The 72089-nt window shown below is 41.5% G+C and overlaps 2 protein-coding genes across 5 annotated transcripts; one reads left to right on the top strand and one right to left on the bottom strand.

The window, feature by feature from the left end:
- The first annotated feature begins 15381 nt into the window (after positions 1-15381).
- Positions 15382-44654, top strand: LOC114287799 (protein argonaute 4A). 4 transcript variants are annotated; one of them, XM_082876690.1, is made up of 7 exons: positions 15399-15927; positions 16310-16412; positions 16942-17081; positions 17463-17576; positions 41800-42003; positions 42801-42972; positions 44346-44654. In XM_082876690.1, exons 5-7 carry the CDS (start codon positions 41981-41983, stop codon positions 44481-44483), a joined length of 333 nt encoding a protein of 110 aa, XP_082732816.1. In that variant the 5' UTR covers positions 15399-15927; positions 16310-16412; positions 16942-17081; positions 17463-17576; positions 41800-41980; the 3' UTR covers positions 44484-44654. The 4 variants fall into 4 exon arrangements, with proteins under 4 accessions (XP_082732811.1, XP_082732816.1, XP_082732823.1 ...); XM_082876685.1 differs by lacking the exon at positions 16310-16412 and having other exon boundaries at positions 15382-15927; XM_082876697.1 differs by lacking the exons at positions 15399-15927; positions 16310-16412; positions 16942-17081; positions 17463-17576 and adding an exon at positions 18168-18806.
- A 2004-nt stretch (positions 44655-46658) lies between these two features.
- On the bottom strand, positions 46659-47420 carry LOC145795012 (uncharacterized). Its single transcript, XM_082877636.1, has one exon. It carries the CDS (start codon positions 47418-47420, stop codon positions 46659-46661), a length of 762 nt encoding a protein of 253 aa, XP_082733762.1.
- Positions 47421-72089: the final 24669 nt, after the last annotated feature.

Raw genomic sequence — 72089 nt, 5'->3', positions numbered from 1 at the left:
GGGCAACTTTCCGTTGCCTCCCACCCCCTTTAAACCAGGGGAAATTTTCCATTGCCTCCGATCCGAGGTTGCACATCTCGAAGGGTAAGTTCTATGCTTGTTAAGCATCAGCTGTTTGAAAAATAGTTTTTGAAAATTTTTACTGAGGTTGACTATTTTCTCGAAAACTATTCCATTTTCCAAAATCGGACCATTGTCTTGGACCCAAAAGGAAAACTTTCAGTGCTTGCTGCCTGACTTACATGCTTTTCAAATCAAAAATTGAACAAGTACGTTAATCCGACTCTCATTTTGATCAAAACTGTTTTAGTAGAAAGCAAAAACGAAAGAATGGTTAAAATGATGAACTAGGGGCACAGTTGAGCCAGGCGTTCTGTCTCTCCCCCGTCATCGACGTACTTGCCAGAAGAGCACTCTGCCCGCCAGAAGAAATAGCTGTGAGCTAACGGCATCGGGCGTGAACCCGCAACTTTCTATTTATCCATCAATCACCCCGGGGAGGGATGAAAAATGAGAGATTGAAGAATAGAGAGGTGTAAGTTGAGAGAAAAGTGAGGAAAAGGGTTTCGAGAGAAAAATCCGAGCTTGAGAGTCGAGTGATGTGAGGATCACAAATCAGAAAGGGTGGGAAACAATACCCAGATTGAACTGGCTCCTCGTGGTCCGAGGTCTCCCATCTTCGTTTACGCGTCTGTGTGTCGTGTCTCTTTCATTCGACGGTCTCGTCTTTTGTTTTGAGTCTCTCCTGAGCGTGTCTCGTTGTGTTTAGGTCGTGTACCTCTTTGTTTGAGTCCTCCCCGCTGTGTTCAGTGGTAGGCTCGATATCCCGGTTTGAAAAACCCTCATTCGATTTCAAAAATCGCTTATGCTCAGAATGCTGTGCCATTCTCTACATTTGAACGCATTTCGACTCCAACCGGTTCCATCTTTGAGGTCCGTCCTGTCAGATTGGGATGCTTGTTTGAGAATTTTCCGTGTGCAGAATGAATCGAATGCTGTGTTATGGGCTGTGTGCAGATTAATCCCCAACAGAGTAAGGGCTGTGTGTTCAAGAATCAGGCAGTGGGTTGCTTGGGTTATTTTGCTGTTGGCTGTTTAGTTATCTGATTATTACAGTGCAAGTGTTCAATTTTCAGACAGCCAATCAGTTCCATTTACATTGAGGTGTAACATGATGAGATGCGATGCAATGCATGAAATGTGTAAATGTAAACACTTTTTCAGATAAAAAGTCCGTTTCATTTCATTATCTTTTCAAATGTACAAGTTTTGGAAACAAAAATCTGCCTGCGGCAGTACAAGGTAATCTATCTACCAACCAAAAAGAAAAGTACAAGAAAGAAAGAAAAGATAGCAAAAATCTGCATCTATGTCCAGCGACTCCAAGGGCTGTCAGTCCGTCCTGGTCCTCTTCCTGGACGAAGGTCCAGGAGCATCATCAGCACCGTCGTCAGAGCCCGAGCTAGAACCGTCTCCGGTCTCCTCCTCCGATGACTCTGCCTCCGCCTCTGACTCCTCGTCATCATCGTCGTCCGGGACTGGAGCTCGCGAGCTACTCCCGACGTGAGTACGCCCTCCCCTGGTACGGGGACATATCCTGCCCTCCTCATCTCTCCCCCGGGCAGGGACAGAAGGTCTAGCTGGAGCACCTCCCGCCATGGGAATCTGAAAAGGAGGCTGAAAAGTACATGAAAAGGGAAATGCATCAGTACACTGTGAACAGTTTAAAGGTGCAGAATGCAGTGTATGAGTACAGTGTAAGAGTGCCGTGAGCAGTTTAGCAATGCAGAATGCAGTGTGTGAATACAGTGTAAGAATGCCGTGAGCAGTTTATCAGTACAGGGTACGGTGCAGAATGCAGTGTATGCAGTGTTCAGATACTGTGAGATCAGTGTATCAGGTGTTGTGCCGTGCATCAGATTATGTAAAGCAGTGTATTAATGGTTTGAGGCCAGTGTCAGAAGGACATACCGGTATGCTGTAGACGGCTAGAAGGTCAAATGTCCGCTGGAGCATCCCCATCATCGAGGCATTCATCGCCAACGACTGACGGGTGTACTCAGAAGAAGCCTGCAAAGGTATCAGATGCATTAGTATTCTGTGGAATATCAAGTAAAAAGCTACCCCATGTGTGTTGCACAAGTTCATCACACTACTTCGGTGCATTACATCGCGCTGTCGCGCGCCACACATTTGTATTGTTGTGCACGTGTTACATGCGTTGCAACACGCACCCCTTTGCATTGTCGTGCACATTTCTCATGCATCATCATTGCATTTCCATTCCATGCATTGTCATGCATTCTGGAATACGTGCGTTGTTGCGCATTCAAGCCCATTTGCATTCCGTGTGGCATGCATGTCACACTTGGCATCGCGCTGTTTTGTGCATTTCAAAAATGTTCGCGCTGTTCTGCGCATCGCACTGTTTTGTGCATTTCAAACCGTTGCACTGTTTTGTGCATTTCAAACCTCGCGCTGTTCTGCGCATCGCACTGTTTTGTGCATTTCAAAAATGTTCGCGCTGTTCTGCGCATCGCACTGTTTTGTGCATTTCGAAATTGTTCGCGCTGTTCTGTGCATCGCACTGTTTTGTGCATTTCAAACCGTTGCACTGTTTTGTGCATTTCAAACCTCGCGTTGTTCTGCGCATCGCACTGTTTTGTGCATTTCAAACCTCGCGCTGTTCTGCGCATCGCACTGTTTTGTGCATTTCAAAATTGTTCGCGCTGTTCTGCGCATCGCACTGTTTTGTGCATTTCAATTTCGCGCTGTTTTGCGCATCTCATTGCATTTTGCATGCATTCCATTGCACTGTCCTGTGCACTCGCGTTGCCTAACGCATTGCGCTATTTTGCGCATCATACCGCCTGGTCTGGCGAAACCTTAAACACGCATGGTCTGGCGAGACCTTAAACACGTACGGTCTAGGAGACCTTAAATCCTTGGAAGGTGTAAGACCTTTAGTGTTCGCATTGTCGTACACTTCGAAAGCCGCGTGTTGTCGGGCATTCCATGCAACATGCATTTCATACATCATGTGCATCTCAAAAAAAAAAAACAAAAACATGCATTGTCATGCATACATTTTGCATTCCGGTCTAGGAGACCTTAAATCCTCTGAAGGTGCAATTCCTTTGGTGTTCGTCGTGCCCGAACGACTTTTGGTGGTCTGGTAAAGCCACCTGCCTATGTTTGCGATGAGTTCCTAGAAGACCAACTGGGACGGTGGAAACTAGAGTTCGAACGGCTTATGCCTAGAACGCAAAGGTTCGGGAGTTCCGAGACTAAAGTCTGGTTTAAATACCCAGAGGTGTACCCTCGGCTTGAACTCTATATGGAAGCCCCATAGATTGAGGCAGCATGTCTGCGCCTCAGTTCTGGATACTGAACCAACCTAGTATGTCGCCCTATTGGTAAGATAGGGAAAGTTGCAATCATAGTCATTGCATCATAGTGCATTGTCATGCATTTGCATTGTAGGTTGCATGCATTCATTGCATCACCTTCCATCTATGGCTTACGCCTTTCCAGGTTGAGCTTGGTCTGGTATGTGCCCTTACTTTTCATGTTAAAACACAGTTCTGTATGTGTATCGCGCCGATTCCACGTTGATATGTTGGTTGAGGGTTGCGGCACCTTTTCTGTGTTACACATGACACGTACGTGTACATGCCTTTCCTAGGCAAGATTTGGTTTGGCTTGTATGCCATATCCATTGTATCCATTCCATTGCATATTTGTAAATATTGCATTATAGATTGCATGCATTCATTGCATCACCTTCCGCCTTTGGCTTGCGCCTTTTCAGGTTGAGCTTGGTCTGGTATGTGCCTTTACTTTTCATGTTAAAACACAGTTCTGTATGTGTATCGCGCTGATTCCACGTTGATATGTTGGTTGAGGGTTGCGGCACCTTTTCTGTGTTACACATGGCTTGTATGCGTACATGCCTTTCTTAGGCAAGATTTGGTTTGGCCCGCGTGCCATATTCATGTATTACATTGTAGTGTAATTTTTGCATCCGGCATTAGGGTCGTAATCCTTTCTCCAGCGGGTCGTCTCCCCACTTATGTCAATTCCACCCAATACTTATTCTTGCGTCTGTCTACAATACTCATAGTTCAGTTGACCGTTCTATGGTAGACAGACTTGTTACCTCCATCAATCTATTTGACATAGGTGTGGTTTCGAACCGTTCGTGATTGGATCACGATCCAAATGCTTTGCATGTAGCTTGCATTGTCTCAAATACATTGCATCTTCATTTGCATTGTTTATACATTGTTTTGTATATATTGCATATCGTCTTGCATCCATTTTGCATTGTCATGCATGTTGCTAACCGTATTGTACCTGTTAAGTTTGTTTTCTTTGCAGGCACGATATTGTATGTACGGTTCATTTGAAGCTGGTGCAACCAGACGAGCCGCACAGGTATTGTATCTCCCGAGTGAGACGTATTGAGAATTCCATAATTCTCTTACATCCTTTTTGCATTGTAGTGTAGTTTGGTATGCTAGCTTAAAATTGGCGCATGTTTGCTTCATTACAGCTTTCTTTGCATGATCATAAGTTATGCTCGGCTCCGTGCATTGTCTTGCATTTTGCCCCTGCCTCCGGGCGCATATCTTATTTGTCTTGTATGTTTGTCTGAGTCTTCGGCCTTGTCAAAAATGGGTCGTCTCTGGGCTTTTGACATTCACTCCCGTCATTGTTATGACTTTCGAGTTCTGTCAAAGAGGGGCAACTGTAGACACCCCATTTTTGACCGTCCTCAAGACTTGGACGTCACCGTTTGAACACTCGGTGATTATCCATGTTTGTGTTCGTTTGGAGTTCCCGGAGGCCTCGGCTCGCGCGCCTTGCCTTAGAATCTCCGAACTCGACCGTTTAGTGTCTGGTTTTGCACCAAACACTTGTGTTTTGCCTTGGGAAGGCAGGGTGAGGCTTGTAGACCATCCCCACCCACCACCGGCATTGGCTAGATGCCACCGGCTGGTTTTTGCTGCCACCGGCAATATAGTTTGCCGGCCGGCACTCTTTGTTGCCGGTCAGCACTCTTTTGTGCCGGTCGGCACTCTTTTTGGCCAAGATGGCATTTTTTGCCGGCCGATTGCTGTTCATCTGCTTTTGCAGATATTTTTGGACAGCTGTATTGCTTTTGCTCCCCTCCATACACGTGTATGGAGGGATCTCCCTCTTGCAAAGCTTGTCTTGTAAGCTTTACAAGAGGCATATAGAGAGGAGCCCTCTCTAAGGCAAAAGGAGAGGCTTTAGACATTTTTGAGGAGAAAATACAGAGAGAGCTCTGGTTTTTCTAGGGTTAGGGTTAGATATACACTTTCTATCTCTATCTCCCTCTCATTTTATTCACTAGGTGTTTTGTGCCTTACTATTGCACACGAACACCTAGTGTTTCACCTTCCTCTTGGAGCTGAGGTTCTAAAGAGTGTGTTTTGAAGCTTTGGTGTTGGATTCAAGCTCAAGGAGGCCATTGGAGCACCATTGTTGAAGAGGACTACAAGGGTGAGAAACTAGTCCCTTTTTCCCCCATTTTTGCATTGATTTTCTACTAGTCTTAGAACTGTTTTTGTGATTATTGTATAACATAAAAAAGTTCTGTTTTTAAGCCCTCTTTGTTGTTTATTAAGAGTGTTTTGTTGTTTGAGGGTTGTTGACCACCCTTAGGCCTCAAAAGGCCTCACTTTGAGCCATTTTGTGTTAGCTCCGGGATTTTGGTGTTGAGGTCTCTTCACCACTGAAATCTTGAGGGATTTCAATGGTGAAGATGATGCTTTGAAGTCCCAAGAAGGAGAGGGCCACCCCCTCTCCTTGTTGTCCTTGAAAAGGGCATATTTTGGCCTCCTAAGGAAGCCTATGCTTGAGTGTGTGTTGAGCATGTTTGGTTTGTTTTTCATGCTTATATATCCATGATATAACATGATTTAAAGTTGGTTTTGGAACTCCATGCATGTTTAGCATAGTTGCCATGTAATGCCTTATTTATGCCTTAATGTGCCTTAAGTTGTTAGCCTTTGTTGGAGCATGTTTTAGGCTTAGTCTTGTGAAGATTATGTACTTATTTTGTCATGTTTTAGCTCTGTCCATAGTCGTTTGGGTTGATCTTTGCATGCATTATATAGCTCCTTTGTATTTGGGCTTGTTGGCCTTGAGTATGTGCATGTGTAGCATAGCATCTTTGCATTATTTTGGTGATTTGGGGTCACTTTATATGTTATTTCAGTCCCATTTCCATGCTTGTTTGATTGCTTTGCATGTCTCTTTAACGCTTTGAAAGCATGTGTTGCGTGCTCCATGTTTTGATGCCTTTGCATGCCTTTGAATTTGGGCCACTTAGATGCCATCTAAGGAGTCCTTTGGCCTTGTTTTAACATGCTAAAAATCTGTTTTTAGTTGTTTAATGCATGCCATGTTTGGTCATGATAAGTGTAGTTCAATGCATTATTGATTTGCTTTGAACACTTGGACTATTCGTTGCATGTTTTGGCTTGATTTTGTTGCTTGGTTTGGCACCATCCTAACATGATTTCAATGCTTATGTTGCATGCTAATTGCTCTTGTTTATCCCTTTCAAGTGTGCTTGAGGGTTGTTTAAATTGTGCCCAAGTGTAGGCCTTCCATCATGTGTATGTGTGCATGTGTTTTGGCTTCTTGTTTTGGTCATTATGGCTACTGTTTTAGGCCTTATTAGAGCTGCCTAATTCATGTATAAGACCATCTTAGCATTAGTTTGCATTGCCATATGTATGCTTGTATGCTTGCATGAGTGCCTTGCCATGCCATGTTGCATTCTTAGCTTGTGTGCCTAGGTTGCATTGCATCTTGCATGCATGCCTTGTTCCTTGAAATGGTGATAGGAATTGGGCCTAATTTGTTTGATTGGTTTGCATGCATTTGAAACCAAAGTTGCATGCTTGGTTCCTTGGGCCATCATGCATGGAAATGCGTGATTGGTGGTCCGAGAACCGAGGCACATGTCCCTTTGAGTCATTACAATGATAAGAGACATAGTTGGTGCATACATGCTTTGAATTGTGCTGCCATACTTTGCCTTGCCCTCTGTTGCTGTGAGTTGCAGGTTCTGCAGGAATACTCTGCCGACCGGCAGTGTAATGTGCCGACTGGCAACAATTTCTCTGCCGACGGATTCAATTTTGTGCCGATGGCCATACCACACTGCCGGTGGCAATTTCATTCAGCCGGTGGTGATCCTCTCTGTCCAAGGGATCAGTCCTGAGGCTTTGACAGCCTCCAGAGGAGGAAAGGAAGAAAAACAGAGGCAGCCCATGCATGGTGGCGCGCTTCCCGAGGCGTTTTCCTGTTTTAATTAATTTATTTAATTTGTTAATTAAATTAGTTAATTTGTAATATTTAATTAGCTTGCGTAGTTAATTAATTTGTAATATTTATTTGGACCCTCCGAGCGAGGGCAAGTCTGTAATAAGTGTGTGTGGGTGGTGTGTATGTCTTCCAACCTAACTTCTTTCTTCCCTTTTACTTACCAGCTTATGATGGCAGATTAGGGCACGTTTATTTTAGCATACCTTATGCTATGCATGCGTACATCCATGCATTTGTATTGCATGCATTGGGCTCGGTACATCACACTAATTGCATCAATACTTCAATTCCCAAACTGAATACGTGATAATTGTGCATTTTCACATGACATGTTTAGGACAGCCGAGCCTATTCTAACAACACTTTGTATGCGATGCATTAGGCACTTAACATGGACTTGGATCATGCATGTTGCTAACAAGTTCTCTGTTTTGGCACGGAGTACGATGTAAGTATTTATGCTTTAGCATCTCGCATGTGTGTGAATGTTAACATGACAGTATGCTTGCCATGCGGCTAGATGTTTATGTGTTAAACTGTTTTGAATGCCTGTGGGTGGAGGTTGGATTGTTTGAGTTGGAAAAAACTCGTTGAAATCCGTATTTTAGCCTACTTGCGAGTAGCAAATTCCAAAGCATTTTCAAACCGAACAGATATGCAATGTTTATTTCCAAATTAGGCAATCTAGTCTATACTTGTTTGCTGCGTGCATAACATAGTAATTCTAGGCTAACAATTGGTTTAAGAACACATAAAGTTTTCAAAAACGGATATCACGGTTAGTAGAGGCCGGTCTTCGGACCGGGCGAAAGGGGGTGCTCATAGCTGACCTTCCCCGATCGTACCCAAGCTCCCGAGCCGAGACAACTCCGGTGATGACGGACATGTGGCCTTCGGCACCGAGTCAGGGTTTCCTAAATTTTTCGATTTTAAAAATATTTAGGTGGGGACTCTGTATCTGGCAAAGCAGTCCATGTTTGGCACTACTTTTTCAAAAATCTATTTTCTCAAAACGATTTGCCAGATTTGGACTCTTTGGTTCAGATTAAGAACTGTGACACAAATCGAGTCCGAACTGTAGCATTCGAGGTCCCACGCGGGCGCTGTTACAGCGTCGCACGCGAGAGGAGGAAAGGTGGTGTGAACAAACAGGCACACCTATTGTTTTTAATCGAGGTAAACAATACTCATGCGTTGCACGCCAGAGAAGGAAAGGTGGTGTGAACAAATAGGCGCACATGTTGTTTTTAACCAAGTTAAACAATCCTCACGCATCGCACGTGAAAGGAGGAAAGATGGTATGAATAAACAGGCGCACCTGTTGTTTTTAACCGAGGTAAGCAATCCTTACGCATCGCACGCAAGGGGAGGAAAGGTGATGTGAACAAACAGGCACACTTGTTGTTTTTAACCGAGGTAAACAATCCTGATGCGTCGCACGCGAGAGAAGGAAATGTAGTGTGAACAAACATGCGCACTTGTTGTTTTTAACCAAGGTAAACAATCCTCACGCATCGCTTGTAAGAGGTGGAAATGTGGTGTGAACAAACAGGAACACTTGTTGTTTTTAATCGAGGTAAACAATCATCATGCGTCACACGCGAGAGGAGGAAAGGTGGTGTGAACAAACAAGCGCACCTGTTGTTTTTAACCGAGGTGAACAATCTCACGCGTCATACGCGAGAAGAGGAATGGTGGTGTGAACAAACAGGCGCACCTATTGTTTCTAATCGAGGTAAACAATCCTCACACGTAGCACACAAAAGGAGGAAATGTGAGATCAATTAAAGTGGCAAATAATTCAAAACTTGACACAGCGAGATTGGAAGGCGTCAGAACATAAAGCTCGCTGTGGTAACCCAATTCAGGGTGCAAAATTAAAACATGAACCAAGGTACAAAACGTAAACACGAAGTCAGGTACAAAACGTAAAGACGAATTCAACGAAGCTTTCAAATGTGAATTTTAACAAACTAATCAAAGATATAAAATCACAATAATCAAAACAATGCTTGAATTAACAAGTTTATGTGAACGAAACAACACAAAAGGAACAAATCTCCCTCCTTTTCTATTTTTCCTCCTCTCAGTTTTGCTTTGTTTTTTTTTTCCTTTCTTTTTACTGTTTTTCTTCTTTTCCTCTTTTCTTTTGGCTTTTGCTTTTCCTTTCTCCTCTCTTGCTTTTTTCCTTTTCACTCTTCGAATCCATAGCAAGGCCCAATATTGAAACAAACAAACAAAACAACAAGAACAAAAACAACAAAACAAAACAGAAACAAAAAAAAAAAAAAACAAACTAGGTTGCATTTGGGGCCGACTGGGCCCTAATGAAGCACGACCAGGTTACAATAAAGCCAACCGAGTCGCGACGGCGACTAGGGTTAGTTCGGGTAAAACACACACCTTAGTTGATTTAAACACAAATCAGCCATCATTTCACACACACCCAAGGCCGAAACTCTCTCTCCCCTTTCTCTAACCTCCCTCTCTCTCTAGATTTTCCCTCTCCATGAGTTACCCAACAATCTTTGTAAATTTTTCCCTAAAACCCTTTCAGTCCTCTATATTTTGAACCGAACAAAACTTGTTTTGGGTGAGTTTTGAGATTCCTCTTGATTTTCCTTAGATTCTCATCCACTATTCCTTTACCCCCTTGATTCTTCACTCTCTTTTCCATTTTCTCTCTCCTAGGGTTTGAAATTTTGGGGTTTCTCGCTCAAAATCACTCACTTCCCATTTTCCCTCACACATCCCCATGGCTAGTGATTAGGTTCCCATTCCGGACCTCGTTATAGGTATTGGTGCCGTCCTAGGTGCGGATATAGAAGCTGAGGATGCTTCCGCGTTGCCTCATCTTATCGATAGGCCATTCAATTCGGCCACCTACCGACCGCGTACACATGCTCTGACCCTAGGTGGTATCTTGAGATTTGAGGGCCTCATCCCAGGCATAGATGAGGACATTTTGCTGCGAGAGCTAGCGGAGCATTTGTCTGCTGATGCCTCTACAGTAAGTAATCTTTCCTTTGTTTTGCACATATGTTGAATCTCATAAGCAAACTACTCGTCAGTGCTATACACACATTGATAACATTCCCCATTTGTAGGTGATAGCCAGGAGGATTGGCGGTTACAGGTCCACATCCAGTCCTCAACACTGGTATGACAGGCTTCCCATGGAGGTTCGCACATGGGTCGATGCTGTAGGCTTCGGGCCTTTTGGTTCAGGGCTCATACAGATGAGGGCTAAGCCACTGCTCTACAGAGCCTTGGTAGATAGATGGTGGGATACTACTGACTCGTTCCACTTCTCGTCAAATGGGGAGCTGACCTTGACTCCATATGACTTCTAGATGCTTACTGGCTTGCGGGTTGGGGTTGCCAGCCGGATCCCATTTGATCCCAATATGACACAGTGGAGAGCCGCATAGTGCCAGCTCCTCGGGGCAATCCCAGACACCACCAACCATAGGATGGTGAGGTACAGTTGGTTCTTTGATCATTTCTCTGACTTTCAACCAGCTACTCCAGATGAGGTTGCCAAGTACACCCGTAACTTCCTTATGTACCTCATCGGCACTACCTTGTTTGCGAATAGAGAAAATACCGTGGGGTAATATCTCTTAGGAGCACTGGTGCACCTACCACAGGTGGCAGAGTATGACTGAGGTGGCATTGGCTTAGCCACCCTGTACTGTTATATGAGCTTCGTATCTCGCCGAAAGGCGGATACACTTGGCGGCTACTGAAAGGTTTGGGATGTACACCTCATACTCACTTTCTGTTCAACTTTGTATTATGTTCAACTTTGCATTTCACTTTTTGTTCATCTGCTCATTTACCTTATCCATGTCTTTCTGCTTTCAGCTATGTGTTTACACGTATTTCACCTCTTTGGCTCCGATCCCAGTGAGGCTGATTGAGTTGTAAGTACCCCACTCCAGGTACTATAACTCTCGATTTGAGCGACGCCGCCGCATAGACCAAGACTCCCTTTATTTTCGCCGTTTCTTTGACACGATCACTGCGGATCAAGTAACAAAATATTAACCTTTAATTTTTACATACTGGGTGCATACTACACTGTTTCCATACTGTATTACTTCCATACTACACTGTTTTCACACTGCACTGTCTCCATACTGCACTGTCATTCTCATACTGTTGCTTCTATAGTGTGTTTTTATACTGCTTAGATCTTTGGCATCTGACATCTGCTTCAACAGGTTGACTGGCACCCCTGGACGGGTATCCCACAGGCAGCAAGGGCGACCTATGTTGCCGCATGGAATGCCTTTACTATGAGGATTTTGTTCGAGGGTCCCTTTGGCTGAGCTTATTACCTAGGGGAGAGGTTTACCCGCTAGACATGAGGTGTAGCGGATTCTGACATTCCCCATCCTCCTCCTCCCGGCATAAGGGTAGTTGATGATCTTCGCGACGGACCCCAGGTTAACTTCCATATGTTGGGGGAGGATGGTGACCGGTACCACGAGCCTGGTGACTTCACTGCCTTCTTACATACTCGAGTGATGGTGCCTCTTACCTTGGACGTGGTCCATGTTGTTCCTGAGGTTGCTGCTGCTACTGCTACTAAAGGCGCTCCTGCTGTCGCTCCTGCTCCCGGACTTCCTACGATTCCAATTGAGGTCGTATACATGCGGCCGAATAGGGTGATCGAGCAGATCCCCCTTGAACATGTTGAGGAGACGGATCGCAGATTGGTGATCGCTCCCGGTGTTGAGCATGTACACATCTCCATATGTCAGCTCACTGTACGTTTCGCTATGCTTCATTATTTTCTGCCCATTATGCTTTATTACTTGCTGTCCACTATGCTAACTTTCTACCCACTGTATACCATTAACTTGTCTCATATTCTCAAATCCTTTGTAGGTGCCCGCGAGATATGTGGATGACCTCCTCTGAACGGTTGACAGACTGCTCTTGATGGTATGGAAGAGACAGACCGCTCTAGTTACCCATGGGATCGAGGTACACTTTGCCCCTAGTTTATAATTATTACAATCTTGCTCACAACTTTGTTCATCTTTGCACTTTCTCTTTTTCTTTTTTCCTTTTAGCTTGAGCTAGCACCAGTTGCACCTGCAGGACCTCCTCCAGCTAGGAGATGGAGACGGAGCCCAGTGAGGGGCAGGGGAGGAGCTGACCAGGAGAGAGGTAAAGTGAGACAACGCTCACCTCCCGAGGAGTCTTTTGAGGAGTAAACGACCTCCAAGGAGGAGGAGGAAGCGGTTGACATACGGTCTAGCAGTCCCAGTGATGATAGTGATGCACCTTCTTTGCAGCCAAGGAGGAAGAGAGCGAAGATGGGTTACTAATTTTTTTTTCTTTTGCTTTGTAGTTAGGAACTAAATAGCTTCAGATAGACCTATATATTTTGTTTTTGAAGACTTTTCTTTTGTTTTTGGTCATTGTAAATAATGATTGGGGTTGAACCCACCAGTTTAGAAAAAGACAGATTTTTATAGTGATCTTCTCGCATGATATGTGATGATTGAATGGTGCTTGCATGATATTCTTATACAAGACTGTTAACAACAATGATTTCTTGTTCTTGAATTGATTCATGCATCGGATAATAACTTATAATTGGTCAAAATATAAAATACAACTCAAAAATACGAAAACAAAATGAAAACAACTCGAAAATAATAAAAAACACTTGGTATAAATAAAACAAGACTCAAAGTACAGCCATAGTACACCGAAGCAAAGGCCAGCCCTTTTCTGCAACTGCACTGACCTAGGCCAACATTTAGACCCCGACCGGGTCCAAATAGGCACGACCGGGCCCAAAAATGAGGTCGGTCAGTGCTGTCTAGCTGTCATGCACTGCTCTTTCTCAAAGTCTATAAAAGGTGCTCCCAAGCTGTTTTCCTGGCAGAACAGCAAGTCCTTGGTATTTTGCTCTCAAGATGGAGACTCTTCTCAACAATAGGCTTCGACACTGGATAGTCACTTTGGATGGTTCGGAAAAGGTGAACTTTCGCAGTTTTGGCCTAAACGTTCTTTTTCTGAGCCGTACTTTGGTTTGTTTTTTGTTCCTCCACACTGCTGCTCGATGCTGGAACCCGATCACACATGTGTTTCCCTTTGGATCACAAGAGATATGTCTGACGATCGAGGAATTTCAAGCATTGATGGAATCCCGGCGTAAAGAAGAAATTAGGCCTTAGCCTCATTTTGGCCATGCCCAGGCTTTGGGACGGATGTGTGCGTTTTCAACACATGAGGCTTGGTCCTTGGCCCATAATGGGGAGCTAGACATCCCTGGCTTAGTTCATTGATTTTCTGCTATTGGAAATAGGGACGACCTTCTCTGGCGAGGTTATTGGCAAAATACTCTCTGTTTATGTTTGCTTGCGCAATTCCTCCTTGCCCTTAGTTTCGGCGGAGCTAACATCTGGTTGATCAAAGTGGCCCAATGTTTGAAAGAGGGTAAGAGTTGCATGGGCCTAGCCTTGGTTGAAACCTTGATGGGTTTGGACGCCTTCCATTGGTGAGAGACTACCCGCTTTGCCGAGAGTCCACTACTTCTTCAGGTATTGTTGCCCACCCTTTTGATTTATGATTCCTCGCATCACTCGACACTCAATCTCTGTTTTTCTCACAAAACCTCTTCCTTACTTTTCCCTCATCGTACACCTCTCTATTCTTTAATCTTTCTTATTTTTCATCCCTCACTAGGTATGGCTTATGGATAAACTACAAGTAGTGGACCCTTGCCTTGAGTACTCGGCCAGAGCTTACTTCTTTCGCCAACGGCTAGTAGAAGGGTTGTGGTGTAATTGGATGTGCAGCAGATCTGCAACTGACATAACTTGGCGTTGTCCCTAGCATACTTCAGCTGAGATGAGCTACAGCATGTCCCGTCAGCTGGGTATACAGTTGATTAGCCTCACACACTACGTGTTCTATTTCCCCTTTCGGTTTAGACGCTAGTTTGAACATGGTTAGACATGTCCAGATGAGGAAGTGGAATACCCGGCTTCATTTCCCATCCATGGTTCACACTTGCCTCGATACCTCACTTGTTGGAGGACAAGGGAGCTTCTGGCCCCTGCCCCTAGCTTCAGTTACGCCCTTTCTGGAAAGGGTTTAGCTTGGCTTGAGGTTGAAGAACAAGTTGGGCCATCTTTAGCTACGGAAACTTCCACGGGTGCAAGCAGAAGACATAGAGCTACATGACTTAGTTGTGCCCCTAGTTTTACTGCTTTGATCTTTCTTTTTAAGTTTTGTGATGTAAAAGTAACTTTGATTTAAATTAGAGAGTTAGAGAATGTACTTGTGTTAAATCAATAAAATTAAAGTTGCGAGTACTAAAAATTTTCCTTTTGGTCCCAAAATGGTCCAAGTTTTACAAGGGTAAAATGCTGAACACAATCAACTTTTATAAAACTTTTCAAAATTGTTTCTGGAAATGGCCATTACCTGACACACTCAAAACCCATCCTCAAGATGTACAACCCCGAATTAGAAGATCAATAACTGCCCACAACTGCATCCGCCATACTGACCCTTCTACCAACATAAAGATTACACAACCGAGCTAACTGATAATGGAGAAAGATGGCCTGGTCAAATATAAATGAATATGACAGTTGAGTTGATAATGGTTCACTACAATAAATGCACGACGTTATTTCTCACTTTTATGACTTATTTTTTTTGCACGTCATGAATGATTTTCCAACCACGGCGTGTCTATTGCGTAGGCTGTTAATGGTAGTAATGATGATTTTTTTACAGCTTGCAATGTTTGCCGTAAATAATAAAACTTTCTATGACATGCACATGGCATGTTGTTAATCCATCAACTATACACGACACATATGCCAGCCGTGAAAAGTATTGCACTTTTCACAGCACACACAACGCTTGCCGTTAAAAATATTATACTTTTTGCGACGCATAATTTATGTCGTGAATAGTATGACCAAAAAAAAAACGACAAAATGAAATTTCTGGCGCCAATTCACCAAAATAAAAATAAAAATATTAAGAAAAGAACATATACATCAACTATTTGGCTTCTAATAGATTCTAATCCTAAGATAACTAGTTCGAAGGGATTCAATCTCTCTTCAGCGGTGATTGACGGTACGACAACTCTGAATCTGAATAAAACCAACTCAAGAAGACTTCATCAGAAAAACCTTTTTGTCTCTAAAGAAACTAGTGATCGCTCAGACCATAACACTAAATCCCCAATCTTCATCTGAATACGATTCTGGCTCTGAATCAGACTCCCCTTCTACCAATCCTCGCATCAAGCCTCTTGCTTCGAAACCCATGGAAGACAATCCTCCCAAGCTACTAAGAAACCTAGATCCAAGCCTGGTTTGGCAAAATCTGCAGCAAAAAGGACTATGACGAGCAAGAACAACAACAACTACGAATCAAAAAAGGCGAAGAAGAAAGCGGTGGATTCTGATGTGGTTATTCATGAGGAGTCGGAGAAGAAGACTGGTGATGATACGAAGAAGCAATTGTTTCAGAGGCTATGGAGTGAAGAGGATGAGGTTGTGATTTTGAAAAGTATGATTGAATATACTGCAAAAAGGGTCTGATCCACTTACTGATATAAATGCTTTTTACGATTTCATCAAGAAGTCGCTTCAGAATATATTTGATCTGTGGTTCTTACTGAACATAAATATTTCTTCACTGTGTTTGATATTTCTATAAACTTGAAATATATCAATTTTGGCTGCTTTGAGTGGCTGAATTCACCGTGAAGTCATGATTTATTTATTTATTTATTTTTGGATTTTAAGTTTGGTGATGATGCTTTTAATATACTTAAAGTAATTCTATTATGTATAGATTTGACATTAAACACCTATTTTGCAATTGAAGAATTTCAGTAGAAATTTTATATTCTCAATTTGGGTATGTTTGTGTATATGTGTTTGCTTAGGTATCTCTATGTATCTCTATTTTGGGATGTCTCTAGCAGAGAAGAAAACTGTGCATATGTTATTTATGCCTCCTAGGTGCTTGATAAAATGCCACTAAGAATGGTTGGTTCTTACTATACTTTTATATTGTTTTCATGTAGGTGTTTTTTAAATATATATATATATACTATTATTAAAAGTGAAACCTTATTTTCCCATGGCTTAAAGCGACAATGGCTTAAAGGATTTTCATGGAAAAATTGTTCGCCTAAATAAGCTTGAAACATTTTCTGTTGATTTTTGTTTTCCATTTTCTATCGTGCTCATACCAAAGGTTAAATGCAGAAAACTTTTTTCTCGAAAATGTTTTATGTCCAAAGAAATGAAGTGGTGGTGATAGTTACTTATTGCTTCAAATAGCCATAGCTATCATTTTAGTTTGGTCAGTGAGTGAGTTGATACTTGGCATTTCCTTAATTCATTTTGATGTGTAGATTTTATTACATTAGAAAATTTAAAAGCCTTTGCTTCATCTTGTATTACATCAAAGAATAAAAACTGTTTTGTGTACGTTCCCTGTCATGAGTGTCCAACTGAGAAAGATTTTACAATGCACTTCTTTTCTCTATTGATCTTCATACATTCTTAATAGGCTGCGAGTCTTGAAAAGCTATGTCAAACAAGAAGCGAAAATATTCATGAAGAAGAATCAAAGAAAGTTGGTCTATGGCAAAGGAGAAAGCTGCCAAGTCTAAAGCAGCAAAGGATGTTATGATAGTTTTGACACTGAATGTAATATACTATTTTCTCTGTTGGTTAAATGCCATACGTTTCTAAAACCTTGGCTTATTAATCTTTGAGAATGCCTTTTTCCCCAGAAATGGACAGGACATATGAGCTTCATTAAGCATATCTATATTTTCCAAAAGTGTAGCATAGTGATCCTACAATTCATATATTTAATAATGAGAAGCCTTATATGTCAGAACTAATATAATATATATCACATGGTAAATTTCAAGGATTTTTATTTTATTTTTTGTAATAAGAATAGTTTTATATCACTCTATATGACAACTGACTCATCTTTCTTTTGTGCTTATTGCATGTTAAAAGATAATTTCAAATAAAATAAAGTAGGTGTAAAAACACTTAACTTGGGTCTTTTGGCAGAGTGACCTAGATTTGGTTTTTCAAGGGATCACAATTGTCTCCGGAATATTGGGAACAATAGCAAGAGGTTTTGTTCTGGATAAAATGACTAACACAATCCCCAATGCTTTTAAGGTAAACACTCTCAATGGTTGGCTTTAGGATTACCTTTCTAAATTTTGATTTATTGAATTCTTGCTTTTTCATATTGAGTAATTATTTTTCCTGTTTAGATGTGTGATCCATGCCAGTTCACCATTCAACTAGTAATTAGTCCTTTAATATTCCTTTTAAATTTTACTTTAGTAAAATCTGTTTGCTGTGGTATTTTAAGTCTTCTTATAATAAACTAAATGTTTGAGTGAATTTCTTATCAACTTTAAAGTAGATGCGTGAGTACCTCCGATAATGAGTCTGGTTGCTCACCAAGCGTTCGAAGTCCTCCGCGGAACGCCACAGGTTTGAGCCTTCTAAAGCCTGCATCCATTTTGTCTCCTTTTTGGACCACGTCTTGGTCTCTCCCTCTTGCAATCTTTGGTGGCTTGCCGGCCATCTATGAGGGCTACCGTCCAGGGCTTCTGACTTGCCGGCCATCAATGATGCCTTGCCGGCCACTAGAGTTTTCTGCAGATATTTTGTGCCAGTTGTGCCAGCTGGTTGTATAGAGGCTTGCATCTTGTAGACACCCCATTTTTGACCATCCTCAAGACTTGGATGTTCTTGCAGGTACATCCAGTGACAAGTTTGATTGTTCATCAAGCGCTTGTATTCCGTGGCAAAACGCCACAGGTTTGAGCTTTCCAAACCCTGCATCAATTCCATCTCATTTTTGGACCATGTTTTGGTTCTTCCAGCATGTTATTCTTGATGCATTGCCGGCCATGATAAGGCACTGTCGGCCATGGTTTTGGCTTGCCGGCCATTGAAGTGCCCTGCCGGTCATCAATTAGGATGGTCGGTTGGCCACCAGTGCATCAGTAGATATTTTCTGATATTTTGTGCCAGCTGTTTGCACAGATTGGAGCATCTGCTTGCACATGGATGGTTGGATCACTTTGAGAGGATTTTGTATCTTCTATATATAGACGTCTTCCTTTTGCATGCAAGGGGTTGGAAATTTTGAAGACAAAAATTTCTCTCTCTCTCTCTCTCTCTCTCTCTCTCTCTCTCCCTCTCTGTAGAATCCTCTCTCTTAAATATATTGCCTTAAAGCCTAAATTCTCTACACTTTTACATAGAAACCCTTGATCAAACTTGATCATCTTGGTGTTGAGGTTGCTTGAGGTCCTATTTGGGCTCTAGAAGAGGATATTAGCTTGGTTTGGCTTGCCTTTGTTGCCTAAATAGCATCTTGTCTTCAAAGAGGTAGAATACTTGTATTTTTAGCTTAATTTAAATACTTGTTTGGCCATCTTTGCTTGCAATTTTGAGGCTGATTTTTGACCTCTGAAATCCCTATTTTTATGATTTAAAATGGTGGTTTGAGGTTTGTTTTGGAGTTAGGGGTGGTCCACCCTTCTTGTAGGTTGCTTGCTAAAGTGTTATGCCATCTTTCAAAGTTTTTAAAACAACTTTTTTTGGCCTTTTAACCACTGAATTTCAGGAGATTTTTAGTGGTACAAATTTTGTTTTGAGGTCCAAAATAGGAGGGGGTGGCCTCCCTTCCTTGTGTTTTGTTTGCAAGTGTAGATAGCCTAACATGTGAGCATGTTTTTTTTACCATTTTGTGACTTGATCTCAGCATGTTTTTGCTACTTTTTTGACTTGCTTTAGCTCTAATTTGAGCTGGTTTGGCCACTTGAGGCTTGTTTTGTATGCTTTTAGTGCAATTGTGCTTAATAGTCTAGTTTGTGCTATGTGTTAGACTTTCATTCTAGCATTTTTTAGCTTACTTCAAGCATGTTTTAGAACTCTTTTTAAACTATTTTAGGACTGTTTTAAGGTGTTTGTGCCTTTGGGGCTTTGTATTGCATGCCTCTAGTGTAGTGCTCTTCACTAGTTTAGTGTTTTTGGCTTTTGAACATGTTGTGCATGAGTTGCTTACATGTTGTAATATAATTTTTCATGCCATTTGAGCACTAAAATATCTGCAACCTCCCTCATTTCTTCACTTTTTAATTTTCTTTCGGGGTTGGTTAACCTTAAGGTTGTGTTTAAGCTTGAGATAGAGCTTGTGCTCAATGGTTTTAACCCTCTTTTGAGGGTTCCTCTTAACCAAAGGCATGATCTCTCTCTTCTCTTAAACCATCCTTTGGTTGACCCCTCTCTCATTAGAGAACACTCACCTTGGACTTAACCGGTTAAAGAATGACTTGGTAATGCTAAAATGAGTAAACAAAATCAAACAAGTAAAACATGACCAAGATAAGCATGTTGTGTTTGCATTGCATGTGTTCAATCGAACGTTATATTGAACACAAGGTAGATTGGAGCATTTCATACTCAAAGTGGTGAAATGATCCAATCTCCTTTGTCCCCATTGCCAAGGTAGATTGGAGCATTTCATACTCAAAGTGGTGAAATGATCCAATCTCCTTTGTCCCCATTGCCTTTGATCATTCATGATAAGGTGATGGCCTCGAGTCTTGTTTTGTGCATTTATTGAAATTGTACTCCTTGGATCTTTGGCGAACATGCATCGAAGATGCTCGGTTAGTGGTTTTGGATCCAAGAATGCCACTCCTTTGATGTTTTGAGATGATATGGAGGGGCACAGTACAAACATATCCTTGGAAAACTCTCCATTTTTCTCTGTTTGTGCTCTCTTGTAGTGTGGTGATTCAATACACCAGTGGCTGGCAGTGGCTCACTGATGGCTGGCAGTGGCTTCATCCTTGGCCGGCATAGTACACTTTTGGCCGACAGATGGCCGGCAGCAAGCATTAATGGCCGGCAGGCCACTGGTGTAGTCCTTAACATTGAATTGGTAAGGTGGAGCAAAAAGTTCTTGGAGCAAGTTTAACCCTGCAAATAGAGCCTCTCAAGAGTAAATCGGAAGGCTTTTCAGGGCGGAAGCTGAGTGTATGCATCTTCTACTTTCCAAAGCAGAGCTGAGGCAGTGTAGTTTAGCACTTTGCGTGTTTAGTTAGCATGGTTTTGTAATTTGATTAATTAGTTTGCTAATTAGTTAAGTGTTGTAATAATTAGTAAGTAGTTTACTAGTTATTTGATTGGTTTGTAATAATTAGTCTAATTAGTTTAATTAGATTAGTTAGATTAGCTTAGCTTAGTGTAGCTTAGCTTATTCATTCGGACCCTCCTTCGTGAGGGCACAATATTATAATAAGTGTGCGTGTCTGTGTGCATGTCTTTCAACCTCACGTCTTTCTCCCTTTTATTTATCCGCTTACGATGGTTAGTTAGGGACATTTTCGATTAGCATGCGTTGTGCTTGCATGTTTGCATCATTCATTTGTCTTGCATGCACCGAGGCTCGGCGCATCATTCAAACTGCAATGCAATTTCAATACTTATTTGAATACGTGTTTCAAAGCATGTTATCAAATTGTTGCAAATACCATGATTAAATAGCCGAGCCTATTTAGTTGCATTATTGCATATGTTGCATTAGGCATCTTAACATAGTGAGGATCATGTATTGTTTCTAACTAGTTTTTGTTTTGGCTTGGAGTACTTGGTAAGCTTTTACGCTTTAGCATGCTTGCATGAGTGTAATTGCCATATTGCCATGTTTCGCATGCTTGCCATAAGGCTATGTGCTTATATACTAAACTGCATGAATGCCTGTGGATGGAGGCTTGGTTGCTTGAATTGGAACAATTCGATGATTGTGAGTTTTAGCCCCACTTTGCGAAGTGGCAAATAATCATGTTTTAAGCCCACTTGAGGGTGGCAAATCCGCATTTTCTAAGCCCACTTGAGGGTGGCAATTTCAAACCATTTTCGAAAGCAAACATGAGTTGATTTGTTCCAATTCTTGCGATTTCGTCTATAATTGCTTGTGTGCGTCACATAGTAAAGTTAGCTAATAACCGAAATAAGAACACATGCGGTTTATAAAATAACATATCATGATAGCAGAGGTCGATCTTTGATCGGGCGAGTGGGGTGCTCATTTCAGGACCTTCCCCTCTCGTACCCAAGTTCCCGAGCCGAGACAACTTTGGTGATGACGGACACATGGCCTTTGGCACGAGTCAGGGTTTCCTAAATTTCCCCAAAACAAAATATTTAGGTGACGACTCTGTAATCTAGCAAAGCAGTCCAATTTTGGCATTATTTGATTTAAAATCAATTTTTCAAAATGATTTGTCGGATTGGACTCTTTGGTGTTTATCAGTTTCACATTACACTTTGTGAGAGAACCGTGACAAGAGTCCGAACTGTAAGACCAATTCGAGCTCTCTGAAAGGGGGCGCGAAGAAAGTCGAGTCTACACATCTGCCCACACGTGGAGGGCTGGATCTCTTTGTTTACAAATCCTTTTTGTATAGATAGGGAGACCCTCTCTCATGTTTTAAGGTTGGAAGAATTAAGACGCAAATTTTTTTTTCTCTCTCTCTAGATTTCCCTTTCTCTCTCTCTCTTTTGTATTCTCTACACCTTTGCCTACTTACACTACTTTTTTGCATATCAACCTTTAACCAAAAGTGATCTTCTTTGAGCTGAGGTTGTTTGAGGCCCTCTTGGAGCTCTACAAGTTGTTTTTGGCTTGAATTGTTGCTTGGAACCACTCTTCTCTTCAAGAGGTATAATACTAGCCTTTTAAGCTTGCTTTCCTTATTTGTTTTTCCATCTTTTCCCTACTGTTATGGGCTGTTTTGAGCTATAAAAAAACTTGGTTTTCATGGGTTGAAATTGGTGTTTTGGGCCATTAAAGGTTAGGGGGTGGTTCATCCCTCTTTATCCCTTATTGTTAAGGCCTTTGCACTTTTGTTTCCCATTTTAAACTACCTTTTTTTGGCCCTTTAATCACTGAATTTCAGAGGTTTTTCAGTGGCAAAAAACTCATTTTGAAGTCCAAAATTGGAGGGGTTAGCCTCCCCTCCTTGTGTCTTGTTTGCTAGTCTAGTTAACTTCATATGTTAGCATGTTTTTCTAGCTTAGCTTAGCTTAATTCTAGCATGTTTTTGCCTCTGAAATAGCCTACTTTAGCTCTATTTTGGGCTATTTGGGTCAATTGAGTCTTGTTTTGCATGGTTGTAGTGCAATAGTCCTCACAAGCTTGGTGATTTAGGCTCTAGACACCTTCTTGTTTGAGTTGATAGCATTGGCTTATGCTTTTATCACTCATTTTCAGCACTTAATCATCTCTGCAACCTTCCTCCTTTCTTGGATTTATATATATATTTTTTTGCTTTGAAAATGGTTCAAACCATTTGATTGTTTAAAACATGAAATTGAGGTTTTGTGCTTAATAGTTTAATCCCTTTGGGGGTTCATTACCAACGACATGAGGTTTCTTTCATGCCTAAAACAACCTTTGGTTAGAGCTTTCTTTCCACTTAGAGGACTTAATTCACCATTTGGACTTAATGTGATGAAAGGATGGTTGGTAACTAAAATGTGTAAACAAATTTGATAAGTAAAAGAGGCAAGATAAGCATTCCTTTGTGTTACATTATATGTGTTCAAATTGAACGTTAGTGTAGACGCGCTCCCGAGAACTCCCCGACATCCGCGCGTGCGCCAGCGAGGCGCGGAGGCGAATCTCGTCTTGTTCTCTGAGCTACTACTGTTCGGACTCAAATGTCACGGTTCTGAATCTAATCTTACAATGTGCGATGTAAGACCGATAAATCACTAAAGAGTCCAAATTCGACAAATCGTTTTGGAAAACTGATTTTTAATAAAGAAGTGTCAAACATGGACTGATTTGTTAGATACAGAGTCGCCACCTAAATATTTTATTTTGGGGGAATTTAGGAAACCCTGACTCGTGCCGAAGGCCACGTGTCCGTCATCACCAAAGTTGTCTCGGCTCGAGAACTTGGGTACGAGAGGGGAAGGTCATGCAATGAGCACCCCCTCTCGCCCGATTAAAGATCGGTCTGTACTAAACATGATATTTTGTTTTTGAAAACACAAGTGCTCTTATTTCGGTTAATTAGCTAATCTTACTACGTGATGCGCACAACATTGCATATTCGTTTGAAAATGGTTTGAAGTTTTCTACTCGCAAGTAGGCTAAATTCGGGATTTCAATAAATTGTTCTAATTCAAGTAATCCAACCTTCACCCAAAGGCATTTAGGCAGTTATAGCAAATAAGCAATTAGCCTCATGGCAAGCATGCTTTCATGGCAGTATTAACACACATGCAGTATGCTAAAGCGTAAACACTCACAGTGTACTCCGAGCCAGAACAGAGAACTAGTTAGAAATCATGCATGATCCTAGTTCATGTTAAGATAGCTAATGCAACACATGCAAGAATGCAATTAAAATAGGCTCGACTATTCTAAGATAGCATGTGAAATGCAACTTGGTACATGCAGTTGAACACGTATTCAAGTAAATGTATTGAAAGAAAATGCTGGTTAGTATGATGCGCCGAGCCCGGTGCATGCAAAACAGATGAATGAATGCACGCATGCGAGCATAAGGTATGCTAAACAAAATATGCCCTAAAACTAACCATCGTAAGCGGTTAAGTAAAAAGGAGAAAGAAATGGGAGTTGGAAGACATGCATCACACACACGCACGCTTATTAAAACAATTGGCCCTCTCGACGGAGGGACCGAATAGCTAACTAGCTAATCTAAGCTAATTAAACTAATTATTACAACACAATTAATTAACTAATCCTAGTTAACTAACTATTACAAAACAAATTTAAATAGCTAAACGCATTAACTATTAAGGTACAAAACAAAGCAAAAGCTAGCTATCTAAGCATGGCAGCTACGGAAAGCAGTAAATCAGGAGCCTCAGAGGGAGAGGAATGCATGCAAGCCTGGTCGCCTCGTTTGGAAATCCAATGCGATGCCCCGATTTGCCTCTGTTTTCAATTGTCCTTAGAAACTTGTACCAAGCTCCAGAAAGCTGAAACTTCACCTTGGGAGTCCTATGGGAGGGTGGCTAACCACTTTTGGTCTCTCCAGCCACCTGCCGACCACTTTTCTTTCAGAAAGCTAGAAAAAGTGGTTGGCCAGCTAGTTTTTCTGGCTGGCCGACCAGTTGTTGCTGCTAAACTCTAGTTTGCTGCAACAGAGAGCAAGAAAGGGCATGTCAATGTATTTGCAAGGTATGTGTGCACAACCACCCTCCCTATCATGTCATGAGCTCAAGGGAGTGTGGTTCTCGACTCTCGGGCCACCAATCGCGCATTTCAATGCATGATGGTCGAGAGGCGAAGTTGCACAATTCAATATGGAAAATGAATGCACAAGTAAACACATAAGGCCTAGAACTCTATCATGTATGATCAAAAGCGTTGGCGACCGAGAATCGAGGCACGTTTCATCACTTTAAGTATGAAACGTCCCTCTTTTCCCATGTTTGGACTAATACCTATTCCAAACACAATGCAACACAAACATGACATGCACAATGCTATGTAACTTAAGCATGCAAACATGCGATGCAACTAGCATACACAATGCAAAGTATATGGCATACATAATGCGATGAAAATGGCATACACAATGTGAAATTAATCATGCAAACAACATGGCATACTCAATGCTATGAACTACATGGCATACACAATGCACAATGGACTTAAACCAAAATGGATAGGCCTCATCCATGCCCAAAATAGAGGCCATTGGTGATAAAATTAAGACACAAAGTACAAAGTAAATGCATACACAATGCAAAGGCCTATCAAGTAAGCATAAGAGCACAACTCCCAAGCATGATGAAGAAGCGATAAACATGGAAGTGTGACAACACTAAAGGCTCTGAAATCAAGTGTGAAATGATGCCAAATCATTCAAACGACACAAGTAAAGCGTGCGAGAGGGCCTAAGGCACAAGGCCATTAAAAGGACTACACAAAGGGCATGCAATACATGGCACAAATGATTGAACCAATCATGGACAAAGTTTAATTAGGTCTAAACAAAGACCAAAACATGCTAAGATGGAGGCTCAAAGACCTAGGCAAGATGGCATACACATTGGCCCATAAGCTAGGCAACAATACACAACACTTAAAGGCATTCAAAGCATGAAAGAAGTGAGAACATGGCAATGCTAAAAGCTCTAAAATGAAGTATTAAATGATTCCAAATCATCTAAATAGCTCAAAGATAGCATGCATGAGTCAACAAAGCATAAAGCTAACAAGGCCAATTGCACTACAGCTATACAAAGCACAAAGAATGTGACCAAGGCAACCTAAAACAGTCCTAGAACATGTCAAAATGAGTCTAAACCATGCACGGAAGGAAGCCAAAACAAGCTAGCATGAGGGGGCATAAGGCATGATGCATACAAGGCAAATAAGGTAGATTACGCTACACATATTAAGACCAAGCATGGAATGACTTAACCAACAAAAATCAGAGTTATATCATGAAAAACTAACCCCAAATAAGCACTGAAATGATGGCTCGCAAGGTAAGGCATGAAGGCCTACGCAATGGTTCATGTTAAGACATAAAGGGGCAAACCCTCCAACGCATTGAATGAGTGACAAATGTAAGTACATGAACATGAAACATGGACTGAAATCACATAATAAATGATGCCAAATCATTCAAATAGTCCAAGTAATGCAGGCTAGTGGACTTGATGCACAAAGCTAACAAGCTAAGTTGAACTATGGCTATACAAAGTAAGTCATGCATGGCCAAAACAACTAAAAACAAAGCTAAATCATGTTAAAACATGGACAAAAACTTCATGAAGTTAAGCCAAAAGCATGCTACAATGACATGATAAGGCATGACGCATGTTAGGCTATTTCATGGAATTGCACTACAAGTGCATGGAACATGCAAGCGGTGACCAAACCAAACCCTAACAAATGTATGACATGGTAAAACAAGCCCATGAGCATACTGAAATGGACTCAACACAAGCTAGAATGACATGTTACTTCATGAAGCATACAAAGCTAGTGTGTGTGATTTACACTACAAGTGTATTAACCATGCAAGGGATGACCAAACAAAGCAAAAAAAGTGGTAAGCCTCAGCAAAATAACCACAAATACATGCTAAGAACAAGCCAACACGAGCTTAACAAACATGCTCACACATGAGGCATATATGGCAAGTATTCAAAATACAAGGAGAGGGGATGACCCTCTCCTATTTGAAACCCCAAAACCACCTTTCCACCACTGAAAATCCTCTAGATTTTAGTGGTAGAAAGGTCATGCAAAGGCTACAACAAGGGCCTAAAGGGATGGCCCAAAACAAGGCCTAACAAGGCCTAAGAGGGGGGAGACAACCCCAAATGAAAAAGTGACCTTAAACAAAGATCTTAAGCACCAAAAAACTGAACTTTTTATAGTAGGAAGTTAAGCTCAAAACAACATGCAAAAGGGTCTAAAAGCTTAAGCAAGAATGGGGGATTTAAGGGTTAAAGACTCACCCTTAAAGACCTTCTTTACTACTGCAACTCCAGCACCCTTTTTGAGCTCAAACCAGCCTAAGAACACCAAAAACAACTCCTAAGCAGCTCAGCAACTAAGGGATGGTGTTTGAGTGTGTGTTTGTGTGCTAAAGTAAGACAAAACTACACTTTTGAAGCACAAAAATGAAGTAAAGGGCAAGATAGATACAAGGGTGTATCTATAACTCTTAAGGAAATTTTTTTGAACCTAGAGGAGGGAGGAGGTGGTTCTCTCTTATAGAGAATGAAAAGAAAAGCTTCTCCAAGAAGCTAAGGTTCAAGGCCATCTCTCTATACGCGTGTATGGAGGATGGTCTCTGTGCCCTCCAGCTGTGCCAACTGGAGGAAAATATCTTCAAAAAGGTGACAAAATTGGCCGACCACTTGAAGTGGTCTCCCATAACAACAACTGGTCGGCCATGGTGGGAGAGAGTCCAGAGGATGAAAACAAGCAAATGGTGTGGTGGCCGACCACTTTTGATGGTCCAAAGACCAGGGAGACCAATTGTCAAACCAGAAAATCGGCTGGCAGGAGGAAAAGTGGTCTCCAAGGGGAAATACTGGTCTCCCACCCTTGTACCACCTTTCAAACAAGGAAAACAAGGTTTGTACCAAAAACAAACCAAAACGAATGCGAGACGAAAGTTCGGGAGGTAAAGCGCGCAGCGAGAGCCTCGAAAATTAGCTGTTGAGCACCAAAAGTGGAAGGAGTTGGTGGTATCCCACCACCTCTCCACTAAAGCAGCAAGCAAGGGCCTACAGGTCGTAAGCCGGGAGAGCCCCCTGTAGAAGATGCCGAAACCGGCCTCATCGACGATATGGCGAACCGCGTCTGGCAGCTCTATGTACCAGTCCTGAGCAACGACGTTCCCATACTCGCGGATGGTATGGGAATCCCCCTGTAATCAAAAACAACAATTACGAGGCAATATTCAAAATGCAGTTTTTAGAAGCATACAGATATACAGCATGTGTGCATGTTTTCAGATTCAAGCAGATACCGGGTACCAGTGTGTATGCAGTGAAATACAGTGTGCGCCGTGCGTTTGGGTGATTCAGGGTCAGTGCAGTGTGTGTGCACGTGTAAGTTTCAAACAGATACCGGTTGTAAGTTTGTTTGCGATCAACTACAGTGTACAGTGCATCAGTGTATCAGAATTAAGCAGTTACAAAATATAACCAGCTACGGCAGTTTTATATTCTACATTGCGGAAAGTAAAGCAGAGGAAAGAATGTTACCTCGGTAGCGCCGAAGGACAGATGAGAGGTAGGCTCACGTAGTAATAGCTCAGGTGCGACGCCCCTCTCAAAGCCCCTGAACTGGCGCAGTCCATTGGGGAGCATCACATGAACCACTGGCCTGTAGGTCTCCGGATTGAACGGCCGGATGTGAAGTGGCAAGGGCTCGGCCTCGGGATCCATCTCGTGCTCTGGAGGGGTCCTGCCCTATGGAAGATCGTCCACCATCTCGAAGAGAATGTGAAAATGGCCGGAAGACGAAAAACCGAGCGAGAATGCGAAGAGTCAACAAAAAGTCAACCCCGAGAGGGCCGAAAAAGGCCGAAAAAGCCGAAGTGTGGAAAAGGCACAGATATCGAGAAAAAATCAAGGGAAACAAGCCTCGAGTGGCGGAAATCAAAAACAAGACACCGAAACGAAGTTTCGTTCGGTTCAAAAAGTTCGAAACACGAAGGTATTCGCGAATCGGACGACGAAATAGAGGCTAGAACGCAAGAAAACGAGGAAATCAAAGGAGCAAAATGATCTAGAGAGAGACGGGGAGAAATTTCGAGCAAGAGGAAGTGAAGAAAATAGGGCTAGAAGCCCTATTTTAAAAGACCCGTGGCCAAATGACTGAACTGCCCCGATACAGGAACATTTTGCCGGTCGGCCACACTGTTGGCCGGTCGGCAAAATATTGTGCCGGTGGAATTTTGTGATGGCCGATGGACGGCCGATGATGCATTTTGATGGTCGGTGGGTATCCGGTGGTCTCTTACAGTGGTTTTGGAGCCTCCTATATTCTTTTTGGGGTTATATGTGTGGTTCAGGGCCTTCATTGCTCAAGACGGTGCAAGAAATGTGCCTCCCCAACGCGCAACCGGCCTCCGTTTTGACCTCGGATCGTGTCTTCTGTGCGTGGCACTCGAATTCGTGCAAGGTGTATCATTTCCGTATCCTTTTGGCTTTTACAAAACTCAAAAGTTGCCCCATGTGCATCACATGTCAATCGCACTGTCTTGTGCATTTCAAAATCAATCGCACTGTCTTGTGCATTTCAAATCAATCGCACTGTCTTGTGCATTTCAAATCAATCGCACTGTCTGGTGCATTTCAAATCATTGCACTGTCATGCATTCCATCGCGCTATCTTACGCATCGCACTGTCTTGTGCACTCGCGTTGTCTAACGCATCGCGCTGTTTTGCGTATCTTATCGCATTTTGCATGCATTCAATCGCGCTATCTTGCGCATCTCATTGCATTTTGCATGCATTCAATCGCGCTATTTTACGCATCACACCGTCCTGCACATACGACGGTCTAGGAGATCTTAAATCCTCGGAAGGTGCAAGACCTTTAGTGCATTGATGTGCACAGTCCATTTACATCATCATGTATCTCAATAACCGCGCGTTGCCGCGCATTTAAAATTCATGTATTATCATGCGTCCTACGCCGCGCGCTGTCGCGCATTTAAAAAAAAAACATGCATCATTTGCATTACATTGTAAATAATGCATATGTCATGCATCATTGTAGATAGTGCATATGTTATGCATTTCATTGTAAATAGTGCATATGTCATACATTTCCATTGTAAATATCCATTCCATTGCATATTTGTAATATAATGCATATGTCATGCATTTCCGCTGTAAATATCCATTCCATTGCATATTTGTAAATAGTGCATTGTAGTTTGCATGTATTCACCGCATCACTTCCATCTAGGGCTTGCGCCTTTCCATGTTGAGCTTGGTCTGGTATGTTCCCATACTTTTTACGTCTATACACTCATAGTTCTGTATGACCGTTGTATGTTAGACGTTGTTTGTGTGTGTCCATGCCTTTCCTAGGCAAGTTTTGGTTTGGCTCGCGCGCCATATCCATCATATATATTACATTGTAGTGCAATTTTTGCATCCAACACTAGGATCATTAGTCTTTTTTCAGCGGGTCATTTCCCCACCTATGTCATTCCACCCAATTACCTGTTTTTGTGTCCGTCTACATCACTCATAGTTCTGCATGTGTACGCGCGTATTCCACGTTGGTATGTTGGTTTGAGGGTTGCGACACATTTTGTCACACCCCAGAACTCGCCCCTAAAAGTTTGGGCATGACCACCTCAGAAAAAAGACATAAAGCCTGATGAATATAATCTATGGGGCCTGAATGGAAGCATTTAATAGTATATAATAGCGTAAAATAATAATAATAATAATAATAAACATATCCATTGAGCTACCATTACTATGCCAGGATCCCAAACAAAACATAATGCAGATAATATACATTGTCATGCACCCGAAGATAGCTATGTACATATACATATACGCCGATCTTAACAGACAATTAGGGTAACAAATTAAAACTTAGCAAAACTCCATAACTTGAACAATCAACATCTAATAGCTTTGATACTCAGGGTTTGACAACTGGGTAACAAAAGCCACGGGTGAAGGTTGAATCTCCTGGTTGAGTGCCTACAGAAACAGACATAACAGAGGGTGAGCCGGGCTCAGTGAATAGTATGAAACATAAATGCACAATTTAAACATAATACATAACAATGCATAAATAAATGCGAAGATCATGTAGTTAATCTGTTCCTGTTTTCATTTCATATGGCCTTAAGCCCAATCCTGCAACATAAACATGATGGCTATAAAGCCTTTGAAACATGGTGGCACGAGGCCCTTGAAACGTGTGGCACGAGGCCCTTGTAACTTGTGGCATAAAGCCCTTGTAACATATGGCACTAAGGCCCTTGAAACTTGTTGGCGTTAAAGCCCTTGAAAATGGCATAAAGCCCTTGTAACATATTGGCATTGAAGCCCTTGAAAGTGGCATGAAGCCCTTGTAAACATATTGGCATTAAAGCCCTTGAAAGTGGCATGAAGCCCTTGAAAGTAGCATAAAGCATACTTAAACTTGTAACATATTTAAAATATACCTGAAACATACTTGAGCTCGTAACTTACTTGAAGCATACCTGAAACATACTTGAACTTGTAATATACTGGGAACCATACGTGAAACATGTTTGAAATATACTTGAAACCATACTTGAACTATTCTTGAAATATACTTGAAACCATACTTGAACTATTCTTGAAATATACTTGAAACCATGCTTGAACTATTCTTGTAATATACTTGAAACCATACTTGAACTATTCTTGAAATATACTTGAAACCATACTTGAACTTGCAACATGCGTAACTTAGAACATACATGAACTTCTATCATACATAAACTTGTAACACATTTAAGCTTGTATCGTACTTAAACTTGTAACATACTTGAATTTCTAACATACGTGAACTTGTAACATACATGAGCTTGTAGCATACGTAAAACTCGTAACATACTTTAACTTGTATATACTTGAACTTGCAAATTTACTTAAACTTGTATATACTTGAATTTGCCACACAATTAAACTTGTAACGCTCTTGAGCTTATAACATACTTGACTTATAACATATGCAAACTTATAACAGACTTAACTTATAAACTTGTAACACAACAAAATAACTTCCAATTCACATGGAGTCACATAACTTTCCAATTTTTATAGTATTCGTAGAACACTTACAAAGAACAGAGCATTAGTGACAATAATTATCAACAATAAGTAACATGTACATTTTTGTACTACTACTCACAGTGTTCAGGTGCGTAGTCCGTCCTTGTAGCTAATCCTACACAAGTCACGTAATTCAAACATAATTCATCATAGTACATCATTTAGTTCATTAATACTATTGGCAATTCAACATAATACAAAATAAACCCTTGAATCTCATTTTAACATTCCAAAAATCGAGTTCATGTCATCCATATCCTTACTAAATTATTCTCCTAATTTTTCCTTTCCATGATAGCATGAATTCCAACATTTATAACAAGGTTCATTCGCAAATTGTAAACATAATTTCCAAATATTCCCAAATTCCAATTAAACTTGAACACATCTAATTCAATATCTCAATTTCATTACTCTACTTTCAATTTGGGCCAATTCATTGGTTATCATCTTTAAACAACCTAGGGTTTCAAGAAAATATGAAGATTTCAAAAATAATCGAACTTATTAACCTAACACTTTTTATTCCAACTTTTCCATTGATTATACACCTAGGACTCATAATTCACCATTTTAACCCATTAATTAACTCCCAACATCTTCAAACCATAAAACCCCAAATCTCATACTATACACTACATGCTCTAAATATGGAAATTGTGTATTTAGATAATAAAAGTCACAAATCTATCTATGGATATAAGTATTGAAGAGTATGCAAACCCTTACCTCAATAATCAAGCAAAGAAGTGAGCTTGAGAAGAAGCCTTCACAAATCCAAGTTCTAATCGGGTAAAAACATCGATCCTCCCTTGTTCTCCATTCTTGATGCCAAAACCATGGTGGATTGTTGATCAAAGTAAAGGAAATCAAGGTTTTGGGGCTAGGGTTTCGGACCTTGAAGGAGAGAAAAGAAGAGGGGAAAGGACAATATCAAGAATGATCTAGAAATCCCGATGTTAAGCTGCTGTACCCGCTATTCCCGCTCGAGCGTCCCAATTCCTGCTCGAGCGGACCTGTACCCAGCACAGATTTCGAAACTTTAAACAGGTGTAACTCTCCCATCCGGACTCCGCTTTAGGTCGTTCTTGTGCCCAAATTGAAGCCCCAGAAGTAAGCTTCCAATGGTTCTAACCTCACATCCAAATTCAAAGTGTGGAAAAAGAAAAGGGCAAAAGAGTGACTGCTGAACATAAACAAATTGTTCGAATTAAAGGTTTTTGGTCCTATCTTACTTTGCCATCATATTACCATCTCAATCAATACTCCAAAATAAAATAGAAAGTTTCCAAATATACTACTGCAATGCCAAGGGTAATCTTACTTTTCACGCTCGAGCGTCGCTTCAACCGCTCGAGCGCGCACAGACCAATAAAGCAGTCCGCTCGAGCGCCAACTTCTCCGCTCGAGCGGAGATTCACAACTCCCAGAATCTCAGGCCATCTGCAAAATTGATGGGAACCCCAAAAGTCCGCTTGAGCGTCAACTCCTCCGCTCGAGCGGAGGGAAAAAATTCTGGGTCCTCACACATTTTCTATGGTAGACGGACTTGTTACTTCCATCAATCTATTTGACATTTGTGTGGTTTCGAGCCGCTCATGATTTGATTATGATTCAATTGCATTGCATTTTCATCTCCATTACTATACATAGTTTTGTATATCGCATATCATTTTGCATTCATTTTGCATATTGCTAACGATATCCGTACCTGTTAAGTTTGCTTTCTTTCAGGCACGATATTGTATGTACGGTTCATTTGAGGCTGGTGCAACCAGACGAACCGCGCAGGTATTGTATTCTCCGAGTGAGACACATCGAGAATTACATAATTCTCTTACATCCTTTCGGCATAGTAGTGTAGTTTGGTGTATGCTAGCTTAAAACTGTCGCATGTTATGCTTCGTTACAGCTTTCTTTGCATGATCATAAGTTTTGTTCGGCTTTGTGCATTGTCTTGCATTTTGCCCCTGCCTTCGGGCGCATATCTTGTCTGTCTTGCATGTTTGTCTAAGTCTTCGGCCTTGTCAAAAATGGGTCGTCTCTGGGCTTTGACATTCACTCCCATCATTGTAATGACTTTCGAGTTCTGTCAAAGAGGGGCAATTGTAGACAACCCATTTTTGACCGGCCTCAAGACTTGGATGTCACCATTGGAACACTCGGTGATCATCCATGATTGTGTTTGTCTTGAGTTCCCGGAGGTCTCGGTTGCGCGTCTTGCCTCAGGATCTTTCGACTCGACTATTTTGTGTCTGGTTTTGCACCAAACACTTGTGTTTTGCCTTGGAGGGCCAATGAATGCCTTGTGAGGCATCTCCACACATCACCGGCCATGGCTCGAGGCCACTGGCCAATGATTTTATGCCATCGGCAATATATATTGCCGGTCGGCATTCTTTGTTGCCGATCGGCCATTTATTTTGTCAAAATGGCAATTTTGGATGGCCGATCACTGTTCATCTACTTTTAGTAGATATTTTGTGCCAGCTGTGATAGCTGGCACCCACCTTTGCTCCCCTCCATACACATGTATGGAGGGATTTCCCTCTTAGCAAGCTTGTTTTGTAAGCTTTGCAAGAGGGAGCTTCTATAAGAGGAGGGCTCTTCTCCCTCTTCTAAGGTTAGAGAGAGGAAAACATGGTTAGAGAGCTCTGGTTTTTAGGTTAGGGCTTATATATATATTCCATCTCTATATCTCTCTCTTGAGTGTTCTAGGTGTGTTTGTTCATAGTATTACACACAAACACCTACCATTACACCTTCCCTTGGCTATTGAGGTTCTAAGGGATTGTTTTCAGAGTTTCGAAGCTGGTTTGGACCTAAGGAGGCTGCTGGTCCACCATTTGTGAAGAGGGTCTACAAGGGTAAGACTTTTGTCCCGTTTTACCCCATTTTTGCATAGCTTCTTAGCCTATCTTGCATCTATTTTTGAGCTTAGTGTATAACACAAAAAAGTTCTATTTTTAGGCCCTCTAAATAGTTGTTTAAGGTTGCTTCAAGCTTTGGGGTTGTTTGACCCCTCTTAAGCCTTATAAGGCTCCATTTTGTGCCATTTTGGGTGAGCTCCGAGACCTTGGTGCTTGGGCCTCCTCACCACTGAAATCTTGAGGGATTTCAGGGGTAAGGATGGTGCCTTGAGGTCCCAAAAAGGAGAGGGCCACCCTCTCTCCTTGTTGTCCTTGAAAAGGATCATTTTTTGCCTCTTGAGGGAGCACCTAGCGTAGGCTCATGTTGACCATGCCTTGGCTATTTTTTATGCTTATTATGCCATGATATAGCATTGTTTTAAGTTGGTTTTGGTACACCATGCTTGCTTAGCATACATGCCTTGTAATGCCATTTTGTTGCCTTAACATGCCTTAGGTTGTAAACCATTGTTCCAGCATGCTTTAGGCTTGGCTTTGTGAAGCTTTCATGTTTATTTTGCCATGTTTAAGGTTTGTCCTTAGTTGTTTGGGTCGACTTTAGCATGCATTGCATAGTCCCTTTGCATTTTGGCTTGTAGGCTTCAAGTATGTGAGTGTATAGCATGCATTACTTGCTTTGATTTAGTGAGTTGGGACTATTTTCCATGTCATTTCAGTCCACTTAGCATGCTTGTATACTTGCATTTCATGGCTCTTTGATGTTTCAAGAGTTTGTGTTTCATGCTCCTTGAAAGTGCATTTGTGCATGCTTCCATGTGTAAGTCATTTAGATGTCATCTAAGTGGTTTTTGGGGTTCATTTTGACATGCTAAAACCCTGATTTTAGTTGCTTAAATCATGCCATGTTTGGTCTTGATAAGTGTAGTCCAATGCCTCTTTGGTGAGCCTTAGGCGTTGGGCTTAGTTGCATGATATGCTTGCTTTGTTTAGTTGGTTTGGCACCTCCTATAGCATGATTTTCAGAGCTTCATTTGCATGTTAATTGTCCATGCTATGCCTCTTTTAAAGTGCACTTAAAGTTGCCTTTATATGCTTGAATGTTGGTCCATGTTGTCATGTATGCTTGCATGTGCATTTGGCCTCATTTCCTTGGTTGATGGCCACTGTTTTGGGCTTCCTTAAGGGCTGCCCAAACGAGCTTAAGTCCATCCTTTGCTTGTTTGCATGCTTACCTTGCATGTTTGCTTGCATACTTGCATAAATGCATTGTATGCCCATGTTGCATGCTAGTTCACATGCCTAGGTTTCACTCCATCTAGCATGCATGCCTTGTTCCTTGATTTAGTGATGGGAGTTGGGCCTTTGTTTGTTGGTTTGCATTGCATTTGAAATCAACATGCATAACTTGGTCTCTTGGGTCATCATGCATTGAAATGCGCGATTGATGGTCCGAGAACCAAGGACCATGTCCCTTTGAGTCATAAACATGATAAGGGATATGGTTGGAGCATACATTGCTTGAATTACATTGCCATGCAAAGCTCTGTCCTCTGCTGCTGTCAAACGGATTCTGCAGGAACTTTTTGCCGATCGACTGCACAGAGTGCCGACCGGCAATCCATCGGTGGCCGATGGATTAATTTTTGGCCGATCGACACCAAATCACAGCCGATGATGATTCCCTCTAGCCGGTGGCATTCCCCACATCCAGTGAGCACATCCTGAGACTTTGGCAGTCTTCAGAGAAGTAGAGCAGGGAAAACAGAGGCGGCTTGTGCATGGCACTGGACTTCTGAGCAAGACTCGAGCATGCGTGCATTGGACCCTCTTCCCGAGGCCTCTTTTTTTTATTGCTTTTCTTAGCTTAGTTAATTTGTTAATTAATTAGGTGATTTGTAATAATTAATTAGCTTGCGAGTTAGTTAATTTGTACTATTCTTTCGGTCCCTCCGAGCGAGGGCAAATTTATAATAAGTGTGGGTGAGTGTGTGCATGTCTTCCAACCCCCACTTCTTTCTCCCTTTTGCTTAGTTGCTTTGATGGTTAGTAATATGTCATGTTTAATTTAGCATACCCTATGCTATGCATGTGTGCATCATTCATCAGTATTGCATGCACCGGCTCGGGGCATCATGCTAACTGCATTAGTATTTCAAATCTAACTTGAATACATGATGTTGGTGCATTTCACATGCCACTTCTAGATTAGTCGAGCCTATTCTGGTGACATTTTGTATGCGTTGCATTAGGCACTTAACATGGACTTGGATCATACATTGATTTGCTAACGAGTTCCCTGTTTTGGCTTGGAGTACTATGTAAGTATTTATACTTTAGCATACCGCATACGTGTGGATGTTGACATGACAGCATGCTTACCATGTGGCTAGATGCTTATGTGTTATAAATTGCCTGAATGCCTATGGGTGAAGGTTGGATTGTCTGAGTTGGAATAGCTCATTGAAATCCGTGTTTTAGCCTACTTGCGAGTAGCAAATTCGAAAACATTTTTTTCAAAACAAACGGATATGCAATGCATATTTCCAAATTAGGCGATCTAGTCTATACTTGTTTGCTGTGCGCATAACATAGTAATTCTAGGCTAATAACCGGAATAAGAACACATAACGTTTTCAAAAACGGATATCACGGTTAGTAGAGGCCGATCTTCGGATCGGGCGAGAGGGGGTGCTCATAGCTGACCTTCCCCAATCGTACCCTAGCTCCCGAGCCGAGGCAACTTTGGTGATGACGGACACGTGGCCTTTGGCACCGAGTCAGGGTTTCCTAAATTCCCCCTTAAAAAATATTTAGGTGCCGACTCTGTATCTGGCAAAGCAGTCTATGTTTGGCACTTCTTTTCTAAAAATCTGTTTTCTCAAAACGATTTGTCGGATTTGGACTCTTTGGTTCAGATTAAGAACCGTGACACAAAATTGAGTCCGAACTGTAGCACGAAGGCCTCACGCGGGCGCATCTATAGGTACGAAAATCAAAAATTAATCTCCAAATGGGAAAAGTGGCCTACGATCACAAAAAGTGGTCTACAAGACCTCTCCCTCCCTCAGGAAAGGAAAACCAGACTTGGTCTGCAAACCGAGTCAAAGCGCAAAGAGTTCAGAGGCCCGGAGGCAAGGCTCTCAGCTGAAACTCTGAATCCTCGAAACGAGCACAACATGCACTATCACCGAGCGCTCAATCGATGACGTCTGAGTCTTATGGTGGGTCAAAAATGGGGTGTCTATAGTTAATTTGAACACAAGGAAAATGGGACATTTCATACTCGAAAGTGATGAAATGTGCCACTTTCCTAAGTCTCCATTGCCCTTAATCATGCATGATAGGGTGATGGTTCTCGAATGTTTTGTTTTGCATTATTAAGCTTGCACACTTTGAAGCACAAGCCATCATGCAATGAAATTGCTTTGATGGTGGTTTGTGGTTTAAGTTCACAATTCCTTAGATTTGTCCATGAAAATGAGAGGTGAATTGTGCAGACAACCCTTAGAAAAACCTTTTTTTTGCTCTATTTGTACTCTATTACAGCATGGTGATCCAATGCATCAGTGGCTGACAATGCACCATCCATGGTCGGCAGATGGCCGGCAGTATCCATCCATGGTCGGTAGGCCACTGATGTAAACCTCAGTTGATTTTGGTAAGATGGAGCATAAAGATTTTGGAAATTCTCAACCCTGCAAATAGAGGCTTTCAAGAGAAAACAGAGGTCTTTTTCGGCCAAAACCGAGGATGTGCATCTTCTACTTCCCGAGGCGAAGGAGCGGCAGCGGCAGCGTAGTTTAATGTCTTAAATGCTTAGTTTATGTGCATTTGTGTTGTAAATTAATTAATTAGTTTCCTAGTTAGTTAAAGTGTTGTAATAATTAGTAATTAGCTTAGATAGTTATTCATTTGGCTTGTAATAATTAGTCTAATTAGCTTAATTAGGTTAGTTTAATCAGCTAGCTAGTTAGCTCTTATTCATTCGGACCCTCCTTCGTGAGGGCATAATGTTGTAAGAAGTGTGCGTATGTGCATGTATGTCTTCCAATCCTATGTCTTTCTCCCTTTTACTTAAACTGCTTTTGATGGTTAGTTTAGGAGCATCATGTTTCAATTAGCATATCTTATGCTCGCATCCATTCATCATGTCTTGCATGCACTGAGGCTCGGCGCATCATTCAAACTGCATTGTTATTTCAATACCATCTTTGAATACGTGTTTAATTGCATGTTGTTCAAATTGCTTCATATGCCATATTAGTAGTCGAGCCTATTAATTGCATATTGCATGTGTTGCATTAGACACTTAACATAGTTAGGAATCATGCATATTTCACTAACTCATGTGTTGCCATGATTAGCATGCTTGCCATGAGGCTAAATGCTTATATGCTAAACTGCATGAATGCCTATGGATAAAGGCTTGTTGTTTGAATTGGAATGATTCAATGAATGCGTGTTTTAAGCCCACTTTGTTGAGTGGCAAATCAGTTTTAAGCCCACTATATTTGGTGGCAAATCCGCAACTTTAAGCCCACTTGAGGTGGCAAATTCAAGCCATTTTCGCAAACAAACATGAGTTGAATTGTTCCAAATTAAGCAAACTAGTCTATACTTGCTTGTGCGCATCACATAGTAAAGCTAGCCTAATAATCGAAGCAAGAGCGCATAATGTTGATAAAAGATCATATCAAGATTAGAAGCGGCCGATCTTTGATCGGGCGAATGGGGGTGCTCAATTCATGACGTTCCTCTCTCGTACCCAAGTTCTCAAGCCAAGGCAACTTTGGTGATGACGAACACGTGGCCTTTGGCACGAGTCATGGGTTTCCTATATTTTCCCAAAATAAAATATTTAGGTGGCGACTCTGTATCTGGCAAAGCAGTCCAATTTTGGCACTTTTTGATTCAAAATCAATTTTTCAAAACAATTTGCCAGATTTAGACTCTTTGGTGTTTATCAGTTTCACATTGCACTTGTGAGATTAGATTCAGAACTGCGGGACTCCAAACTATAGGGCTTTCTTTTTGAGCTTCCGAAAGGAGGCGCAAAAAAGCCGAGCTACAGTACCTTTATATGAATCTTCAAACCCCAACCTTTGTGACTGTGTAGAGCAAAAGGAACATTCTTTTGTTCTTGGTCTGGAGTACACAGTTGTTGACACGGTCTTCAAAAACTGAGCTCAAGTACCAGAATTCTCATTTTCCTTTCACACTTATATTTGTTTAAAAATACAATAAAAGAAAAAAGAAGCTCTATAATCATTTTTTTTTTCAGTACAATGATAATTAAGTAGAGACCAATTCATTCTTGCACAGATCCAGGATCATGTGAGATGTTCAGGATCAATAAAGATGTGTGATTATGGCTGAACCGAAGGTAACTTGATGAGGCATCCTTCTGGCTGCTGTATGGTTGTTTTGGGCCTTTTGGCTATTGTATGGCTAATCTAGCAAGTTTATTTCTTCTTTTTCTTCTTAGAAGCTTCTAACCAACCATACAACTTTTGGTTAATACGTTCCCATATTATGTTTAGCTCCTGGCAGGAGCTATTGTTGAACAAAGGGGGCTAAAAAAAAATATGTTATTTCAAATCTACCTCCTTAGAAGAACATATTGATGAAGAAGATATTGTGTACTTGGCAGTTGTTCTCCATGTGAAAATCTAGCAAGAAAATCCTCAATTGTCAATTAGATTTTTCCTATTGTGTCAAGTTTAAGAGGTTGACGTCGCTTTTCAAGTGCTGTTAATATTTATTCTTTCTATACTACTAGACATTAAGATGCAACCACGAGTTGATTATTTTCTAATGTTACTATCAACTGATAAAGCCAACCCCATTTGATAGGACTTAAGGCTTGGTTTGGTTTGGTTACTATCAATTGATAAACTAGGAGAGTGTAGGAATTCTCAAAGCTTTTGAAGGAAGGATTAGATAAAGTGATTAAATCTCATAATCAATAACTTTCTTCTTGTTATATTGAATCATTTAGTGTGTTTGGAATGAATGGATTTTAACAAATAATAGTAGAAAGAAATGAGAAAAATAGAGATTCCATTTTTTTTGGGGTACCTTCCCCCCCCCCCCTCCTTTCATAAATGTAGGTTTTAAGTGATGTGGTAAGAGTTGCGGGCTTAGATGGTTGAGAACTATCGTATTGTATGGCTCACAAGTAGAATTTTGTTGCTCTTCTCTTTCCTTCAATTATTTTTCTTCTTTCATCATTGCTTCTTTTTTTCACCTTTACATTTACAGCTTTTTGTGCAAAATAGATCCCATTTTTTTTAGTCTCTATGGCAAAGGTTAGCAACCAAGTGTGAAATCTGGCTTGTTTTACAGGACTTTTATAAGGTCTGCTATGAATTATGGTACATAGTGTTGCATGGTTAACATAGTCAAAAAATGCATATGCATCCAAATGCATTAAGTCGGTAATAGTAAATGCCGCAATTGATTGCTCATTGACTGAAGTCATGGAAAAAGTGTTACTTTTTCTTTTTGCAAATCCACATCATTCTATAGATCCAATTGGCACATGATGATGAGTGTGTTTGAACTTAACTCCCAGGAACATACATTTTTTTACTTTTCTCAAAGATCTAGAACCCTTTATTTGTGATCAAAGATATTGGTTTCCGATTCAAGTCACAAATTATTTTTTTTTCCCATTTTATCTCGTTTTCATATCTTTTTCGTTGATTTGTTGCAATTTCATCAAAATTTCATTGGAGACCTTTTTTGAAGGCTATAAGTAAATTATATTGCATGATACAACATCACTAATTGGTAGAGCTAGGGATTGTACCCCCAACTCCAATGAGCTGGGCATAAGGGCTTGACACTAGGCCATCCGAGAGGCTCACTAATGATTATTTGTTTTGTCTATACAGTTGGTGTGAACAGCCTTTTTGGGCTTTTTTGCCCTTCTTTTTTAAATTATTCTTTTGCATTTTTTTTATATAGATAACATCATTTCAATCTTCCTATTCTCCTTGTGTGAGTTTCCCATTTTTTGCTACTTTAATGCTTTCTCCTACTCCCTCATAATCTCTATTCTCTTGTGTCTAGAATGAATACATAGGAATTTTTTTTGCATCAATTTAGCTAACTATCCAAAGCTTTATAAATTTTGTAACAGTACCATGTGTTGAAAACTCAGACAAAGACTTACAGGAAGTAGGTTAGTGCATCATCTAATAGTAATTATAGAACATGCAATTGTTTCTAGCACTTTTTTGTTGTTACCATTTCCAAATTGTTTTTGGATTTGGATTATTGCTCTTATCTGTTGTTGCAAGCAAGGAACATGGAAGAAAAGCATGGAAATCTCCTACTGGACTATGTAAGTATCTTGAACCTAAAAGTTGTTCATTTGTTTTCCAGATAAAATACATTTATGCTTCCTAGAATAAGTGCATGCCACTTTTAGCCTCTAATTTTAATTTTGTCCTTTAAATATTCAATTTGATTCAAATTAGTTTAATTTCAATTGGACATTTCAGCCTCTCCTATATATTTATTTCTCATCAATATATACATGCTATGTATATCTATACATATGTAATAGATGGTAGTTTGTAAATGTTATCTGATATTAAGGGTCCTCTAACTGTTTGAAAAAAATGCCTGACTAAAAAAAAACTGTGTTGGCACAATGAGGTTACTTTAAGAGCTCCACTCTCTTGTCCTTATTTTGTGCATATTTCTGTTCGGTATTAATTTTTGTCATAGTACATTTAATTTAACAACAATGCTTGTAAGAGTTTGACTCTCAGGGGGCATAAATTTTGTACACAATATTGGCTGATATCCCATTCTTTGCTCTTTCCCTTCATGCATGAGTCAATCTTTTTGTTACTATTTTCTGCCAAAAATTGGCATAATTGTTAGTATGAGATGTTAAAAAGGCTAATCTGTTTGTTTTATTATTTGTCAATTGAAATTGTAATTGTTCGGACATGTTCAGGCTAAGAAAATAGTAAAAAATATGAGGGTTAAGACAAAACACAACACATGGAATTTAAGATCATAGGCTTGAGTGAAAAGCTTTGCAATCAACAATTGTAAGTGCTTTGCTTGTTTAATTGCATGGAACTTCTTATTTTGATACATTCTGTTTTGTTTTGTTGTTTCTCCAAGTTTTTCTTTGAAAGTGAGGAATGCTGATGGTGGATATGATGGAGGGGAAGCTTTACAGATTACTGTGTATGATTATTTTACCAAGCACCGTAACATTGAACTTACTTATTCCACATTCATGCCATGCCTTGATGTTGGAAAACCAAAACGGCCTAACTATCATCCGCTAGAGGTATGCAAAATTATTTTTTCTTGATTGTGTTTCTCAATCCCCAACCCCTGGCCCTCATTTTTTCTTTAACTCTCTTCTGCTACTCCCTTTGTTTTTGTCTTGTTATTCCAGCTTTGTACCCTTATATCTCTTCAACGTTATGCATAGGCTTTATCTTCAATACAGAGAGCATCTTTAGTTGAAAAGTCGAGGCAAAAGCCTCAGGAACGAATACGAGTTGTGACTGATGTAAATTCTTGTTGCCATATTCTGTCCAGATTTGACACACTTTTAGGAAAATAAGCATTTCTTTCAATTTACCCAATAACTTTTGCTCAAATAAATTTTGTTAGATAGAGGACTAAAAATGCTAACTTTTGACATAAGAACCAACCTAAGATGATTTTTCTAGATTTTGTTTTTAAAATACTCAAGTGGCCTGTTTTCTCGAAACACAGGGCTAGATTGTTTAACAAAATTGTTTAGACTATAAAAAAATCTAATTAGGGGCTACCAAAAATGTCACATGCTCTAAACACCTCAAATATCATCCCTTACATTTAGTTTTGAAAAGAAGTAAGTTTGATATTTTTCCAAGAGTGATAAAGTTGCAGTAATCATGAAATCAGCAAAAAATACAAGGTAGCATCACTTATTTATACTAACACCTAAACTTACACCCTATTTCCAAGCATACCAACATTTCATACATACACAGGACATGCTAGGAGGTAGATTAAGAAGAGTAAGCAGGATTGGAGAAGAGAAGAGGGGTGTGTAATTTACCTTGAGGCTAGATAATAATTGTATCACAATTAAAACCAAATGGCTTAATGCCTTTTATCAATATGCACATGAATACACCCTATTTTTAGTAGTTTAGTACGTACTACCAAAAAACAAATGAACCATGCAAAAAATATTCTACAACTATAAATGTAAAAAATTAAACTATTAGTTATCTGATTACAAATCTTGGTATGTCAGTTCAAATCTCTAGTAGCAATTTAACTATACCACGATTGATTATCAGAGCTCTTCTCACAGGCCTTTTTACAAACAAATGGATGTAGTCATCTTTCATGTATCCCTTTTTAAGACAAGACCTATCACGAATGAATAAAGTAAGGCATTAGTATTTTGAGGTATGAAAAAAAGGTTTTGCTTTATGTGGATTTTATTTGCATATACGTTGAGACTATTGAGATTTTGAACTTTTGTTAATTTTTCATTATGACATTGCTTTTGGGGGGCCATTGAATTATCTTATTAATTTTGGAAAATGTTTTATTGATGTTTCAAAATTTCTTGATCATTTCTTAATACCTTAAGAAATATTTTTGTTCTTGAGTCTTTGGTTTTTGTACTCATGTGAAGTTTCCTTTGTCATGTAGACAAGAAATGCAACAGGGTTAGTTGTTCTAGCTACTGCCGCGGGTTTAGGTGCCTCAACACATACATTGGGCACCCTCGTCCCTATGACAGGAGCAGTTGCAATTGCTATAGGAACTGTTCTTGGTAGTTTTAGATAATCTCTTAATAGTTGTCGATATGTTTAGAAAGTTAGATATGTATAGTTTTCGATGGTTTAAACTTTTTGTATAGTTTAGAAATTAAGGATATAGTTTTTGAATGTTTGGATTGTATAGAAAATTGTTGAATGTTTATAATTTATGGATATAGTTTCTTTTTGATGTTTCAAACAATATTTTGGCAGTTGATTGATGTTTTGTGATGCTTGTTTGTAATATTTGTTAGATTGTACAAGATTGGTCAAATAGAACCTGTTGATTTTTAAAAAAAAAAAAAAACTGCATATTCTACGACAGGCATAATAAGTTATTGTGTTACATATTTTATGGCGCGCAATCAGCGTCGTTATTTGTCTCACCAATTAACGGCGTGCAAAATTCGTCGTAGAAAAAGTAACAACGACGCACAAAATCTTCCGTTAAATAGTTTTTAACAGTGTACTATAGTATGTCATAGAAAAAATAGCAACGACGCACAAAATCTGTTGTTAAATAATTTTTAACGGCATACGAAGCATATCGTTGAAAGTGAATGACTTTCCATGATTGGTTATAATATGACGCGCGCTGCACGTCGTAGAAGGGTTTTTACGGCGTGCATTGCGCGCCGTAAAAACCCTTTTTGTTATAGTGGTTACGGCCGAACATCAGGATGAAGTTGCCTACGTATCCCAAAAAGGGGAATCAGGCCTGATGTAGTTCACTTCAGGTTCACTCGAGTATTAACTCTCTCCTTTTGTGCTCTAACTTTTGCCAAAGTCGCCCTTTAAGGTTTTCAACCTTACGAGCTCAGTTTTTCTTTGTTTCTAATTTTTCATGCTCTAACTTTTGCCTATGTCTCCCTTCCAAGTTTTCAGCCTAGCAAGCCTCTCAAGGGTAATATTTCTTCAATTTGTCCATATTGATCGGTTGTGAGATCTCCAGACCATCTAGGTCCATGAGAATAACTGCTCCTCCTGACCAGATTGACTTGATGATATAGGGACCAGTCCAATTGGGTCTGAACTTGCTCCTAGGGTCATGGATGGGAGCCCGGTTGTCTTTCAGTACCATGTCTCCCTCCTTGTGATTCCTGGACTTACCTTTATTGTTAAAAGCCCTAACAATTTGGCGTTGGTAACCCTGGACATGATACAATACCATCAGTCTTCTCTTATCAAACAACATTAACTCCTCAAATCTACTTCGTTGCCAGTCCGCCTCCGCTATCTAACACTCGACCATAACTCGCAATGACGATACTTCAATCTCAATTGGTAAAACAGCCTCCATCCCATAGATGAGAGAATAGGCAGTTGCCCATGTAGATGTTCAGATTGAGGTTCTGTAGCCCCAGAGTGCGAATGCCAATTTATCCGGCTAGTCCTTGTAGGTTTCCACCATCTTTTGCAAGATGTTCTTGATATTTTTGTTCCCAGCCTCAACAACTCCATTGGTTTGCGGTCTATATGTTGATGACTTGTGGAAATCCACGTTATATTTCTTAAGCAAATCAAGCACCTTTTTCTTGAAGTCAGAGCCATTATCGGATATGATCATGTTCGGAACCCCATATCGGCAGATGATGTTGTTCTTGATGAATTTAGCCACATGTGATGCTTTTAACATAGAATAGGACTGGGCCTCCACCGATTTAGTAAAGTAGTCGATTGCTACCAGAATGAACTCATGCCCATTTGATCCCTTTGGTGTGATTGCACCAATAACGTCGATTCCCCAGATTGAGAAAGGCCATGGTGAAGTCATATTGTAGAGTTTAGACGGTGGTATGTTCATGCGATTGGCATGAATGTGGCATTTGTGCCATCACCAAACAAAACCAACGCAATCCTCTTCCATGGTTGACCAGTAGTAGCCTTGTCTAAGGATTTTATGGACCAACATCACACCGTTTATATGGGCTCCGCACTCTTCCTCGTGAATGGCCTCCATAAGAAGTTTCGCTTCTTCTTTTTCAACACATAGCCTATGCATTCCTAGATGGCCACTTTTGTATAATTTACCCCTATAGATGATAAATTGGAAGGCCAGACATTGTATTCCCCATTTGTCTTTGGCATTTGCCCTTAGTGGATACGTCTTTTTTTCTAGAAAGTTCCAAATATCACAATACGAGGGGTTTTTGTCTTGCGTTTCATCTATTGCGACGACGATCCGATAAACAGGCGTATACTTCTACTCAATAATGGTTGGACGCATCTTTACTCCCATCGGGATGTTTACCATAGAAGATAGAGTTGCTAATGCATCAGCGAACCGGTTGCTCTCTCTCAACAAATGTGTAAACATCAGTTTTTCAATCCTAGGAATCAAAATATCTAAGGTCTGATGATACATCTTCACGTTCTCTTCTTTGACCTTCCAATCCCCATTAGCTTGAGAGATAACCAAATTCGAATCTTCGATGACGTCCAACCTCTTTGCCTCTAGTTCTAGGGCAACTTCCAAACCAGCAATGCACACCTTATATTCTGCATCATTGTTGGACACTCTGAACCGGAGTTTGAACGATAAGGGTATATAGGAATCATCAGGTGTTATGAGCAACACACCTATCCCATAACCATACTGGTTAGCCCCCTTATCAAAGTACGTCGTCCACGTTTCCACTTCTACATGCAGAATGTCTTCATCGGGGAGCAGGCATTCCACTGTTTCATCTTCTTCTACCAGATGATCCGCCAGGAATTCCGCCACAGCTCTCCCTTTAACTAACTTACGTGTGACACATTTGAGATCAAATTCGGAGAGAAGAAGCAACCAATGAGCTATCCTACCCATAAGCACTGGCTTCTCAAAGAGATATTTAATGGGATCTAATCTCGAAACCAAGATTATAGAATGAGCTAACAAGTAGTGCCTCAACTTCCTGATAACCCACACCAAGGCTAAGCAAGCTTTCTCCGGGGGAGTGTAGCATATCTCGTAGTCTAGCATCTTTTTGCTCTAGTAGTAAATGGCCTTCTCCACTTTGTCTTCAGATTCTTGAGCTAGCATGCACTCCATAGTCGAATTCGTCACTGATAGGTACAATATCAATGGTTTCCCCTGTTCTGGTGGTGATAACGCAGGCGAATTTTGCAAATACTACCTAATCTGCTCAAAGGCAAACTGACAATGATCGTCCCATTGAAATTTCTTCCCCTTCTTTAGGAGGCCAAATAGTGGTTCACAAGTCAAGGTTAATTTTGAGATAAACCGCCTTATGAATTGCACTTTACCCAGAAAGTCACACACTTCTTTTTCAGTCCTTGGTGGTGGCATTTCTAAGATGGCCTTGATTTTGGAAGGATCTACCTCAATTCCCCTCTGCGTGATTAAGAATCCCAGCATCTTCCCTGTTGTTACCCCGAAGGTGCATTTTTGCGGGTTTAGCCCCAATCTATATTCTCTGATCCGTTGAAAAAATTTTTCCAGTGCGGTGTAGTGGCCTTCTCGCTCTTTGGATTTGATAATCATGTCATCCACATACACCTCAACCTTTTTGTGGATCATATCATGCAAAATGGTGGTTGTGGCCCTCTAGTAGGTAGCCCTAGCGTTCTTCAACCCAAATGGTATGACTCGATAGCAGTAGGTGCCCCACGAAGTAGTGAAAGCGGTCTCCTCCCTATCCTCAGGTGCCATTAGAATCTGGTTATACCCAAAAAACCCATCCATGAATGATAACAGCGCGTGGCTGGTGGTGAAGTTTACCAACTCGTCTATGTGTGACAAAGGGAAGTCATCCTTTGGATTGGCCTTATTCAGATCCCTGAAGTCGGCACAAACTTTGAATCTGCCATCTTTTTCAGAGCTGGAAAAATATTGGTCAACTACATCGGATACTCAGATACAAGCAAGAACCCTGCCTCAATCTATTTGGTAACTTCTTTCTTGATCTTCAAAGCCCAATCTGGGTGGACTCTGCGTAACTTCTGCTTAACTGATCGGGCCTCAGGGTCAAGAGAGATCTGGTGCTGTACAATCTCAGGATCGATTCCAGGCATGTCTTCGTAGGACCATGCAAAAACATCTTTAAAATCTTTTAATAAAGTGATTAAATGCTCGCGTTCCTCCGAAGATAATGTGGACATGATCTGGACCAAGCGAAGATCCTCCTCAGTACCCACATTAATTGATACGATTTCATCTGTATAGGGCTAAACACGCCTCTCCTCCTCATGATCAACCAAAATTTTCAAAACCTGAGGAATTTCTTCCTCTTCGTTTAAGTCAAAATTTTGAAAATCAAGATCAATACAACAAACCAAAGGCACAGAAAATTAGGTAAAGTTCACAGCATTCTTATTCAAAAGGTTTGGGTTCTCAGTTAAAGTGGACTCAAAAGAAAAGCTAAAAGACGACCTAGACAGGACCTTGGTATCTAGGTTACCACTCCCAGAAGTACTAGACTCAAAGGAACTCGAATTTGACTCGAACTCCACAGACTCAGTGGAATCAGATCCAGACTCACTATTCGATCCAGAACTACTGATGACGCCTTGCTCAAACTTCCAAACTAGGCGTAGAGCCTCAGATGCATCCACGATGAGATTAGTGAAATCTGCTGCCAGTATATCCCTGTTCATTGAGATAGTAAAACTATCCCCCAAGTTGACAGACTTAGCTCCAGTAGTAGAACTTGCCAGTAGGTCAGCCAGCGCTTCTCCCAACAGTTCTTCTTCTTCAATACCCAGGCTTGCAGTCCTATTTTGGATGCTCAGGTCTGCTTGCTAATCCTTCTCTTCTGGTAACTAATGCTCGAAAAAGATCTTGAACCCCGGATACATCGTCTTTGTTTCCTTGTCAAACCAGGGCTCTGGGAATCCACAGAAGGGGAAGTCTTCCCCTTGGTGGACAAAACGTCCGTTCAAGGTTCCCCGTATTGGTTTGTGGACTAACTCGTACTGTCTCCCATTCCTCTTTGCTTTCATCCTTTTTTGCATCTCCTCCCCCTTTCTTTGCCAATCTGTAGCGGTAGGTTTGTATCCTAGCCTGAAAGCGTGAGGGTTGTGACACATCTCTTTGGCTATAGCACCTCCATGTCTGCCACTTCTGCCTAATCCTAATCCAGGAATATGCCCCTCTTTGTTCATCATGTAGATGGACTGAGCGCTCATGTAATTCTCATCGTCCTCCACCATGATGGTTTGGACCAGCAAAGCCTCTGCCAGAGAGAAGCTAGAAAGGAACACGTCCTCCTCCTCATGTATGATTTCCAATAATGGCGTGGTAGTTCCCTGGGGATAATGGATCGCAGAATTACTGTACACAGTAGCAATCTCACCTTTGAAGGGGTACTTTACCAACTGATGGACCGTTGATGACACCACTTTTATCTGATGTCACCAAGGCCTTCCCAGCAGTGGATTGAACATGGCCGGTACATCCATTACATGGAATTCCACCTCGTGTTCAAACAGGCCAATTAGGATATGGCTCTTGAATGTTCCCATAACATCCCGGGTCGTATTGTCATAAGCGCAGACAGCTTGATTCACAAGTGTAAAGTCAGCCAGCCTCAAACCGATGGTGTAGGCAGTCCTCACTAGATATACATTGATCGCTGATCCAGTATCTACTAACACTACCGGAATCCACTTTTCTGACTTTCCAGGGTTACATATAAGGGTCGGTTGTCGTTGGCACCCTCAGGTGGTAATTCCTTCTTTGTAAAAGATATCACCAGCGTAACGTCCCCAGATGTAACCAACGATACCAATTGCTTAGCAGTGGTGTCGATAGGCAGTTTGGTCCGGTTCATTACCTCTAACAATGCTTGCCTATGCTCTTGAGAAGCCATTATCAGCCTCCAGATTGATATGTCCGCCTGAATCTTCTTGAGCTATTTCAAGATCAGGTTTTCTTTAGCATCCTTTTCTTTTGATCTCTCAACCTCTTTATTGGAAGACTCCAGCTGATCTAAGGCCGCAGGTTTGAAATATTAACCGCTCTGGGTCATGTGATTAATCTCATCAGTATACCAGGTGTCATCAAGGGTTTCAGCTTTCCAACCTTCATCTGTGTATGCATGACTTAAGTCGCTACCTTTCCACCACTCTTCTGTAGCCACGGTCGGGCCATTATCTGGTTCTATCCGAAGAATGTTCACATTATGCCTCCCGTCATCATACCACTTTTCTTCCACCACAACTTTGGTTTCTACATCCTGATATTTTTGGAGCTTCCTTAATATCCTTTTCCAGTCACTGGGCTCCCATTCGACCTTTTTGGTAGCTTGGACATCACCTACCGTTGTCTCGGGTTCTTCTTTCCCTTTTCCTTTTCCCTTCTCCAGAGCTATGTTTGTCTGGATTTGTTCTATCTTTTCTCTTTGAAATTGTTCCAGAGCCCAGTCTTTCTCATTCAGAGGTGCAGCCTCATCCTTGCCACTAGCACCAATTTTATCTTCCTTCTCAGTCTCTCCTATTTGTTTCTCAATATCTGATCCTCCTCACTCAACCACTTGTTGCTTGTTTCCGGCTGGCTTGGATCCTACCATCCCAAGTGTACACTGCTTGTGTCATCTTCTTCAAAGAAGTAGAGGTTGTCTAGATCCTCTTCTAGTTCAGCCAGATCTTCTTCCCATTTGGCCAAGTCATTTAGGCCCTGTTCCGGCTAATCGTTCTGATTCTGCCCTAACTGGTCCTCCCCAATAGCGTTAATACTGAGGAAGTCCGACAATATGACTACTGGCTTCGGCTGACAGACGGCCATGATGTATAAGCTGGGGTCGTACTCCTCTGCGAGTGAGGCCCCTTTCTCTATGACTTGGGCATCAGGCAAGTCCTTTTCTAGTGCACTCTCTTTCTTCTCCGTTTCTACTGCCACGGGTTCAGGTTGTGTTTGTGGTGTTAAATCCATCATGCACATGTCCGTGCCTTCAAGAATAATCACCTCTAGCTTGGGTAGATGAGATGAGGTAATGTATACATTGGGGTTAAAGAAAGGCGGTAGTGTATGTGTTTGGTTAATGTTTCTGGGTGGGGGGACTTGGTTATGTGGAGGAAGCGGGTTTGTGGTTACGTTCGATTTGGCAGGTGGAGCAATGACTTTGTTGTCAATGAGATCCCGGATCTCTTGACGTAAGCGATAACACAGGTCCGTGGGGTGGCGTGTTGTTAGTGAAAGTGACAATACTGGGTTGGGTCATGCCTAGGTGGCAGTGGGTCAGGGAGGGATCGCAGATCAAGGGGCTTGAGATGCCCCTTTTCCATTAACATTTTGTGAAGGCGCGGGCTGGGCTTATATGGAGAAGCGTAAAGATTCTTCGATTTCGGGGTGGGTCAGTATGTTTTGAAGATTATGAGGTTGTGGCAGTAGCAAAGGGATTAGCCATCTTGGCCATTGTGACAACAGTATTAACATCTGCAGGCTGCGCAATAGTGCTACTGTTAGTATTGGTACTCCATGAGAATGGCCTTCTAGCAGGTTCACTAGTTCTATGGATGATACCCTTCTTGAATGCACTCTCAATCTGGACCCCTAACTCGTGTAGGGAAGCAAATGTGGACAACAATGCCACTATCATTCTCTACAGCATATCTGGCTTAAGGTTCTGGACCACCAGTTGGACTTGCTCTCTTTCAGAAGGTCTATTTGTCATTCTTGCTGCTTTTCCCCTCCATCTGGCAACAAAGTCAATGAATGATTCTTTGGGGTTTTGGGTAGTAGACTCCAGCTCACTAATGGTTACGTCTATCTAAGTGTTATAAGAGTACTAGTTGACAAACGCCTCAGATAACTCCTCTTAATTCCGCTTTGTAGAGTCCTCCAACTTAGCTTACCAGATGGCCGCCACATCTGACAAGTTTCTCCAAAATAGTGATAGTTTTTGAGCCCTAGACAGGCCCATTAGCCTTAGCACATCTTAACACAAGCGGACGTGCACAATCGGATCCCCACTTCCATCAAATCTGTCAATGTGGGGCATCTTAAATTTCTTTGGTAATCTGACTAAAGCCTTTGTGTACCGTCTTTAATATCCAAAATGGAATTGAAGCCCTGGGAATTTTTTAATGCTTTCTCCATTCTAGCAATTTTGACAAAGGTTAGATCAATTTCATTGATATCAAAAGGAAAGATTCCTGCAAGGGGTTGAACCGGAAGCCTATAAGCCAGAGCCGGGGAAAATATTTCCTGCGGATTTGGGATTTGGAGATTTTCTACTGGTGGAGGTAGATCCGAGTTTGGCTAAGCAGACGGGATCAGATGCACGGTTGATGCGAATAGCCCAGATGTACGTTGTAGATCAGCGATGACTTCATTCTATACGGCCATCCTTTGGTTTACGGTATCCATGGTTCTCTGGAAAGTTGCCATCATGGCAGCAAATTCTTTCGTGTTCTGTGCCATTGCTGGTCTAAATGAGTTAGATGCTGGTGAACTGCTTGAGTGAGAAGGGTTGGTGTTTGCTGAATCCTTTGTGCCGTTGTTCCTGCCTATCTGTACCTTCTTCGTCGAGTAACTGGCGAAAATGAGACTAACACATGCTGGCCACCAACAAGGTCTTGAGCTTTGCAAAGCCTGCCAAAGCGAGTCCACACAACTTGGGGAATATCGGGTCTTTCCGAAGCTATGATGGTAAACTACCTAGCAAAAGAAAAGAAAAGAAAACCATCGATCAAAATTGGACGGTACTTCGGCCTAATTCGCAGCAAATAAAACATAACTGAAGAACCACAATCCCCACTGAACTCTATTCTCATACTGATATGAACCATCTTGTACAATCAAAAGCACATACCAAGTAAAAGAATCAAAACACCTCTATGAGGGGGGGTACGGTTACCCTGTCCTAGATTTTTGACACGATCTAGGCTGCATTACTTCAAACAACAAGTTTCACAACATCCTGTAAATGGGTGACATCCTGCCCTAAGTTGGAATAGTCACTATAGCTTCACTATATGCAACTAGATTAGATGGTCGAAAGGGTACCTAGGCAAGATTACCTATAATACCTTGCACACCTAACGCCAAGAAGTGAAAAGAGGATCAAGCGGTACAACAATAATCTAGATCCAAGGGTTGTGTTTCCAACATGACAGAGCCAATGACCGGCCAACATTTTGGCAAGCTTTTTAGGCAAGCCTTCGGCAAACTGTCTAGGAATAGCAGATGGAAAACACAGTGACTTAGAGTAACCATGCAAATGCAATGCAAAGAACGTATATATGTAAATAAAATTTCACATAATGAAGTTTAAGTCAAGTTTTCTAAATCCCCAGCAGAGTCACCAGAAAGTGTACCTTGCTTCTCATGCTCCTTTCGGATACGATTGTCCTACAGTTTGAACTCATGTGATTCTGAATCTGATTTCACAAGTGCAATGTGAAACAGTGAAAATACAAAAAGAGTCCAAATCCGGCAATTCTTTTGGAAAATTGACTTGAAAAAAAGTGTCAAAAATGGACTGCATTGCTAGATTTCAGAGTCGCCACCTAAATATTTTTGGGAAATTTAAGAAACCCATGACTCGAGCCAAAGGCCACTTATCCGTCATCACCAAACTGTCTTGGCTCGGGAGCTTAGGTACGAGAGGGGAAGGTCACGAATTGAGCACCCCGCTTGCCCGATCAAAGATCGGTCTCTACTAATCATGATGTGATTCTTATTTACATTATATGCTTTTGTTCCGATTATTAGACTAACATTACTATGTGTTGTACACAAGTATAGACTAATTTGCAGAAGTTGGAATGCTTTGATTTTATGTTTGTTTGAAAATTGTTTTGAATATGTGTCACTTCAAAAGGTGATTTTGTACATTGACCAATTTGTCCCACTTTTAGCAATTAGCTTTCATCTACAAGCATTCAAACAAGTATATCACTTAAGCATTTTAGCCTCATAAAAAGCATGCTCGATATGGTAACACAAACATACCATGTGATATGCTAAAACAATAAGTGTTCACCTAGTACTCCAAGGCAAGTCAAATAGAGAAAAATGATTAGAAAATATGCATGTTCCTAAACCATACAATGTGACAAATGCAATCCATACATTTATGCCACTTTTATAGGCTCAGCTATGAGCATGGTATATGATCCAATTCCAAGACATGTGATAAACCACATATTTAAACAATGAAAGCGAAATTGACATTAGTTAGTATGATGAGCCGAACCCAAATGCATGAGAGACGAGTGTATGCAAACATGAGAACTGCTAAGAAACATGATGCTCTACATTACCATTATAAGGGGGTAAATAAAAAGGAGAAAGAAATGAGGTTGGAAGACATACACGTTATTGCATATTTTGCCTTTATGCAAGAGGGTTCAAATGAATGTCCAAGTGTTCGAATTAAACCAAATGAATGAATAAACAACTAATTAGCTAAGCTAGTACAACAAAGATTAATAATAAGAAATAAGCTAGCTACCTAATTTATTACAACAGGGATGAACAATAAAACTAACTATCTAAGTTATTCAAAAACGTTCATAATCATTACAATAATGCTAATTATATTTTAATTACAAAAATAATGAGAGGTTTAATTTACAGTATCTGATAAAACTAAAAAGCACAAGGATGGCATGCACATGATGGTTTTCAAAAGCAACTCTGTCTGCCTTCCTTGGACTTTGCCATGTTTCACCTTCAGCCACAGTCCTTTGTTTTCTTCAAAACACTCTATTTACCAAACATTGGGGCCCGGCTGGCCCCCAATGAAGTCTGGCCGGGCCCAAATAGGGCCGGCCATGCCCTAATTTCATGCAAAACTCTGTTTTTGTGCTCTGAGGTGAGAACAGTGCAGACATAATTTTCTGAGCTCAGTTTGTCCCTCTTACACTTCTCTGTCATGGAAAGCCTCAAGAGAAGAATGAATTCGTTTCCAAAACCATCAATGAGCAAGTTGCTTGCTTGATGACTTCGGCCACAATTTGGACAAAAATCATGAATGCAATGAATCGACACCAACCCTTCCCCTTTATAATGGAGTGAGCTCAAAGGGGGAAGTAAAGACGCTTCAAGAGTCGTCAAAACACCATGAATTGACGTGTGACAACTCTTGATACAATAGACTCGGCATAACGTTCGGCCGAGCCCAAGTGACCTTATTCATTTTCTTTACGTAGGTTGATCTAATTTTAAGCCAATTTCATTAGTCTTGTCCATTCTTTAATCCATTTGTCCAAGGTGATAGTTAAGTCCGCTAAATGAGAAAAACGTCAAGCGAGAGGTACTCGGTAGCTCGACTTTCGTGCCCCCTTTCGGAAGACGAATAAGCCCTACAGTTCGGACTCTACTTGTGGTTCTGAATCTGATTTCACAAGTGCAATGTGAAATAGTGAAACCACAAAAAGAGTCTAAATCCGACAATTCTTTTTGAAAAATCGATGTTTTGAACAAAATACCAAAAATGGACTGTATTGCCCGATTTTAGAGTCATCACCTAAATATTTTTGGAAAATTTAGGAAACCCAAGACTCGCACCAAAGGCCATTAGTTCATCATCACCAAAGTTGTCTTGGCTCAGGCACTTAGGTACGAGAGGGGAAGGTCATGAATTGAGCACTCCCCTCGCCTGATCAAAGATCGGCCTCTACTAATCATGATGTGATTCTTATCTACATTATATGCTCTTGTTCCAATTACTAGGCTAGCTTTACTATGTGATGCACACAAACACAAGTATAGACTAATTTGCTAGAATTGGAATACTTGATCTCATGTTTTATTTTGAAAAGAGTTTGATGAATGTGCCGCTTGAAAAAGTGAGCTTAAACGTACATGAATCAAACTATCCCAATTCAAGCGACTAGCCTTCATCCACAAGCATTCAAACAGTTTATCATTTATGCACTTAGCCACATGGTGAACGTGCTTTGACATGACAACACTAACAAACAAATACAATATGCTGAAGCGAAAATGTTCACCTAGTTCTCCAAGCCAAAAAAGATGAAAGAGTTAGAAAAATGCATGATCGTAACTTATGCAATATAACTAATGCAACATGTCTTATGTGATTGAGACAACAAAAGCACAAACCAAACTATGTCACGCATAGAAAGGATGTAAGAAAGTCTCACAGAGGGAGAACGAATAAGGTTCCAAACCCAAATTGCGCCTTGCGTAGAGCGGGTGAAAAGATGGTATTCCAGGCGCACCGGAAGGAAACAATCCCAATACGTCTCACGCAAAAGGAGGAAATGTGGTGTGAACACCGGGCACACCTGATGTTTTTAACCAAGGACTCGAGATCCTAATGCGTCGCACGTGAGAGGAGGAGAAGTGGCGTGAACAAACAGGTGCACCTGTTGTTTTTAACCGATTTGCAATCCTAACGTGTCGCACGCGAGAAGAGGAAGGGTTGTGTGAACACCGAGCGCACCCGATGTTTTTAACTGATTTGTGTAGAAATCCCATTTTTGACTGCCCTTAAGACTTGGGCGTTACTGATGGTTTACTTGGTGATGGAAGATGTACAGAACAAAAGTTCGATTTCTTCGGCAAAAGGAGAGTCAAATTCCAACCTCACACCCCATTTTGGACCAAAGCTATTTTGAATGGTTTTTTTGACCTTAAAACCCTCTCTTTCAAAATATTTTTGAAATAAAGTTCCTACGATGTTTCGAGGCTCGTATTTCGTTAAATGTTACGTTTTTCGGTAAACCGAGCAAGAATAAAGTGGAAATGAATGAAAAAGAGGTGAAATCTTTCAAAAATCTTTCAAAACACCTTGTTTATGGGTTTGGAGTTGAAGAAAAGAGGAGAAGAGGGAAGAAACCAAATTGAGGAGGAAGTTGGGTATGAATCGCTAAGAGAGAGTCGAGCAGCCCTCACTAAATCAGGCCTATCCTTTTGAATACTTGGATTTCAGATATGAGGCCACAACCATTGGAAATCTTACTTCCAAGGCTTCATTTTTCACTTAAGAATCTCCTAAAGCTGTGTCCAGATGGGGGAAATATGATTGGTTGAAGTTGGGCATCATTCCGGTTGGACCGAAACTGAGTAACCTTCACTAAAAGAGGGATATCTCTTAGAACACATGGAATTTTGAGGTGAGGCTGCCAAATTTGGAAATAAGACTTTTGGAGCTACAGTTTAGGCTCAAGAATGACTTGAAAAGGAGTCCAGATGAAGGAATTAGGCTTGCTTCAAGTCAGGGACCAGGGCTGATTTTTTCCATCGACCTCTACGAAAGTCCATCGGCCACAATTGGAGCTCAGCAACTATAGGTCGGCCAAAAGTGAACCTTATCGGCCACAAATGTTGGCCGATCGGCCAAAAATGTCCAGAAAGCCCAGAATTGGCAGATATTTCTCCTCCAGCTGTCTCCAGCTTGTGCCACCTGTCCTAGCTCAGATATTTTCGACCAAGCTTGATATTTTGCTATATAATGAAGCCTTATGTCTCATATTCAAGGGTTGGAAGATTAGAACAAAGAGAGAACATTTTTGGTAAAAGGTTTGGGAGCTTCTCACACTAGAACCTCTCTCTCTACAATCCTCTCTCTTGAGCATTTGTGCTAGAAGGCTTGCATACAACCATCTTCAACCTATCAACCCTTAAGAAGACTTGATCACCATTGGGCTGAGGTCCCTTGGAACTTGGTTTGAGCTCCAAAAGGTGGTTTTGGCTCAAGAAAAGTGGCTGTTTTTGCTGCTGTGCTCCAAAGGTAATCATTCACCCCTTTTGCCTTTGCTTTGCATGCTTGTTTTACCACCTTTGCAAACTGTTTTTGGCTTGGTTTTTAACTGAGAAAATCTCTATTTTTTAGTCCTAAAAGTGATGGTTTAGGCCTATTTTGTGCTAGGGGGTTGTCCTCCCTTTTGCTCCTTGGCTTGTAAGGCCTTGTGAGCTAACTTTCAAACTTTTCAAACAACTTCTTTTTGGCTTTAGAACCACTGAAATCCAGAGGATTTTCAGTGGTAAAAACCCTATTTTGAGGGCCCAAATAGGAGAGGGTGGTCCCCTCTCCTCTTGTCTTGCTTGCTAGTGTTGATGGCCAACCAAATGAGCATGTGTTTTTACTTCTTTATGGCTTTGTTTAGGCTCATTTTTGTGACTTATCAGACCTTCCATAACTCTCTTTTTGGCTGTCTTGGTCACCTCTTGCATATGCTTATTGCACTTGTAGTGTAAATCCTCTTTGCTAGCCTTGTCAGCCTTACAAAGTAGCATGCTTTTGTGGTTTGAATTAGCTTAGTTCAAGCATGTTTTTGTGACTTTTAGGACATGTTATAACTCTAATTTTGATTGGTGGGCTCACTCCTTGCATGGTTTATACACTTGTAGTGTATTTCTCACAAACTAGTCTTGTATGCTTCATGAAGTAGCATGCCTTTTTAGCATGATTTGATTCTATTTCAGCATGTTTTTGGTGAGTTTTTGCCATGTCATACCTCTGTTAAGGTTTGGTTTGGTTGGCCCTTGCATGCTCCATGCACTTGTAGTGCAATTCCATGAATTAGCCTAATGTGTATCATGCTTTAACATGTCATTCTAGCATGATTTTGGCTTAACTCTAAGAAGACTTTGGTCATTTTTTAGCATGTTTAAGATCTGATTTTTGTTGTTTTGGCCATGCATGCCATGATTTGTATAGCTATGGTTCATCCTAGCTTGTTAGCTTTGTGCATCAAGTCCACTAGCATGCATTGCTTGACCTATTTAAATAATTTGGAATCATTTGTTATGTGATTTCAGAGCATGTTTCATTGCCATGCACTCACATCTTTCACTTTTTCAATGCATTGAAGGGTTGGTCCTTTATGCCTTGAACATGAGCCTTTGCGTATGCCTTCATGCCTAAGCTTGTGAGCTATCATTTCAATGTGTATTTGGGGTTATTTTGTCATGATATAACTCTAATTTTTGTTGGTGAAGCCATCTCATGTTTGGTCTTGATAGGTGTAGTGTAATCCACCTTATTTGCCTTGCATCCATCATGCCTTATGCCCATCATGCTAGCATATTTTGGCTTCCTTCCATACATGTTTTAGACTCATTTTAACATGTTCTAGGACTATGTTGGTTGTCCTTGGCCCTTTGGGGTTTGATTCATGTGGCCTTGGTACAAGCTCCTCGGCTAGCCTTAAGCTTTGAACCTCCTAGCATGCTATGCTTGTATTATGTTCATGATTTGGCATCATTCCTCACATGATTTCAGATCTTACTTCATTGCCATACTCTCATACTTGTCACTTCTTCATCATGTTTGAGGGTTGTGTTCTTATGCCTAGTTAATGGACCCATATGTGTGCATGCATGTTTTGCCTTTTGGTGCCTTAGTTTTGGTGTTGTGGCCACTGATTTGGGCATGATTGAGGTCTGTCCATTTTAATTTAAGTCCATTTTTGTATGTTGTTGCATGCTTGGTATATAGCATGTTGTTGCATGCTTGTTCCATTGTGTTGTTGTTGCATGCTTGTCGCATTGCATGATTCTTGCATGTTGTTTACATGTTTAGGTTGCATTGCATTGAGTTCGCATGCCATTAGTTTTGATAAGTCAATCATGTTGCATTGCATTGTTTGCATGTCATTAGCTTTGTTAAGTTGTGCATGCATTGTATTGTGTTTGTTTTGGGTGTTAAGCCAAACACGAGGAACGGGGAACGTTTCATACTTGAAGTGATGAAATGTGCCTCAATTCTCGATCGCCAACACTCTTGATCAAACATGATAGAGTTTAAGGCATTTATGTGTTTTTGTGCATTTCATTCACATTGAATTGTGCGACTCGGCCTCTTTGGTCATCATGCATCGAAATGCGTGATTGATGGCTTGAGAGTCGAGCACTACACTCATTTGAGCTGTAAACATGATAAGGAGTGTAGTTGCACAACATTTTCTTGCAACTACATTGCCATGCCTCTGTTTGTGCTCTGTTGCAGCAAAAAGAATAGTTTGCAGGAAGAGATTGCCGATCGGCTATCTAGTGTGTCGATCGATTGTCTACAAATATTTGGCTAATAGCCTCAAAATTGGTCGATGACCTCTGTCCCTTGGCCGATGGCCATACCTCTTAGCCGATGACCTCTCAGCATGTCCATGAGGTGGATCAGAAGTGTTTTGGAGATTTGTACAGTTTTCAGAAGTCTAAAACAGTGCAAACAGAGGCAACATGAGGCATGGTAACGGATTTCTGAGCGAAGTCGATCGAGCATGCATATGCCCCTCTTCTCAAGGCTGTTTTAACTGCTTTGTATAGTTAGTTAATTTGTAATTAATTAGTCAACGTGTTAGCTAATTTAATTCATTGTTGTAAATTCTTAACTAGCCTAGCATAGCTAATTTCCAATTTGGTGTTGTAATAACTAGTCTAATTAGATTATTAGATTAGTTGCTTAGCCTAGCGTAGCTAGTTTGTATTATTTATTTGGACCCTCCGTCGAGAGAGCAAATTTTGTAATAAGTGTGTGTGAGTGTGTGAATGTCTTCCAACCCCACGTCTTTCTCCCTTTTACTTAACCGCTTACGATGGTTAGTTTAGGGTCATTTTCAATTAGCATCCTTATGCTAGCATGTTTGCATCCATTCATCTGTCTTGCATGCACGAGGCTCGGCACATAATACAAACCACATTGTATTTCAATACATCTACTTGAATACGTGTTCAACAACATGTTATCAAGTTGCATCTCATATGCCATCTTAGAATAGCCGAGCCTATTTCTAGTTGCATTTTGCAAGTGTTGCATTAGCCATCTTAACATAAACTAGGATCATGCATGATTTCTAACTACTTGTTGTTTTGGCTCAGAGTACACTGTGAGTGTTTACGCTTTAGCATCTTGCATGTGTGTTAGTGTTAACATGACAGCATGCTTGCCATGAGGCTATGTGCTTAACTGTTATAACTGCCTGAATGCCTGTGGGTGAAGGTTGGATTGCTTGAATTGGAATAATTCATTGAAATGCGAGTTTTAAGCCCACGTGAGAGTGGCAAAATCATTTTTTCTAAGCCCACTTGAGGGTGGCAAATCCACGTCTTAGCCTACTTGCGAGTAGCACCTTCAAACCATTTTTAAATAAACATGAGATGATTTGTTCCAACTTAGGCGACCTAGTCTATACTTGCATGCTGTGCGCATCACGTAGTAGGCTAGCTAATAAATCGGAATAAGAATGCATGTGCTTTCAAAAACAAGATATCAGGTTAGTAAAGGCCGATCTTTGATCAGGCGAGTAGGGGTGCTCATTGCATGACCTTCCCCTCTCGTACCCAAGTTCCCGAGCTGAGGCAACTTTGGTGATGACGGACACGTGGCCTTAGGCACAAGTCAGGGTTTCCTAAATTTCCCAAAACAAAAGCATTTAGGTGGCGACTCTGTATCTGGCAAAGCAGTCCATGTTTGGCACTCCTTTATAAAAATCAATTTTCCAAAACAATTTATCGGATTTGGACTCTTTGGTGATTTATCAGTCTTGCATTGCACTTTGTGAGATTAGATTCAGAACCGTGACATTTGAGTCCGAACTATAGTAACTTAATGAGCAAAACGGATTTCGCGCCAATTCGCGCGCGGAGCCGGGACGTTCGGGCACGTCTACAATTTGCAATCCTAACGCGTCGCACGCGAGAGGAGGAAGGGTGGTGTGAACACCGGGTGTACCCAATGTTTTTAACCAATTTGCAATCCTAACACGTCACATGCGAGAGGAGGAAGGGTGGTGTGAACATCGGGCTCACCCGATGTTTTTAACCAATTTGCAATCCTAATGCGTCGCACACGAGAAAAGGAAGGGTGGTGTGAACACCGGGGTGCACCCGATGTTTTTCACCGATTTGCAATCCTAACGCGTTGCACACGAGAGGAAGAAAGGTTGGATCAATAAAAGGGGCAAACAACTCAAAACTAGACACAATGAGATTGGAAGGCCTCAGAAAACGAAACCCACAGAGATAATAAAACAAGGTATGAAATGAACAAGTGCAATAGATGCACAAAGTAAACAAGATGACAACTCAACATAATGATAAAGCATGTTCCATGCAGGACAAACAACCGATGCACAATGTTAATTGAAAGCATACTGAATGTGCATACTCAATGCATGAATCATGAACGATATCGAGCATGCGTGCAACACAAATGTATGTGAAAATGCATATTCGATGCAACAGAAAAGAATGAATAACAGTAATGAAAGTAACGGCCTCCGGTTTACCTCTCGAAGACGTTATGACATGCTTAAAAAGGATACACCGCATTCATGTGGCAAACGGTCCGCAATCATCTTGGTAAATAGAGAACATTTGCATGCTGGAACACAGTTTCGAGTTCCCCCAGAATCAATCTGAACTCAAAACAAGAACCTTCCATACACCACTCACGAAACAAAGGCACAAAACAGCATCAAGACACAAGTGAGGACCATCGGCCATCTGTCGGCCACAACCGGAAGCCGTCGGCCACCTGCTGGCCACCATTTGTTCTTGCCATCCACAAATGTGGCTTGCCGGCCACCCGTGGCAGTTTCGGGGAAATTTTCCTTTCACAAATGGGTCTTTAAATATACACCTTCATACTTCATTTCTTCACAAACCCTTGACCGAAAATCCTCTCTCTCTCTCTAGGTACTTGTAGACCGCCCGAACTCCGCTCCGCGCGCGAAGGCGTGATTTGTAGTTCTAGCTACTATAGTTCGAACTGCTGTCACGGTTCTGAATCCAATCTCACAAAGTGCAATGTAAGACTGATAAATCACCAAAGCGTCCAAATCTGGCATATCGTTTTGAAAAATCGATTTTAATCAAGAAGTGCCAAACATGGACTACTTTGCCAGATTTCAGAGTCGCCACCTAAATATTATGTATTGGGAAATTTAGGAAACCCTGACTCGTGCTTAAGGCCACGTGTCCGCCATCACCAAAGTTGCCTCGGCTCGGGAACTTGGGTGCGAGAGGGGAAGGTTCTGAAATTAGCACCCCCACTCGCCCGATCAAAGATCGGCCTCTATTAAACATGATATGTTCTTTTATAAACACAAGCGTTCTTATTCCGGTTACTAGCATAACTTACTATGTGATGCGCACAGCATACAAGTATAGACTCAATCACGCGGATTGGAACAAAACAACTCATGTTTGTTTTTAAAAGTGGTTTGAAAGTGCTACTCACAAGTAGGCTAATGTGCGAATTTGCCACCCTCAAGTGGGCTTAGAAAAACATGATTTTGCCACTTTAAGTGGGCTTAAAACTCACAATCATCGAGTTGTTCCAATCTAGATAATCAGGCCTTCACCCACAGGTATTCATGTAGTTAAACACATAAGCGCATAGCCTCATGGCAAGCATGCTAAACATGGCAGTCACTTACACGCATGCAAGGATGCTAAAGCGTAAACACTCACAGTGTACTCGGAGCCAAAACATAAGCTAGTTAGTAATCATGCATGATCCTAGCTATGTTAAGATGCCTAATGCAACACATGCAAAAATGTAACTAAAATAGGCTCGGCTATCTAGAATGGCATATGACTGCAACACTCGATAACATGCTATGAAACACGTATTCAAGAAAGTGTATTAAAGTACAATGCAGTTTGTATGATGCGCCGAGCCCGGTGCATGCAAGACGAATGAATTATGCACGCATGCAAAGCATAAGTATGCTAATTGAAACATGCCCAAAACTAACCATCGAAAGTTGATAAGTAAAAAGAAGAAAGAAATGGGGTTGGAAGACATGCATCACACACATGCACACTTATTACAACATTTGCCCTCTTGACGGGGGGTCCGAATAATAAGCTAACTAGCTACGCTAAGCTAAGCTACTTAACTAATCTAATAATCTAATTAGACTAATTATTACACAACACAAATTGAATAACTAGCTACAACTAATTATTACAATACTTTAATTAATTAACAAATTAACTAATCATGGTAACTAACTAAGCATGTGAGGTATGTGAACTAGGTTGCCACAGCGTTGCCTTGAACAATGAAGGATGCATGCTCTCGATTGCCTTGCTCGGAAATCCATTACTATTCCCAGAATTGCCTCTGTGTGCATTTGATTTGTTCTCAGAATGCTGCACAAACTTCCAAATTGCTTTTGCTGCAGTATGGGGACCTCCTGGTGGGCTGCTGACTAGAAAATGAGGCTGTAGACCACCTGTAGGCCAGAAAAACTAATTGTAGACCAGAAAAAGTGATTGGTCGACCACCTTTACAGGTCTGCCGACCAGAAAATTTGCCCAAACTCCAGTTTTGCTGCAACAGAGAACAAGAAGGGGTATAGCAGTGTATTTGCAACATATGTGTGCACAACCACCCTCCCTATCATTTCTCAAGCTCAAGGGAGTGCGGTACTCGACTCTCGGGCCACCAACCGAGCATCGCAATGCACGATGGCCGAGAAGCCAAGTTTGCACAATTCAATGTCAATGAATGCACACATGACACATGAGGGCCTTCACCTCTATCATGCTTGATCAAGAGGGTCGGCGACCGAGAAATGAGGCACGTTTCATCACTTCAAGTATGAAACGCCCCTCATTTCTCATGTTTGGATTAACATCCAATCCGAACACAATGCAATGCAACAACATTCCAAACACAATGCAATATAACGACACGCAAACACAATGCAATGCAACAACATGCAAACAACAATGCAATGCAACAACATGCAAACACAATGCAATACAACAACATGCAAACAACAATGCAATGCAACAACATGCAAATAACATGCGTATCTATCAATGCTAATGTGGCATGCACAAGGTCCTATCATGCAAGCAATGCATGCATGGCATGTTCGGAGGCCAAGAACATCAAAGCTAGTAAAAAGCATCTCACAAGAGGCATACAATACCAAGTTTAAATGGCTAAACCAACTATGGACAGAGCTCAACCATGCCAAAACAAAGGCCAAAATGTGCTAAAAAGGGAGCCCAAAAACTTATACAAGCATGCATACACATTGGCTCACAAAGAAGGCATGAAGACACAAATCTCAAACACATTGAAGGAGTAGAAAATATGAGAGTGTGGCAATGAAATATGCTCTGAAATCATATAAGAAATGATGCCAAATCATGCACATATCACAAATGAGGCATGCTAGGAGGCTCAAAGCTTAAGGCTAGCAAAGGCACTTGTACCGTAGTCATATCAAGCAAGCCCCAAAGGGCCAAGATGACTAAAAATAGTCCCAAGGCAGGTGAAAACAATGCCAAAAATATGCTTGAACATAGCCAACATATGCTAGAATGGGAGGCATAAAGCATGACGCATGCAAGGCCAATGAGCATGATTACACTACAAGTGTAAGAAGCGAATGGGGGATGCTCTAACCAACCAAAAAGAGAGTTGTATCATGGAAAAATAAGACCAAAAACACACTGAGATGGTAGCCCAAAAGGCTTAGGCAAGCATGCATGCCAATTGGCTCATGATTGAGGCATAAAGCTTAACCTTCCAAAAACATTGAAAGAGTGAAGCATGGGAGAGTATGACCACACTTCATGCGCTGAAATCATATGAGAGATGAGGCGAAAGCATGCAAACAACTTAAGTAAAGCATGCTAGACACTATGAAACTCAAAGCTGGTGAGTAAGATTGCACTATGGCTATACAAAGCAAGGCATGCATAACCAAAAACACTTAAAACAGAGCTTAAGCATGGCAAAACATGAGTAAAAGCTTGCTGGAGTGGAGCCAAAAACATGCTAAAAATGATGGTCCAGAGCATGATGCATGTTAAGGCCATAGGGAGGATTACACTACAAGTGCAAGGAGCATGCAAGAGGTAATCAAACCAAGCCACAACAGAGTTAAGGTATGCTAAAATAACACCAAAAACATGCTGAGATGGGACCAAAATAGGCTAGCATGATGGATCAAAGCATTGAGTACACAAGGCTAAATGATAAGATTACACTACAAGTGCAGAAAGCATACATGGGGTGACTCAACCAAGCCAAAATAGAGTTATGCCATGCGGAAATAGGGCCAAAAATAGGCGGAGAACAAGTCAACACATAATAGAAACACATGCTCAATAATGAGGCCAACAAGGCAAGCAAACAAGACCAGAGGAGAGGGGGCCACCCCCTCTCATTTTGGACCTCAAAACCACATTTCTACCACTGAAAATCCACTGGATTTCAGTGGCTAAAAGACCAAGAGAAGGTGGTCTTAAAGACCTAAAGAGATGGCACGAAACAAAGCGAAACAAGACACAAAAGGGGGTAGACCACCCCCAACACCAAAGAGGCCTCAAACAAACACTTTAAGCACTTGAAAATAAAGCTTTTTACAGTTTAAAGTTAGGCCTAAAACATCATTCAAATAGGGCCAAATAAGCAATGAAAACAAAGATTTAAAGAGGGTAAAACTCACCCTTGAAGCACAACTTCAAAACAGAAACTTCAGAGGTAAAAACCAAGTCAAAACCACTCAAATGCAACCTCCAAGAACCTCAGCTCGAGAGTGAAGGTGTTTCACTAGGTGTTTAGTGCAAAAGTATGGACAAAACTCACTTTAAGGCACAAAACAACACAAATATAGAGAGATAGGGAGAAATATAGAGATAGAAGGATATATTTAGCCCTCAGCAAATTTTCTGAACCCTGGAAAGGGAGAGAGAGCCTCCCTCTTATAGAATTTCAAGCCTCAAGCTTGTTGAACAAGCTTGAAGCTTGGTGCAATCCCTTCATACACGTGTATGAAGGATGCCTTCTGTACCCAACAGCTGGCACAGCTGGCAAGGAAAATATCTGCAGAAAAAACAAGAAAGCTGCCGACCAATTGAGGTGGTCGACTGACCACTCCTACTAGTCAACCGACCACAAAAAGTGGTCTACTGGGAGAAAAAGTGGTCGGCAAAGGAGAGAGAGGGTCTGCAGGGAGAGTAAAAGGTGGTGGCAAGCTGCCGACCACCTTAGGTGGTCCATAGACCACCCACCCTAGTTGGCTAACCACCAAAAGCGGTCTACAGGGACAAAAAGTAGTCTACAAGGGGAAAAAACTGGTCTACACCCCTGTTACACTCTCGAGGCAAAGGAGTAACAAGGTTTGGTTCAAAAACAAACCAAGAAGGAAGTAAGACAAGAGTCCGCAAGGCGAGGCACTCAGCCGATAACTTCGAAAACTAGTCTACGGGTACAAAAGGTGGCCTACGAGAGGGAAAGGTAGTCTATGGCTACAAAAAGTGGACTACATGCCTCTGTTTCCCTCTAGGCAAAGGCAACAAGGCATGGTCTAAAAACCAGGCCAAGAGGAGAAAGTTAAGAGGTCCCGAGACAAGGCGCTCTGCTGAAGGCTCTGGAAACTCAAAATGAGCACAAACACGCACAATCATCAAGCGCTCAATCGATGATGTCTGAGTCTTAAGGTCGGTCAAAAATGGGGTGTCTACAGTTGTCCCTCTTTGACAGAACTCGGAAGTCATGAAATGACGGGAGTGAATGTCAAAGCCCAGAGACGACCCATTTTTGGCAAGGCCGAAGACTTAGACAAACAGGCAAGATAACAAAGAGATGCGCCCGCAGGCAGGGGCAAGATGCAAATGACATGCACAATGCAGAACATAACTTATGATCATGCAAAGAAGACTGTAATGAAGCATTTATGCAAAATAAAATACAACAATTTAAGCGAATGTTATGCAAAGAAATGCTACAGCAAACTCGTACACAAGCAAGTAAACATGAACCAAACTACATCTTATGCAGAAATGATGTAAGAAAATTATACAATTCTCACTGCGTCTCACGCGGAGAAGGCTAAAAGCGACTACCGAGAATACCCGGAGTCTCAAACAGAACATCTCTCAGCGTATCACACGGAGGAGAGTAAAAAGAAACATGTCTCAGCGTATCACACGCAGGCGAGGAAAGGCAACATCTCTCAGCGTATCACATGCAAGAGAGGGAAAAATAACATCTCTCAGCGCATCACACGCGGGAGAGGAAAAAGCAACATCTCTCAGCGTATCACACGCAAGAGAGGGAAAAGCAACACTTCTTAGCGTATCACACGCAAGAGAAGGAAAAGCACCACTTCTCGGTATATCACACGCAAGAGAAGGAAGGAAGACAACACCTCTCAGAGTATCACACACAAAAGAGGGAAAGGTACCACTTCTCAGCGTATCACACGCAAGAGAAGGAAGGAAGACAACACCTCTCAGTGTATCACACGCAAGAGAGGGAAAGGTACCACTTCTCAGCGTACCACACGCAAGAGAAGGAAGGAAGACAACACCTCTCAACGTATCACACGCAAGAGAAGGAATGAAGACAACACCTCTCAGCGTATCACATGCAAGAGAGGGAAAGGTGACAACTCTCAGCGTATCACACGCAAGAGAGGGAAAGGTACCACTTCTCAGCATGTCACACGCAAGAGAATGAAGGAAGACAACACCTCTCAGCGTATCACACACAAGAGAGGGAAAGGTACCACTTCTCAGCATATCACACGCAAGAGAAGGAAGGAAGACAACACCTCTCAGCGTATACCACGCAAGAGAGGAAAAGGCGACACCTCTCAGCGTATGACATGAGAGAGAGGGAAAAGTGACACCTCTCAGCGTATCACATGCAGGAGAGGGAAATGTACCACTTCTCAGCGTATCACACGCAAAAGAAGGAAGGAAGACAACACCTCTTAGCGTATCACACGTAAGAGAGGGAAAGGTACAACTTCTCAGCGTATCACTCGCAAGAGAAGGAAAGAAGACAACACCTCTCAGTATATCACACGCAAGAGAGGGAAAGGTACCACTTCTCAGCATATGACACGCAAGAGAAGGAAGGAAGACAACACCTCTCAGCGTATCACACGCAAGAGAGGGAAAAGTACCACTTCTCAGCGTATCACATGCAAGAGAAGGAAGGAAGACAACACCTCTCAGCGTATCACACGTAAGAGAGGGAAATGGAGCAGTGCAAGCGCTGAGGAGTTGTATAAACATCAGAGTGCGTACCAATGCTTCTTACAAGGGTATAGCGTAAACACCGAGCGCACCCGGGTGTTTCTAACCAACGGGGTGCTAGTGTAGACATCGGGCGTGCCCAGATGTCTCTAACTGACGAGGTATCGGTGTAAGCACCAGGCGTACCCGAATGCTTCAAACCGACCAAAGAGTTCGAGGGGACAGGAATGATCTTACCTGGAGTTCCTTTGACTGAAATAGATACGACATCATCTGATTGTGCCGGCTTCAAATGGACCGTACATACAATATCGTCTGGTTGTACCAGCCTCAAATGAACCGTAAATACAATATCGTGCCTGCATAAGAAAGAAACTCAATAGGTACAATATAGCAGAAACACATGTTCAACGTTACATCACGATATAAGTCCCATACAAGATAAATGCGTGCATATACAATGCAAGTGAAAAGTGCATACCAATGCAAGTGAAAAGTGCGTAGCAATGCCACACGGCATACATATTCTGTGCACAATAACAATGCATTTTCAATGCAACATCAACAACATGTTTGAAGTAAAATGTCGAATAAGGAAATACACGCCTTAACGAGACCAATTCAAACGCAACCTCCTATTTACCTCTCGGGGGGGTCACAATGTACTTAGAAAGGATACGCCTTGCTCCTGATGAGTGACGATGAGCCATGCATCGAAGACGTGAATCGAAGTTCCCGCGGGGACATTTTGAGTCGAAAATAGTGAACTTTCTTGCACTTTCTCGAGAGCCAAGGACTCCAAACAACACAAAAACACACAGGGACGACAATAGGACCCTGAAGACCACCCTGGAGGGCTGCTGACCACCTAAACCACCTGTAGACCACCTAGATGGTTGGTCGACCTGAAAAACTGGTCGGTCGACCAGTTTAGTGAAACTGGGGCAGTTTGGTCTTTTGAGGTTCGGCCCTTTAAGTACACAACTCCAAAACACATTTCATCACACCTTCAAGGCCGAAAACTCTTACTTACCCTCCCTAGACCCTTTTTCCTCTTAGATCCGGGCTTTGCATGCATTTTCCAACGCCCCACGCGAAGTTGATTCACTAAAATCTTCCGATTTCCTTCACTTTGAACAGATCAGAATTTGTTTTCGGAACTTCTTTCTCCATTTTCACCATTTAAGGTATGTTTCTCTCGAGGTTTAGTACCTTTTCCCGAGCTTTGACTTTTTTTGACTTTTTCTCTTCCTGAGAGTTGACTTTTGTTGACTTTTGGCAATTTTAGCTCATTTCGCTAATTTTTGCACTTTCTTTTCAGATAGCTGATGATGTTCCATAAGACGAGGGTCCTCCAGGGCTGGAGAGGGAACCCGACATCATTCTACTGCCGCCTAGGATCCGGCCCTTCAACCCTACGACGTACCGTCCTGAGGAGCACATCTTACCACCCAGCACTTTTCATCATTTTATAGACTTTGCGCGACGAGCACCCACAGACTTGCTACTATAGGAGCCGGAGTCTCACCTGTCTCATTACGTGCCCGAGGTGCATACTGCACTCTTACACTTTCTGCGATGTATTTTGTATTTCTGGCACACTTCATGCTTTCACTCTGTATTTTATTTGCTCGTTCTGAACACATTTACATACACAGCACTTCTGCTCATTCTGAACATAGCTTGCACACTGCATTTCTGCTCATTCTGAACACAGCTTGCACACTACATTTCTGCTCATTCTGGACACAGTTCACACACTGCATTTCTGCTCATTCTGGACACAGCTTACACACTGCATTTCTACTCATTCTGAACACAGCTTGCACACTGCATTTCTGCTCATTCTAAACACAGCTTACACACTGCATTTCTGCTCATTTTAAACACAACTCACACTGTATTTCTACTCATTATGAACACAGCTTGCACACTGTATTTCTGCTTATTCTAAACACAACTCACACTGTATTTCTGCTCATTCTGAACATAGGTAGCTTCCCATTTACCCGGGGATATGGGTCGATTATAGCGAGGGAGTGGTACACGGAGCTCCTAGATGGTGTTCAACACATTGTTGATGAGGCAGGGTTCGGCCCATTTTGCATAGGGTTATTGCGTCTCGCGGCGAGTAGGACTCTCCCGGGTGCACTAGTAGAGAGATGGTGGGACACCACCAACTCCTTCCATTTATCAGCTACTGGGGACATGACGATGACCCCATACGACTTTTCTATGCTGACGGGCCTCGACATGGGAGGTCGGTTGATCCCATATGACTCTGATATGGGTGGGTGGGAGGTAGTCTAGACTTATCTATTCGGAGCCCATCCGCCGATTTACCGATCATCAGGCACAGTCAGATACACCTGGTTCACAGAGCAGTACAAAGGGACTATGCTCGAGACTGTTGAGGTCACAGAGCAGTATGCCCGGGGATTCCTGATGTTCCTTCTTGGGACCACATTGTTCTCCGATAGGGGAAACACGGTCGGGCTACATCTTCTGAGTGCTTTAGTAGACCTATTCCAGGTTCAGCACTTCGATTGGGGCGACACTGGCCTTGCTACCCTTTATTGCTATATGAGCTCGACCTCCTGCAGGTGTAAGAACATAGTAGGCGGCTATTGGAGAGCCTGGGAGGTACATTCTGCCCTTTTGATTTACATTTCTACTCTATATTACCTGTACACTGCACACTCCACACATTGCACACATTACATTCTGTACTCTGCATTCTGCACTCTGTATTTTCTA

The sequence above is a fragment of the Camellia sinensis genome, chromosome 1 (genome assembly GCF_055761805.1).
Source record: "Camellia sinensis isolate YWXY chromosome 1, ASM5576180v1, whole genome shotgun sequence".
In the NCBI taxonomy this organism is placed as follows: domain Eukaryota; kingdom Viridiplantae; phylum Streptophyta; class Magnoliopsida; order Ericales; family Theaceae; genus Camellia; species Camellia sinensis.
The sequence above is the reverse complement of the archived record's forward strand: the minus strand, read 5'-3'. Positions and strand labels throughout refer to the sequence as shown.

Coding starts and splice junctions, on each gene's coding strand:
- LOC114287799 (XM_082876685.1), top strand. CDS start 41,981: ATGGAAATCTCCTACTGGACTAT. Junction 42,004..42,800: donor GAAATCTCCTACTGGACTAT/GTAAGTATCTTG, acceptor TGTTTCTCCAAG/TTTTTCTTTGAAAGTGAGGA. Junction 42,973..44,345: donor CTAACTATCATCCGCTAGAG/GTATGCAAAATT, acceptor TTTGTCATGTAG/ACAAGAAATGCAACAGGGTT.
- LOC145795012 (XM_082877636.1), bottom strand. CDS start 47,420: ATGCTAGACTACGAGATATGCTACACTCCCCCGGAGAAAGCTTGCTTA.